Source organism: Thalassophryne amazonica, chromosome 1 (genome assembly GCF_902500255.1).
Source record: "Thalassophryne amazonica chromosome 1, fThaAma1.1, whole genome shotgun sequence".
Lineage (NCBI taxonomy): Eukaryota > Metazoa > Chordata > Actinopteri > Batrachoidiformes > Batrachoididae > Thalassophryne > Thalassophryne amazonica.
The window spans coordinates 40,227,640-40,299,728 of NC_047103.1; the positions used below are offsets into that span (position 1 = coordinate 40,227,640).

Here is a 72,089-nt window from a genome sequence, read left to right on the forward strand (position 1 = left end):
AAGCCGGAGCACTGGGAGGAAACCCACGCAAACACGGGGAGAACATGCAAACTCCACACAGAAAGGCCACAAGTGGGACTTGATCCCAGAGGTGGGACAAAGTCACTGTCAAGTCATTCTCAAGTCGTGAATCGGCAAGTCTCAAGTCTTAAGTCTCAAGTCAGCTTGCAAACAACTGGTGGTCATTATGACTTGAGTTATGACTTGAGACTTGCTGATTCACGACTGGAGAATGACATACTGGTGACTTCATCCCACCTCTGCTTGATCCCATGACCTTCTTGCTGTGAGGCAACATTGATCATGCTGTCCACTATTTAATCACATTCCCTGAAATTTGGGGGGAGGGAGAGGTTTAGATCATTAGGTCCCGGCTGCCCCCTTATTTTCACTCGGAGTCACCGCAGCCACAGCATGCTGATTTGGCACAAATTTTACGCAGATGCTCTTCCTGACGCAACTCCAAACTGCATGGAGAAATGTGGCAGGGGTGGGGTTTGAACCGGGAACCAAGCGCACTAACCGTTTGGTCACCACTCCTGCCTTCCTGACGTATCGATTATTTGCAGAAAAAATGTTGAATAACGTTTTCTGTAATTTTGCATAAAGATTATTTGGGAGGCTGCCTACAGACAGAAAAACATTCTTTGTCCTTGGACCGCTCTAAACCAGCAGAATAAACCATTTCAGGAGAATATGTACAAATGACTTATTTTATGCCACTTTCGGTCTTTTTTTTTTTCTTTTGTTTTTTTTTGTTTGTTTGTTTTTTTGTTTTGTTTTTTTTTTGTCCCGAGATCTTTAGAGCCATTTTACACCCCCCCCCCTCTCTCTCTCTCTCTCTCTCAGTCAAAAAGACGCATCCCGTGCGCGCGCTCCGTCTCTCTTTGCCACGCGGAACAAACGCTACATTCATCCGCAGCAGCTTTGCACTGACACAAACTGCTCCCAGGACCTCCTGGGATCTTCTGCTTCTTCTCCTCCACAATGCCACTCACGCCACAGGACGATCGCAGGCGCAGCGCCTGCTCCGTTATTCCCACAATGTGGACAACTTTTTTGCGGATTTTTTGCGCATGGAGTCTCCTGTTCTTGGCAGAGGTGTGCGCGCAGTCCCAGCGGAGGTACGCGACTCTTTACGCTCTTATTCAACTTTAATGACAGTGCTAATGTGAGTGTTGTGTAGTTTGTAGAGGATTCCGCAGTGTGCGCTGCATCCAAGAAGCCATGTGGCGCATTGGAACCAAACCTGCTCACTGCAGACTGTTGACGTTTATGTTGAATGTTTGAATCCCCACCGGCTATTCGGTAAATAAAAAAAAGAATGTTTTCTGTTCTAGACCCGCGTTCACGTGCGGAGGAAACGTCACAGGGGAGTCTGGAGTAATCGGGAGTCAGGGGTACCCAGGAGTTTACCCCCCAAACACTAAATGTGTGTGGAGAATCACAGTGAGTCTCTTTTCATATTCACCTTTTGGATGCTGGACACAGATCAATCAATCAATCAATCAATCAATTTTTTTATATAGCGCCAAATCACAACAAACAGTTGCCCCAAGGCGCTTTATACTGTAAGGCAAGGCCATACAATAATTATGTAAAACTCCAACTGTCAAAACGACCCCCTGTGAGCAAGCACTTGGCTACAGTGGGAAGGAAAAACTCCCTTTTAACAGGAAGAAACCTCCAGCAGAACCAGGCTCAGGGAGGGGCAGTCTTCTGCTGGGACTGGTTGGGGCTGAGGGAGAGAACCAGGAAAAAGACATGCTGTGGAGGGGAGCAGAGATCGATCACTAATGATTAAATGCAGAGTGGTGCAGACAGAGCAAAAAGAGAAAGAAACAGTGCATCATGGGAACCCCCCAGCAGTCTACGTCTATAGCAGCATAACTAAGGGATGGTTCAGGGTCACCTGATCCAGCCCTAACTATAAGCTTTAGCAAAAAGGAAAGTTTTAAGCCTAATCTTAAAAGTAGAGAGGGTGTCTGTCTCCCTGATCTGAATTGGGAGCTGGTTCCACAGGAGAGGAGCCTGAAAGCTGAAGGCTCTGCCTCCCATTCTACTCTTACAAACCCTAGGAACTACAAGTAAGCCTGCAGTCTGAGAGCGAAGCGCTTTATTGGGGTGATATGGTACTATGAGGTCCCTAAGATAAGATGGGACCTGATTATTCAAAACCTTATAAGAAGAAGAATTTTAAATTCTATTCTAGAATTAACAGGAAGCCAATGAAGAGAGGCCAATATGGGTGAGATATGCTCTCTCCTTCTAGTCCCCGTCAGTACTCTCGCTGCAGCATTTTGAATTAACTGAAGGCTTTTTAGGGAACTTTTAGGACAACCTGATAATAATGAATTACAATAGTCCAGCCTAAAGGAAATAAATGCATGAATTAGTTTTTCAGCATCACTCTGAGACAAGACCTTTCTAATTTTAGAGATATTGCGCAAATGCAAAAAAGCAGTCCTACATATTTGTTTAATATGCGCTTTGAATGACATATCCTGATCAAAAATGACTCCAAGATTTCTCACAGTATTACTAGAGGTCAGGGTAATGCCATCCAGAGTAAGGATCTGGTTAGACACCATGTTTCTAAGATTTGTGGGGCCAAGTACAATAACTTCAGTTTTATCTGAGTTTAAAAGCAGGAAATTAGAGGTCATCCATGTCTTTATGTCTGTAAGACAATCCTGCAGTTTAGCTAATTGGTGTGTGTCCTCTGGCCTCATGGATAGATGCTGCTGACAGCCTAAAATAATTAGTCATTAAAAATAAACAAATAAAACACCCCCATCCTCTAAGTCGCCCCCTTTCAAACAATCCACTCAGTATATTTTAATCTAAATTAAAGGTGCAGAATTAAAAAGCCTTGTCATATTTTAGAAATGTAATGATAAATAGACTGCATTTATATAGCGCTTTTCCATCTGCATCAGATGCTCAAAGCGCTTTACAATAATGACTCACATTCACCCCAATGTCAGGGTGCTGTCATACAAGGCGCTCACTACACACCAGCAGCAACTAGCTAAATTAACATTGATATTCTAAAACATATAAGGTTTTTGAAAACACACTCTCCACGAAACATACTGGAACAACAAAGATTTTTAAGGGGAAGTGATGGTCTAGTGGTTAAGCAATGGGCTTGAGACCAGAGGATCCTCGGTTCAAATCCCAGCCTGACTGGAAAATCACTAAGGGCCCTTGGGTAAGGTCCTTAATCCCCTAGTTGCTCCCAGTGTGTAGTGAGCACCTTGTATGGCAGCAGCCTCACATCAGGGTGAATATGAGGCATTGATGTGTAACGCGCTGTGAGCGTCTGCTGCAGATGGAAAAGTGCTCTATAAATGCAGCCCATTTAATTTACTATTTGGTAGAGCCCGACCGATATGGATTTTTTGAGGCCGATGCCGATAACAATATTTGGATGAAAAAAATGCTGATAATCGATAAATCAGCTGATTTGCCGATAGCCGATAAATCAGTCGATCAGCTGAATGTTTCAACCTCTTAGCAGCAAGCAAATTTTTTCATGCTAGAAATAAGGTCTACACAAAGTGGGCTTAATAAAAAGTGTGACCGACGCAATGAAGCACATTTGACACATTACTACATAAACTGAGATAATCAAACTGAGTTGAACTGAAACGGGAGAAATGTGGGGTGAATGTAATCGCAAAGTTATGACAAACAACGTCCTTATAAACTTACTTGTATGCTTTTGTCAGCCGATCAGTGCAGTGTGACAGCGAACTATGGGGGCCGGTGATGAACACATTTAAGCAGGGGTGTAAGCAGCTCTCAGTTGAATGGAGTCAGAGCTCCATCTACTGAACAAATGATGCAAGAACATTTTACATTGCCGACACAAACATTATTTCATTAACTGTTCTGCTTATGAGAAATTATCGGCGTTCTATCGGCAAAATTTTGGCCAATAGTGAGTACTTGGAAAAGGGCTTATATCGGCCGATAATATCGGCCGGCCGATATATCGGTCGGGCTCTACTATTTGGGTTTGAAAATGTACTACTACTTGTTTTTGTTGCTCCCATCATGGGTTACAGATCTCTTAAACAACAGAATATATTGCATTTTGTATCAGATCACCCAATTTTTGAGTGAATAAAAAAAGTGGAACATCCAACCATCAGGTGTTTCTTGTAATCCAGGTGCATCCTATTAGTTTAAGTAAGAAGTACATCCTGTACAGTCCCTGAGGCCCATTGTTGCCATGCTTATCTGCCAATTCTGCAGTGTGAAATGGATGGAAGTCTATGACTCCCCCTGGTTGAGTTCCATGGTTTCATGGCACTGCCCTAAAGCCAGACTTGGTATCCGACACAAATAGACTTGGTTATTTGAAGTTATTCAAATGCACCTTAGACAGATCAGGTGTGTTTAAAGGGTGACACTTGTATTGATTAAAGCCAATACCAATTAGTCAAAAACATGCCCTGATCGGCTGATCAAGGCATGTTTTTGACTAATTGGTAATGGTTGGTATTGGTATTGCTCATTGAAGGTCATGTAGGTCATGAGATTTGTTGGAGAAAGTGCTTATTCCTGGATTCGGTAGCATGAAACAGATGAGAGTCTATGACTCCCCTTGGACAGGGCGGCCAGTCTGACACAGGCTACCTTCCCAGCCAAGGCCAGTACCCATTTACAGCAGGGTGGACTGAGACAATGCAGATAAACTGTTTGGTTAAAGGGCACATGCAGGTAAATGACTGGGAAGGGGAGGTGATGGTCTAGTGCAGGGGTGGGCAACTTATTCCAGAAAGGGCCAAGAGGGTGCAGGTTTTCTTTGCAGCCACTGACTCCACCAGGTGATTTCACTGATTAATATCACTTTGAGCAGATGGAATCAGTTAATCAGTGAAATCACCTGGTGGAGTCAGTGGCTGCAGGAAAACCTGCACCCTCTTGGCCCTTTCTGGAACACCCCTGGTCTAGTGATTAAGCGTTGGGTTTGAGACCAGATGATCCTATGTTCAAATCCCACCCTAGTTGCTCCCGGTGTGTAGTGAGCGCCTTGCATGGCAGCACCCTCACATCGGGGTGAACGTGAGGCATTGATGTGTAAAGCGCTTTGAGTGTCCGATGCAGATGGAAAAAGTGCTCTATAAATCCAGTCCATTGACTATTTCCATTTGAGAATTCACTTCAGGTGTATCTATCGGTAGCCCATCTCCTTGTCACACTGTTCTACCTGCTCTACAAACCTGTCAGACTGATTGTTTAAAATCTGAAATGGTCACAAAGGTCTGATCTTTACCCTTGGGTTTTACAACTAAACATTGCTGGTATTGCGCAAAAATCAGTCAGAGGCAGTGTTGCCACAGTTACTTTGAAAAAGTAATCCAATTACTGATTACTGATTACTCCTTGAAAAAGTAACTTAGTTACTTTACTGATTACTCAATTGTAAAAGTAACTAAGTTAGATTACTAGTTACTTTTTTAGTTACTTTTCCCAGCTGCCGACAACAACCCTCTGCCACCTCAACTTGACAATGATACCTGTTTTGCCAAAACTTACTTTATAGTCACCCTTTCTTGACTTCAATGAAAATAAATACTTGTTTTATAAAAAGTAAAATAAAGACCTCTTTCTTGACCTCATATTTAACTGTTGACAGCACTGTAACAGTAAAACTTGCAATTTTGAACCTACATTGTTTATAAATGTAACTATTAAATTCATTCTAGCATTTTTCTAACATTTAAATTCTCTCTAAATATTTTACTTGTCGAAATTAATATTATTTTAAGTAGTATTAGTAGTTGTAGTAAAAAAAGGCTTCAAAACTGGACCTTTAATCTAGGGGTGTTGTGAGGGGGCACATCCCTGCCCCACGCCCCCATTCCATCTGGATTCGCCCCTACTTTGGCGTTTGAGCACAAAGAATGGATTACATTTATTTATGCAGAAAACAGGACCAGATTTACAGGTAAGAAAGTTTTATTGTGTTTTCACATCATGTGGTCCTCAGAAAGAGAGTTTAGGTGCATTTGAGTGGAAAATAGTGTTAGTTGTTGACGCGTCGCGGAGGATCAGCTGTTTTAACGTGCAGATACAGAGCGGCTCAGCTCAGCTCTAAATAAAGGAGGAAAAAAAGTATAAAAATGTCTTTGTAAAGCTCAGTGCAGGTGTGCTGATCACCGTGCTTTAAGAGGAGACGACGAGTCGAGCAGCTGCAAAAAACCGCGGATGAAAAGCTCACAGCTCACTGAAAGTGGGCAGTTCAGTCGAACCCCGACCTCCTGCCCACGGACCAAGTTTAATGCTGCTATCGACCCACAATGAAAAATAATAGTAACGCACAGTGACATGGAGAAGTAACTTTAATCTGATTACTGATTTGGAAAGATTAACGCGTTAGATTACTCGTTACTAAAAAAAGTGGTCAGATTAGAGTAACGCGTTCCGGCATCACTGGTCAGAGGCACTGGGCACAGCCAGGACAGCAGTATGGAAAGTTCTGAAAATGAAAGACAGCACATTGATTTATTCACTGAGTAAAAGACAATGAATGAATGGGTTAACAAAGGAAAACAGCAACAGCTGATGACAGAAACAATGTGGATGATGTGAATTTAAACCTCAAAACAACAGTCAGTGACATCAAGAGCGACCTCGACAATCCACCATTGAAAGAAGACAAGAGTAATTTATAGAGGCCACTGCAGATGGAAACCACTCATCAACAGTAAAAAAAAAAAGATTGTAATTTGCAAAAAAGCTGCAAAATCATCTCAACGGTTCTGTTACAAAGTTTTATGGACTGATCACCCAAGATTAAATTTTACCAAAGTGTAGAGGAAGAAAGAGAAGAAAGAATCTGCTCATTTTCCAAAACATACAAGATTATCTTTGAAACACTGTTCAGACAGTGTCATATGTTGGGCCTGCATGGCTGTTTCTAGAACATACTCATTTTTAGTGACAATTTAACTCGTGAAGGCAGCGGCAGAATGACTTTAGAAGTCTGCAGGAACAGTTTTCTCTGTTTGCAGAGAAATGCATCCAAGGCAACTGTTGTGCAACAAAACCATGGTCTAAAAATCATCAAGGCAGGTCAAGTCTGGGAGCATGTGCTGGTGTCACATCCATGATACCAGGAAACTGCCTCTGGTCCTGGATAGCAACCACCCAGGCAGAGAACCGGTCCATCAAGGGGAAACAAATGGAGGGCTCAAAGACTTCTAGAATCCTTTTGCATGTTGTCTCCTGATGAAAAGACTGAAAAGAGAAACCACCAAAACAAACAATGGAAAGAGGGTACTATAAAAGTATTACAAAAGAAGAAACCAACAATTTGCGGATGTTGGTGAATCACAGGTTTGATGGGGTTGTTGCAAAGATATAGAATCAAATTTTAAGTGTCACTTTTATGTTCTAATTTTTTGGCTTGCACAAACATGAAGTGGTTTGATACCCCCCCCCAAAAAACAAACAAACAAAAAACAGTACAAACACTGTTCTACAGTATATTGTTTAACACAGCTAGATATAAATAGTTACTTGGAAATAAAATGTCACTGATGGTGACATCTTGTGGACAGCTGTGATAGCTTGATTCAATAGTGATTCACTGTCGCAAACAGTCAGTAATGTATATGAAACAGTTGCTTCACTAAACAATTAAAAAACTGAATATGAAACCACAGTTTCTAAAAATGATTATCCATTTCAAAACATTAAATAAAAAAAGAGCTTCGCAGAATTAATCACTGTTTGAAGCAGTCAGAATATGGAGTGAGCCAACCTATATTACAATAGCCAAGTGGCCTCTGTGTGTGTATGACTTTGACCACGGAGAAACTAGGGAGAGCTGACATTTGCTGTTTGGTATGCTTATGTACAATGAACATCGCGAAAATGGAAAGTTGACAGAACAAATATTTTTTGAGATATTAGTGATTTTAGCTAACCAGTAAACAATGGACATTGTGCTGCAATTCACCAGGGGAGTTCAGGGTTTTGAGGTTTTAAATGTTGTTCTTGTGGTTTATGTTAGTTTGACAGTGTTGTTAGTGTTATTGATTTATTGTGTTTTTGCGCTTCAACTGGTTTAGTCACTTTAGTTAAGTGTTATGTTACTGTTACCATGAGTGACTTAAGTGTCATGTTGGTACCACAAGTGAAATATGTAGTGCTTTTAATGTCTTCTGCCACAGTCTCTGTTTTTCAAATTAAAAGCACCTGTTTACAGCAGACTGCATAAAGACAAAAAGCTGTTCGTGCGTGCATGCGTGCAATTTTGAATACGCACAAACTGGGGACAGCTGACATTTGCTGTTTGGTATGTTTATGTGTTTTGGGTCACGGATGAACGGTGGCAAAACAGAACATTGATATGATTAATATTTTTAGAGAAGCTACATATATTAGCTAACAACATTGAACAATGATATTAATATTTACATTCTGAACTCGAACGCCATTCCAGCAGGGGGCAGTAAATCATCTGTAAATATAAAGTGTGAGTGTGTGTGTGTGTGTGTGTGTGTGTGTGTGTGTGTGTGTGTGCATGCCTGCGTGTGTGATTTTATTTAGTAAGTTCAATGTAAGCACAAAATATAATAGTACATATGTTAAAAATACATGGATGACACAAGAAAGTGAAAACAGTTATTTCCATTGTGGTCCATTTAAAAATCAAATGACAAAATAGGACAACAACAATAATAATAATAATAATAATAATAATAATAATAATAATAGTGTATATATGGTAACAAGAACCTAAACAATTTATAAATACATTAAGACAGTAAATTACCATTAAAAAATATGTAATTAACAGGGAATAAAAGGGTTGAGTTCTTCAAAAAACTGTTGAGGTCTAAGGTCTAAGGTTCTAAAAACATTCTGGACTCACACACCATTCCAACTCATTCAACAAACTTTGCACAATTTATTACCACCCTGGAAAAATGTCAGCTGCTTATTTTATAACACGACCCAATCTAGAGCCTGTGGATCCCCACAGGCAACATGCTAGTTATTATTAAGACTTTAAACACTGGCAACATTTGGCCAGTGTGAGAATTTTGTTTTTGGCTATATTCCTGCCTGACAGAGGTAAATTATTTTGGTTATATTATTCCTTGTTATTATCAGTCAGTCAGTGGTTTTGCAAAATGTTTGCAAGTAACTTCCTAAAAAAACTACTGTATATTCAGCTCTGAGATTTTGGGTTCTGTTAGATGCTGATGAGAACATAGGAACCTCAAATTTGGTATTTGGCATTGTTGCTAATCACATGTCCTACTGGCCACAAAGGCTACTTTCACCTGTTAAGTACTAAGAGCAAAAATAACAAGAACCTGATCTATAAACTCCTTCTCAGGTGCCAGAGGGGAAGGTTGTGGTCCTGTCGTTTCGCTTTATCGACTTGGAGAGTGACAACCTGTGCCGCTATGACTATGTGGATGTCTACAGTGGCCATGTCAATGGACAGAGACTTGGCCGCTTCTGTGGGACTTTTAAGCCAGGAGCCCTGGTTTCTACGGGCAACAAGATGCTGCTCCAGATGGTATCTGATGCCAACACGGCGGGGAGTGGGTTCCTAGCCGTGTTCTCAGCTGCCCACCCTCATGAGAGAGGTAAGCAACTAGGAGAAGCTTTTGGCATGCTAAAGATCTCACTGTCCTACATGTGGGTGCCAAGAAAGAAAGCAGCTGTGTAGAATATCTTGCTTCTATCCATGCGTGTAATGCAGCGCTGTAGGTGCAGAGGACCCAACCACGACTGCACCCCACAAAGGAATCTGATATATCCTGGAAGTGTGTCAATTTGAGTAGACTAGAGGGTTCGTCATTAAAGTGCAGCATCAGGAAGGTAACCACACTGTATGGCAGCACGAAGGAACGTTTTAGACTGCTTGAGCATGAAATCTCTTCAAAGCCAAAGTATGGTTTGTCTTCTGTTCTGTGACTGATGGACATTTCAGTTAAAACAGGCAAAGCTCTGGCTTTAAAGTTGCAGTATGTAGGATGTAGTGTCCTCTATTGGCGAGATTGCAGATTGCATTATGTTTTCACCAGTCACGATTTTGCTTCCCTTCACGTTTTTGCTTCTTTGGCAATGGGGATTCACGCTCCCTTGATAAGCAGTATGCATGATCCTTCATTTGACAAAACTGAGGGTTCTCAACCCTGTTAGCCTGCACTAGCAACCAGTTGACTGTATAGGGGAGGAGATACTCATCCCTCTTCTTTTCTCTTCAATCTTCAGGCTGTGCTGCAAAAAAAAAAAAAGAAAAAAAAAGAAAAAAATGTCAGTCTGTCCATTTTGGGCTACTGTGTCAACATGGAGCTGCAACATGAAGGAGGCTTGTGCCCATTTACAGGGCATCCAGTTATTCACAGCGCTTCAATTTTTCCCACATTTTTTTTTTTATGTTACAGATTTATTCCAAAATGGGTGAAATTAATTTCCTCCCTCAAAATTCTACACACAATACCCTATAATGACAATGTGAATAAAGTTTTTTAGATTTTAGCAGATTTATGAAAAATAAAAGTCTAAGAAATCACATGTACATAAGTATTGACAACCTTTGCCATGAAGCTCAGAATTGAGCTCAGGTGCATCCTGTTTCCACTAATCATCCTTGAGATGTTTCCACAGCTTAATTGAGGTCCATCTGGGGTAAATTCAGTTGATTGGACATGATTTGGAAAGACACACACCTGTCTACATACAAGGTTCCACAGCTGACAGTGCATGTCAGAGCACAAACCAAGCATGAAGTCAAAGGAATTGTCTGTAGAATTCAGAGACAGGATTGTCTTAAGGCACAAATCTGGGGAAGGGTAACAGAAACATTTCTGCTGCTTTGAAGGTCCCAATGAGCACAGTGGTCTCCATCATCTGTAAATGGAAGAAGTTTGGATCGACCAGGACTCTCCCTAGAGCTGCCCGCCCATCTAAACTGAGTGATCTGAGGAGAAGGGCCTTTGTCAGGGAGGTGACCAAGAACCCGGTGGTCACTCTGTCAGAGCTCCAGCATTCATCTGTGGAGAGAGAAGAACCTTCCAAAAGGACAACCATGTTTGTATCAATCCACCAATCAGGCTTGTATGGTAGAGTGGCCAGATGGAAGCCATCCTTAGTAAAAGGCACATGGCAACCCACCTGGAGTTTGCCAAAAGGCACCTGAAGGACTCTCAGACCATGAGAAACAAAACTCTCTGGTCTGATGAGATGAACTCTTTGGCATGAATGCTAGACATCCTGTTTGGACGAAACCAGGCACCATCCCTACAATGAAGCATGATGGTGGCAGCATCATGCTGTGGGGATGTTTTTCAGCAGCCAGGAACTGGGAGATTAGTCAGGCTTGAGGGAAAGATGATTGTAGCAATGAATAGAGCAGGGGTCACCAACCCTGTTCCTGGAGGGCACCTGCCCTGCATGTTTTCTAGCTCTCCCTGTTCCACTACCAGGCAGTTAACTCTATCAGGTGTGCTCAGGCAATCAAGAGCTGGAAAACACTGCTTTTAAATCATCAGTGACTGAGTAGGTAGACTTAGAAAACATGCAGGATAGGTGAACTCCAGGAACAGGGTTGAAACCCCTGGTACAGAGAGATCCTGGATGAAAACCTGCTCCAGAGCACTCTTGACCTCAGACATTTGGCGACGGTTCATCTTTCAGCAGGTCAATGACCCTAAGCACACAGCCAAGATATCAAAGGCGTGGCTTCAGGACAACTCTGTGGATGTCCTTGAGTGGCCCAGCCAGAGCCCAGACCGGAATCTGATTGAACATCTCTGGAGAGATCTGAAAATGGCTGTGCACCAACGTTCTCCATCCTACCTGATGGAGCTTGAGATGTGTTGCAAAGGGGAATGGGCAAAACTGCCCAAAGATAGGTATGCTGAGATTGTGGCATCTTATTCAAGAAGACCTGAGGCTGTAATTGCTGCCAAAGGTGCATCAACAAAGTATTGAGCAAAGGCTGTGAATACTTACTGTATGAACATGTGATTTCTTAGTTTCTTATTTTTAATAAATTTGTAAAAATAAAAAAACAACCTTTTGTCATGTTGTCATTATGGGGTGTTGTGAGTATAATTTTGAGGGGGATAAAATTAATTCATAAGTCCATAAGTCTGTAACATAACAAAATGGGAAACGTGAACTCTGTGAATACTTTCCTGGATGCACTGTAAATGTGAAGAGCGCATTCTACACTTAAAAAAGCACACTGATTCATTGTTGCAGGTAATTATACACTAATGAACAGATGGTTATAAATGCTATGTTCCATGTCTGCTGATAAACCTCTCTAAATATTACACACTGTAGCTTTAAGGCTCCAGCATTTGGGCAAAAACAAAGCACCATCTCAGCAACACTGGCAGCATGATGCAGAATTTCTCACAGGTATTTTCAGAGCGATGCAGTAGAAGGCACAGGTTGGCAGCAGAAGCTTATGGAGTTGAATGAGACTTTTCCAGGTTTGCACAGCTCGTCTTCAGTTTTCTCTGAACTTTAATGCCCTCTCTGTGCACCAGTAAGGGTCGACTGTTCTGAGCATCGTCAGAACTGCACAGCACATTCAGTTAACTTTTTTCCACTTTTATCAGTTGTGTTTAGACGTGATGCAAAGGAAACTTCAATGTAAGTGTCTGTGTGTTGCAGTAACAAACATTTATAAAGGGTTTCACAGTCCAAGCAGCTTTTGTGGTAACTCAGCTGATGTTTGTCAGATGCTTAATGACCACTTTCTTTCTGCACTGGAGCAATGAGCCTGTTTATAACCATGAAGCAGGCAGTTAGATTACTTATTAGGCAAAAATTCCGTCCAGAACCAGGATACACACCATTCCTTTCCTGCTTTTAACACCATGACATATACGGTGAAACACTCCAGTTTTGCGTTGTTACTTTTGTTGCAGTTTTCTAGTAGTGCTTCAGAACTGTAGAATAAATGGGGACATAAATTCAACAGGTAGCTGTTCATGACTGTGAAACTGGTCAGTGAAGTCATTAAAGTCCATGTATTAACTTTGCAGTGTAAGACACAACCCATTTAGCTAATTTGCACTTTGTGCATTATTCTGTGGGTAAAAGAAAAAAAAAAAAAACTGTTGTTAGAATGCTCCTGCTTCCAGCAACAATCAGCTCTTATTGATTTAACATGACAGGCACAGAAATAAGTTGTACTTTCTAAGACTGAACAATTTTTTAAATGCATAGCTGTCTATGAAATATGTTTGTATTATCTTTATGAAAGTGGGTACAATTTGACCCCTTTAATGCGGCTGATGGTTCAGAATTGTCCAAATACTTATGGTCTCCAAAATTGGAGGGACTGTATGGAATAATGGCTGTAATTCCTAAGTATAGTTCAAATAATATGTTTGTTAAACCCCTTCAATTAAAGATGAAAGTTGATGCTATAAGCACATCTTGATTGCTTCATTTCAACTCCATTGTGGTGGTGTACGGAGGCAAAATTACAAAAATTATGTTGCTGTGTCCAAATACTTATGGAACAGAGTGCATAGCTTAGCTACAAGTACAAAGTTGTGTTTTTCAGTGTAATAAATCTTCAAGTACCTTTGCAAGATTGCAGTTTCAGTGGCTGCTAGAGATCCCTAATCTAATCTCTAACCCTCCTTCAAGTAATGGGAAAAATATTTTACAGATTATTTTTCTCACCATAGTTCTGATCACAAACTAAATTTGTTGTCATTTCTCAGGGGACCAGTACTGTGGAGGCAGGTTGGACAAACCATATGGGACTTTTAAAACACCCAACTGGCCTGAGAAGGACTACCCGGCTGGTGTCACCTGTTCCTGGCACATAGTGGCACCAAAGAACCAGGTCATTTTTTATTTTTTATTTGTATAGAATTTGAGATTTGAAAAATGACACTGAAATCCTTCATGTTATCTTAATAATGCTACATATGAACAATAAATACGGTTAAATGGTCGACGAAATTGCATTTTGTATTTCTAAATGTCCACATCAATTCAACCACTGTATCTAAAAGGGGACTTTTGGAAGCAGATTAATGTGCTTTTGTGTTTAAGAAGTCATTCCACAAATAATCGGCAAGTCTAATTAACAGCCGATCCTGCTCTGCTCTCCCTCTGCAGATTATTGAGGTGAAGTTTGAGAAGTTTGACGTGGAAAGAGATAACTACTGCCGCTATGATCATGTGTCTATTTTTAATGGGGCAGAAATCAATGATGCTAAGAGGATTGGAAAATACTGCGGAGACAGCCCACCAGCGTAGGTGATACTGTTGTGAAGATGTCACACAAAAATAAACACATCCTGGGATTTCATTTTTAATTCATTGTACCTGTCTGTCTGCAGGCCGGTGTTCTCTGAGGGGAACCAGCTCCTCATCCAGTTCTTGTCAGATCTCAGTCTAACTGCAGACGGCTTCATCGGACACTACAAGTTCAGACCGAAGAAATTCCCCACAACCACGACACCACCGACCACCACCACACAACCCGTCACCACCAGGCCCATACGTAGGTAGCAAATCCCTCAAAACACCATCTAACATCTGTTTGTTCCTATAGCTATGTGACGTATCTATGATATATACACCCACCATCCACTTTATTAGGCACACCTTGCTAGTATTGAGTTGGACCCCCTTTTGCATTTTCATCCACACAACTGCCACTCACTGGATATCTTCTCTTTTTTAGACCATTCTCTCTAAACCCTAGAGATGTTGTGTGTGAAAATCCCAGTAGATCAGTAGTTGCTTTAATACTCAGACGGGCTCGTCTGGCACCAACAACCATACCACATTCAAAGTTACTTAAATCTCCCCTCTTCCCTATTCTGTTGCTCATTTTGAACTTCAACAAGCTGCCTTCACCACATCTAGATCTTTAAATGCACTGAGTTCTTGCAAAGTGATTGGCGGATGAGTTATTTGTGTTAACAAGCAGTTGAACAGGTGTATAAAGTGGCCTGTGAGTGTACATTATCTATGTACACCTTGTTGTTATCTATACAATTTCCTAGCTGTTGCAAACAATGAGTTGCCTGAATTGGAACGTTTCGGTTATGTTATTGCATGCTCCGTCAACTGTGTGTGTTGTTCCTTCTGTATTGATAGAATGGCCATAGCAGATGGCCACTGCACTGAGTCTGGTTTGCTGAAAGTTTCTTCCTGTTTAAAAAATTTTTTAAATCTACAGAGTTTTCCTCTGTCACCAGTGTGCTTGCTCCTGGGGTCGAGTCTTTGTTGGTGTATTTGGTGTTTCAGCACTATAAAGCATGTGTGCAGAGTTGTTGGAAGAGTTTCCGTTTTTGTTTGCTATTATACATCAATTCACATTTTCAGTGCTAATGTAATGAATATGATTATTCTGAGATCATCAAAGCTTATCGGACAGTTAGTACGACAAACTGAACAGTCCGTCAGTTAAAGTCCTCTGGGTAGAAACCTCTTTTTGTGTTGTGAGTACTTACATTGTGTTGTGGAGCTTTGCACCACATCTGTGTTTTTATATATGTTGCTTTAAATTTGCAGCAGATACATTATCAAGTTAAATTGTAAACATGTGCTGCAGATATGTTGTGTTCTCTGTGTTCTCAAGCATTTTTTTAAATTTGCAAGATTTTATATGTTGCCTCTATTGGCCACTTTAGACATTAATCATGTTTGGTAAATAATCGTATTTCAAGGAGGAGAGCACAGCAGCTTTTTTTTTTTTTTTTTTAACTGTCAAAGAGGGGTTGTGGGGCCTTGATAGAAAAGGTTTGAAACTTGGGGCTGAATGGATGAAATGTTTCTCAATTTAACATTATATCGTTGCAATTTGGAAAATGTCTGCTGAGGAATGTGTTTTTGACAATAGGCCAGGCAGAATTAAGCTGCCAAATTCTAACACGGAGTTGTCAAGCATTGCTCCTCCCACAGACAGTCCGAGTGGAATATATTATAGAGAGGAAGATGTAAAGATGAGGCCAAGAACAGCGCACATGTTCAAACATATGCACTGAGTGTGCTTCTTCACACTTCGCCTTGGATAAAATCCTACGTAAATTCCTATACTGAGTGGGTGTGTGTCTGCAGCCATAATCACAGGACATTTTCATACTCCCATGTACATGGTTGGTTTTTTTTCCTTTACTCAGGCCAGGTTATTTCAGGCAGACCTTGCTGTTGTGATATTGCAACACTTTTCCCTCTGCAGTCAGAATAACACTGGCAGTCACTGTATATTTGTGTGTCTCTTACATCTGAACTTTACCGTCTTTAGTGTTGGAAACAAATGTGCATAGTGCTGTGCACATCTGTGACTGTGATAACTATTAATTTGGAAGTGCAGTATATGGAATATTCTGTAAATAAACCACAGTAAAGGCACATTCAGCCATAAGTCACTTGCCTCCATCGCTGGTGGGGAAAATTACAGAGAATGAAGAGTTTTCTTGTTTGTGTCTCAGCAGCACTGAAGTACTCTGTCGCTCTGTGCCAGCAGAAATGCAAAAGGCAGGGAACGCTGGAGAGCAATTACTGCTCCAGCAATTTTGGTAAGAACTGTACTTCTTGTTGCAATTGATTTAAACCATTTACAGCACAACTAGGATCATGTAGTTTTAGCTGGGTCATGGCAAATATGGCCTCAGAGTACAGACTTTGAGCTTTTCATTTAAGGTTAATTACACCCAAATCAAGTGAACGGTGCTTCTTGTGTGTGGCCTCGCCCCAATTTAAGGAAGATGAACATGTAAGAAAAAACTGATGCTTCTATCTTGGTAATGCCACCTCCCTGAATCCCAGCCAGCTCTTACATAAATGGGTTGACAAATGAAGGCTACCCATCTCAATGTTACCAGGCTCGCTAAGAATAAGCTCGGTAACCTCAGTTGTGGTGACTGATTAATGCACATTGTTGCAGACTGGACAGTGGCTTTAACAGGTGGTAACAGGTATGAAAAACAATGACCCGCATACTCTCGAGGTCAGTCATCTGGGCATTTAACCTTTTGGAGTGGCTATACGCCCAATCGTTGGTTCAATAAAGTAAATGCGCAAGCATATACGCCCAACCACAACCGACCAGTGAGCGCGCTTGTAAGTTCACTTCCAGTTTCAATGCGGGGGGAAAAATGTGGCTATTTTCTCGCTGGCTGCAGGAGGGTTTGCAGCCTGCAGAGGGGCTGTGATCTAAAGCGGTTCTGTTTGGCTCATCACACCCATGGAACTGTGTCAAACTAACACCATCTTACAGGCAATAAGTAGCATTTTGTTCATAAAAACTGTTTTGTCGTCATTAACAGGCTTCCGTTCAAAATGCTTATGATGTTTGTCTGCTTTCATCCATTGCGGTGTTTTTTTTCGCAGTAATTAAAGACGGTGCCAAACATACACCGCTTTTCACGTCGCAATAGAGGCTTAAAAAAGTGGTGTAAAAAACCTAGTTTAGATGCACAAAACGTCAAATACACGATCACAGTTGGGCAAATAAGGTTAAAACATTATATTTATCTGCCCAACAGTTGGGTGTATAAGGTAAGACATTATATTTATCTGCTCAACGGTTGGGCGAATAGCCTTTGCCTTAACCTTTAGGGGCAGGTTTTGTCGGTGAACACATTGCAAAACTCAATACAAATGCATGTATTTAGGTCACTTTTCAAAGGTGTCAGACTCATCAATAAAGTCAATTTAATGTACAATGGTTCGTTTCAGGTCAGTGTGGTGTATAAATCTCACCATTCCAGTCAATGACAGCTGTTAGCTGGCTGATAGAAGCAAGTTAGAGACAAAAGCAAATGGTTGATTTCAGTAGAACAGAATACAGCCCAAGCGTGTTTTCACCGAGCAACCAGTCACGAAAGTACAAATTCTCTCCTTTGGATTGGTCACTTCAATCAATCAATCAATCAATCAATTTTATTTATATAGCGCCAAATCACAACAAACAGTTGCCCCAAGGCGCTTTATATTGTAAGGCAAGGCCATACAATAATTACGTAAAAACCCCAACGGTCAAAACGACCCCCTGTGAGCAAGCACTAGGTGACAGTGGGAAGGAAAAACTCCCTTTTAACAGGAAGAAACCTCGAGCAGAACCAGGCTCAGGGAGGGGCAGTCTTCTGCTGGGACTGGTTGGGGCTCAGGGAGAGAACCAGGAAAAAGACATGCTGTGGAGGGGAGCAGAGATCAATCACTAATGATTAAATGCAGAGTGGTGCATACAGAGCAAAAAGAGAATGAAACACTCAGTGCATCATGGGAACCCCCCAGCAGTCTAAGTCTATAGCAGCATAACTAAGGGATGGTTCAGGGTCACCTGATCCAGCCCTAACTATAAGCTTTAGCAAAAAGGAAAGTTTTAAGCCTAATCTTAAAAGTAGAGAGGGTGTCTGTCTCCCTGATCCGAATTGGGAGCTGGTTCCACAGGAGAGGAGCCTGAAAGCTGAAGGCTCTGCCTCCCATTCTACTCTTACAAACCCTAGGAACTACAAGTAAGCCTGCAGTCTGACAGCGAAGCGCTCTATTGGGGTGATATGGTACTATGAGGTCTCTAAGATAAGATGGGACCTGATTATTCAAAACCTTATAAGTAAGAAGAAGAATTTTAAATTCTATTCTAGAATTAACAGGAAGCCAATGAAGAGAGGCCAATATGGGTGAGATATGCTCTCTCCTTCCAGTCCCCGTTAGTACTCTAGCTGCAGCATTTTGAATTAACTGAAGGCTTTTCAGGGAACTTTTAGGACAACCTGATAATAATGAATTACAATAGTCCAGCCTAGGGGAAATAAATGCATGAATTAGTTTTTCAGCATCACTCTGAGACAAGACCTTTCTAATTTTAGAGATATTGCGCAAATGCAAAAAAGCAGTCCTACATATTTGTTTATTGAATGACATATCCTGATTAAAAATGACTCCAAGATTTCTCACAGTATTACTAGAGGTCAGGGTAATGCCATCCAGAGTAAGGATCTGGTTAGACACCATGTTTCTAAGATTTGTGGGGCCAAGTACAATAACTTCAGTTTTATCTGAGTTTAAAAGCAGGAAATTAGAGGTCATCCATGTCTTTATGTCTGTAAGACAATCCTACAGTTTAGCTAATTGGTGTGTGTCCTCTGGCTTCATGGATAGATAAAGCTGGGTATCATCTGTGTAACAATGAAAATTTAAGCAATGCCATCTAATAATACTGCCTAAGGGAAGCATGTATAAAGTGAATAAAATTGGTCCTAGCACAGAACCTTGTGGAACTCCATAATTAACCTTAGTCTGTGAAGAAGATTCCCCATTTACATGAACAAATTGTAATCTATTAGATAAATATGATTCAAACCACCGCAGCGCATTGCCTTTAATACCTATGGCATGGGTGATGCCATAGGTATTAAAGGCACTGAAGTGATGTGGCTCTGACCTCGAGAATAGCCTCAATAACTCTGGCACTGTCAGCGTACGTAATATTACCTAGCTATTGATATGTGCTAATTAGTGCTAACTGTGCTAAAATTAAATAATACTAAAATTTTACTCACCAAAAATATTGGAGCACAAACTTCTTAGATGCTCCATTAGCACAAAGAACTATATAACAAGCCATGTTATCTCATATTTGTCTAAAAAAGAGGTAGTGGTGTGCTTGCAGCTGCCTGACTGGATGCTAGCAGTCACTCAAATTGACCACAAACCTACTTGTGCATAACTTTGTAAATTAAAATGAATGAATTCATTAATTATTTAACTAAGCAGCTCATTCCACATTTCCTTATCCTCTAAATCACGGGAGAGTCACGTACTATAACCGTTCTACTGCCCATCGAACAACGCACCAGACCCTTTATTCTCTCTTTGTGAGCATAGTGTTAGATAGATTTGTGTGTTTAACTATTGTTTTCTTTATTTGTTTTGGTATTAAGTAGTTATTTTACTTAGGATTGTATTCTTAGTTTCACATACTTTTAGCCTGTTACTTGTTGGAATGTGAATATCAAACTGGATTTAACTGGTTTTATCACTCAGAACAAAGCGATTCAGGCTACATGATAAATCATAAACGTCCCGTTATCGTGCGGGTCAGTGGGTGGGGGTGGGATCTCCCTCGAATGCCCACGGGGACCAATAAGGGAAGGATTTTGCAAAATAAGGTCTGTCTTTGTTACGCCCATGTAGTGTTTGATAAAACTCTTTGTACCCATTGTTCTTGGTTCTGAATGGGTGAATCTCATATGTGAGAGAACTTCTTCAGAAACCAGGCCTGTGTGACTTTGAAGAAATTTAAAAGTGCAGAATAGTTTGAGTTTGTACTTTGTGAGGGACAGTATTACAGTAAGAGCCAGGAGAGTAACAATAGACTGTATATATACTGACAGAGCCTGCGTGACATCACCCATTGGATTTCTATAGAGACCCAGAACAGCCAAAATTACCCCCTTTTCTGGGAATTGCCATGTTGAGAGCCCCACCCGCACTGATTCACAATGAACTCATTAATGTGATGAAAAAGCCTGAACATGCCCCCTCCCCAGTTCGAAGAACAAGGTAACAGGCTAACCTCGGTTTGGGTGTTTATTAATCCATATTTTGGGGACTTCACAATGGTTCTCATAATGCCGCATTCACACCGGACGACACGCGAGCGACAGCGGCGACAGGTTGGTATGTAATCCCTATGGAAGGACGCGTTGTGGCGCCACAAAAAATTCAAGCCACACAATGCGACGCGATGGACGCGAATGAAGTGATTTTGAGTAACTGGCGCATTTCTGGTGCGATATCGCGTGGAGTTGCCCTCCTCCCCAAGTTGAAAAATCTGAACTTTTTCGTCTTGTCGCGCCGCAATGACCAATCAGGGACTGGATATGTAGTGACGTGGGGATGTCTGGAGTTTATACTTGATGTGGACATGTCCTGTCTCTGGCAGCCAGCCTGTGAGCAGGACTTATGTCCCTTTTTGTCCTTTATTTCACAGTTATGACAGAGTTGGAGGGGAGAGCAAGCAGCAGCACCGCAGGAGCGGCAGCAGCCGTTTTTTTTTTTTTTTTAATGTGCACACGCGAATGAATCATCCGTGAAGATTATTTTTTTTATTAACTACACAGATGTATAATAAAACAAATGGTGACTGGTTTATAACACAATTATGAAGGGGAGAGCGAGCAGCAGCACCGCAGCAGCAGCACTGCAGCAGCAGCACCGCAGCAGCAGCACCGCAGCAGCAGCGGCAGCCAGTTTTTTGTTTTTTTTAATTGTTCACATGTACATGCGCGAACGGGACAGGAGGTCCTCAAACTGTGTCCTGGAGAAGCAGAAGTACCGCTGAAAGCGGCCGTCATCCAGACACAGCTCCTGCAGCAAATAATGAAACTCCCCAAATTGGGAACGTCTCATGAGGATGTTGTGAACCCAGGGATGGCTCCGCTGGCAGCTTTCCACAACAAATACAGCACAGCAACTCGCTCCGTGTGATCAAGGTCCGGCATGTTGACTTGACGGCGAGCGGAATGGAAGCTCCTCCTATTTGATGATACATTGGGGTGAATTTTCGCAGCAAAAGCAGAGCGACACACTGGGCAATGGCGAGGGACACGAATCTGTGGCGTCGCGTGTCATCCGGTGTGAACGCGGCATAATAGTTTACTTTGGTGTGAATAGTAAAAATTATCTGCTCCATCTTTCCTCAGTAATCGTGCATTATGTGGACCTACCAATAGGTGCTAATAGCGCTAACACCGTTAACATACAATATTAAATAAGACGAGAGCTCCTATCTCTCAGATTTTTCACCAGGCATCTCAAAGACGTCCTTGATGGCGCGTTGGGCTGTGATGCCGTGTGTACAGTAGGACACAGTAGCCTCCAGTATAAATATGCCCTCAAACCTCTGACTGTAGATTACCTGTTTATAAATGAATGTGTTGATTTAGCCACGGCCTCCGTTTGCCTCTCTCCCGCTCTCTGATGTTTTCCTCTCAGAGATGTTTACCACATGTGTTAGACTGGCATTTCAAAGCGTTTGCCTCGAGTAAGAGGCAAAGGAAGAAAATTGTAGCCCATGTGATGTGGTGACAGTCTCCACACGATATGTTACATCACATTCTTAATGAAGTGCCGGGACAGTACACTGGAAATAGTTAGTCTAACTAACACTCACGGAAATGGCCATTAGCATTGTTTATTCTAATGCAGCAGTTATGCACACGCACAACTGTTGAAATAATTTCACTGTTTTATGTAACAGTAGCACCAGATAGAATAACAGACTGTAATCTGGATTGTGTCAACGCTGTCAGGAAATGAAAAGGGACAGTATATGAAGTCCAGACACAACGGTACATTCAGAATGTTCTTATTCTTACATTGATTAAGCAGTTATAACCAGATACTCTATTGGCGTCACCTTTATTTTGCTATGTTGTCAATTTGATATGCCATTTTTTAGACTTATATAGGAAATTTTGTTGAGTAAAATTTACTCTGCTGGGATAGCATTTGATCCCAGTTTAAACAGAGTAAATTATACTCTATCATAGAGTGAATCAGCTCCACAGTTGTCGCAGACTGAACTGTTCGCCCCCTAAACATTGGTCCGCCCTGCCTTCCCTTTGCATGTGTCATGCTGGAGCCCAGCCACCCGTGTGACACAGAGTCCCTCCACCCAAAGCAATCCAATGGATTAATGACATTATTACCAAAAACAGAAAGATCCTCACCACCACAGTCAACAGAGGAAGGGCAGTTTGCCCGAAATGTCACATTTTCATCAATAAAGCTTTTTGCATGGGAGCACTGTGGCGGTGCAGATCTTTCTCTTTTTGGTAGAATTCTTCTTGATCCAGCACGCCCTTTATGTGTTTTGGATGTACAGTACGTGTCTTCTCTGCATTACTTAATGGGATTATTAACCATCAGATGACAAGGTAAAACATTCCAAAGGCAGTTTTAAGCAAAAACGAGGCCATTTTAAACAGAAACAATGCTTTAAACGGTGACGCGGGAAATGTCCGACGCGCAGTGAACGTATCAGCTAACTGCTTGTGCAGTCGCGCCGCTCTGATCGCTTCCTTCGTCTCTTATTATGGAATAATGCTAAATTTATGTGGACAGGATTGTTGTACAAAGCTTCAGATATTTATCGCTGAGATAGATAATGACTGAAGTGCAGTTTGAAGCAGAAACAAGATTATCAGTGAACCGCAGCCAGTGTTGTATAAAGTACCGGAAAATCCCACTTAAGTAAAAGTATAGATACCCATTAAAAAAATGACTTTGGTAGAAGTTCAAGTCACAGATTGAAATGCTATTCAAGTAAAAGTCTTAAAGTATCTAGTATTTATTGTACTTAAGTATGACAAGTAATGTACAACTAAATGTACTCAAGTATTGAAAGTAAAAGTACAAGTAAATGTTAATAATCAAAAACGGACTGATTTTTTTATATTACAAAGTTTATCTAGGCTTGTAAATGACTGGTAGTATTAGTCAGAATACTGAAAATTGTGCACATCACACAAAAACACTTCAGAAACAAGGTTTCAAATCCTAAATGAGAACAGGCTACTCACTAGGTGTTCACAGGAAACAGTTATTTATTTCTATATGTATTTATTTATTTTCATTGTTACATGGTTTTATCTTTTCTGTTGTGTTTTGTTTCATTCACTTCTTTGTCTCTTTCTCTAAAATTGTATTGCAACATTATTAGTCTATTATTATTGACTATTATTGTCTATTATGTAGACTATTGTTGTTGCTATAATGTATGAATAAAAATAAATTAAAAAATGACAATTTGATTCTTTTACGACAACGAACGCTGAGCCATTAATTATACAGAAAACAAATCAACACAAACGTGCTGATGCGAACAGCTTAATGCTAATTTTAACATTGAAAACGCCATAGACATGCTAACGCGTTAGTATCAGTCCCGTTTTTAAGTTATAAAATACATCTATCAACTGTTTCAGAAGACCATAACAGGTCGGTTTAACATAAAAATATTAAATATTACTCAGACATATGCGTTTCAGGGTTTTAGCGGGGAAAAATTAGGATAAAGTGAAATAAAACAATCAATCCACGAATCGTAGATCGAAGCACTGCTTCGACCTGCGAATCACTGCTTCAATTGGTTCAAGGTTCAAAGCAAAGCTGCGCTGCAGAAAAGTTGATTACAGACCCACTGCAGGTCTGTAATCAATGTAGAGAAATGATCATTTTCCTGACAAACACCCCAAAGGGGAACAACTGCAAAAAAGCCTACCGGACATGCCTCATGACAAATCAGCCTGACTTTGTTGCAGTCACTCGTAATCAGTGGTGTCTCTGAGTGAAAACATGACTTTTTTCGTGTGTGTGTGTGTGTGTCTGTGTGTGTTTTTTTTTGTTGTTTGTTTTTTTTGTAACGAGTAACGGCATGGCGCATAGAAAATGTATCGGAGTAGAAGTATGCAATTAAGGTCGGAAATGTAATGAAGTAAAAGTGAAAGTACGCTGAATTTAAAAAACTCAAGTAAAGTACAAAGTCTCCCAAAACGTACTTAAGTACAGTAGTCAAGTATTTTTACTTCGTTACTGTACAACACTGACCACAGCTGATGACATAAGCGCAGTGAAGGCGGAGCTAATGGAGGACCGTTCGGTCTGTGACACTGTCTGTTCAATGCAAGTGGTTTGACCCCAATAAGAGTAGATCGTTCCACAGGGCATGGGCACGATAGGAAAAGGCTCTTTGACTGGCGGACGTTTTCTTCACCCTGGGAACACAAAGAAGTCCCACACCCTGTGAAATAGACTATCATCCGCTTCATGATATGGAAAGCAGGAATGAGTTTAGGTGCCAGTGGGCTTCAGGGAATATATGGACTTACTTCTTTGTACAAGTGGTGTAAGAGTGTTCCATGATACATATCACAAAATGGCCAACACACATCCAAAATGTCCTTGTAAATAACTGATCTTAACCTAACTGCTTTTCAAAATGGCTGACGCACAAAATGTCCTTGTATTTGGCTCAACTATCTGAACCTTTTATAAGCTGTCTAATTGGTAAACCCAAAGTATTCACATCTATTTGGACAGCATGATGGAACACTCTTACAGTGGCCTGGTGAGTGCAATCAGTACACCAACAGTATACTCTGATAACTGGAGTATTTAGTCAGTCCAGTCATGGATTCAACTGTTGGCTGAACAGTCAGCTGTAGAAATTTTCTGATCCAACTTCAAAGATTGGTATCAGGGGCGATCAGGGCATTATTTGACTGATCGTATTGGAAACTTGGGTTGGAAACATTGAAACTTGAGTTCTCTGAATAATTTAAGAACAAAATCTGCTTTCCTCAGTGGTCATTGAGATACAGTAAGGGGTCATTTAATTAGGGTCAGTGGTCGGAACACGTTTTTCCAGTGATTTCCATGAAAAGTATTTATTACAGAAATTATTACAGAAATTATTTGGCTGTGATGGTCAGGAGGTGCTAGCTTGCTTTTTGGTAGCATGGCAATGCTTATCAAAACAGTATCCTTAAAAAAATAAAAGTGTCTTTAAAAGAGAGCAATAGCTTCTTTTGGAATCTGCTGAAGGTGCATTATGGGCAGTTTTCTGTCAGCCACTTAACAATGTAAGGTCATATTTGGCACATATCAGCTTTACGATGAAAACATTTTTTTTTTTTTTGTTGGAATCGACATTTGGTATAAACTTTATAACTTAATTAATTTATCTCTAAGACCATTGTTCTCATCTTGTCACCCTTGTTATTTATCACAAAGTGATGAAGCATCCTAAAAAGGTTATGTGTATTCTTCACATGTTTAACAGCAGATTTTATTTTTATTTTTCCATTTGTTTCTATGACAGTGATAACAGGGACTGTCATTACTGCTGTGGTGAGGGGAGGAAGTATGTATGCCACTGTCTCCATCATCAACGTCTATAAAGAAGGCAGTTTGGCCATTCAGCAGGCAGGAAAGACCATGAGCACCAAGATCATTATCCTCTGCAAGAAGTGCCCATTTGTCAGAAGAGGTGAGTTTTCAGATTGCTGTCTGAAATGTCCTTTATCTTGATGGTTTGCATTTCCTGTGTGACTGGTTTGAATAACCTATGGGTTCACCCCTGCTGTGCTGTCACGCTCTCCTGATGGCGCTCATTGCAGCGTGTGAGGGGAGCCACAAAACATACTGTCAATGAATCGTGTCAAATATGTTTATGTGCCTGCATGTAAACATATGGCACACAGAGCTGCCACGTGTCCGTTCTGATTTTTGGTCTCCCTGAATGTCTCTGCCGTTCCGCCACTGCATTCAGGCTCTTTGTGTGTGACCTCACCAGGCTTGAACTACATCTTCATGGGTCAGGTGGACGAGGACGGCCGTGGGAAAATCACCCCTCACCACTTTGTCATGGTGTTTAAGACAAAGAACCAGAAAGGACTCAATGTGCTGAAAAACAAGAAATGCTGAGTTCCTGTAGCTCTGATGATGGACTGGTCTCCCCGAGTCTCAGCCTTGGATGGAAATAATCAATTTCAAATAATAATTACAAAAAAAAATGAATAAAAAAAATATCAGCAGCAGAAACAATATCCCCACAAACTAAAATGAATCTAGGTGCAAAATTGTCAGCGTAGAACAAAAATTCATACTATTCATGAAATTAATGTAATAAGGCAAGTTCCATTTTTGTATTTGTCAACTGTACTGAAAGAAAACAAGGAGTTATTGAGGGATTGGATCTTTTTAGAAGAAGACATTAAATTCCTGTACTTGTAGATCCTGTAGCTCAGTGGAATAAACAGTTGGGCTACTAATACGAGACCTGGGTGTGATTTTGTGTCCATGGACAAGAAACTTCACCTGCATTGTCCCAGTCCACCCAACTGTAAATGGGTACCCACCTTGGCTGGAGAAGTAACATGCAGTGGACTGGCATCCCGTCCAGGGGAAGTCATCGACTCACATCTACTTCAAGCTATGCAATCCACGGATTAACACCAGTGGGTGTCAGGGTCTGTATAATAGGGTTGGGACAACTAATGAAAATTATTAGTCAGCTAATTTGGTACATTAGCCATCGACTAGGAAGCTAATGGGGTAAAATTAAAGCAGTGAAACTCTAAATTGACTTTAATAAAAAAAAAACCTCTATGAAACTACAAGTTGAATACATGGCATCAACACAGTGAACTTTATGGATACAACGCTTGTGGTACTACAAGATGCAAGATATGTATTTGGAGCTTTTAACTGAAGGAAGTGCCAGCTGCTGGTGGATGTTGGCCTGTGTTGTTTTGATAACTGTTCAAGAAATGAACACTAAAGATAAAAAAAAATACACTGTATTACTTTACCAGTTATTTGAAACCAATTAGTCCTGTTAATAATTTGAATTTAAAAGGCAGAAAAGTGTGCAATCTGAATTTCCCGACTAGTGAACAAGAAGAAAATTAGCCAGCTAGTCGGGTCATAGTTAGTCGTCATCAACTATTATGACTAGTTGTCCCAACACTGCTACAGTATATAGAGCTCCGAAGTGAAAATGTCACTGCCCCTTGATAACTACTTGGCTGGATCTCCACACACAGTTGCTAGGAGAAACAAAAAAAAAAAAGAATGGCATCACGCTGATGAGCCAAACTCGTTACAGCGATGGGGAAATTACTACTAATCTGATCACGTGGAAAGTTTTCATTACTTTTTATGTGAACTGCAAGGAAATGCGCGAGTTAAAGAAAGAAGTTACAATGGTGTGGTAAGTGTTGTTCTCCATGTTATTATGCCATTAATACCACTCTATTTCTAACCACCCACGTGAGTTTAGTGAAAAAGAAATGCAAAGGTATGACAAAAAAATATGTGAATGTCGTTGCTCTGCATCTACGGCATGTTGTATAAGTTTTCAAAATATTATTCATTTAAATATTTCTACATTTATTTTTACAATCAGTAAATTGGACCAATAGGTACGGTTGGACATGCGGGTCCCTGATGCACGCGCACATAACAATGTGCATAGTAACCAGCGAGCCGCTGGAAACAAACTGCTGTTGTGCTCATTTCCTACTTGATGTCCATTGCACTCGCATCATTCTGCCACATTTTTTTTCTACTTAATATACTCCAATTTTCTCAGAGAATGCCATGATCGTGTGTTGCAGTTGGCTGTACCAACCACGATAAGTTAAAAGATCGAAAAGTGTGTTTTTTCGAGCTCCCAAAGTGCTACAAAAGTCTAGACAGAAGGGATAAATGGCTGGCTGCGATCAGCCAAATGAGGATGGTCATGGGAATAACGCCGCCGGATCGCTAGTTGGCATCATTTATGGTCGGAACTATGACGGTATCTGATCGCCTTTGAACCTCCAACTTGATTAATTAATTAATGAAAACATTCTTGGCAAATGTTTTCGCTTTTGTCTGTTTTGCGCCGGTCCAAGAATCTCACCTCTAGCAGCACAATATGAATGGTTCAATGATTACCTGCATGGCCTCAAGCATAAAGCAAGAGGTCTAGAACAGAAATGGCGTCGTTCAAAATTAGAAGTAGTCCACCTTGCGTGGCATGATGCTATCTTAGACTATAAGCATGCATTATTGGCTACAAAGTGGACTTACTACTCTGATTTGATCAACAAAAACAAGCATAACTCAAAGTTCTTGTTCGACACAGTGGCAACACTTATTCATGGACAACCACCTTGCTCTCCTTTTACAGCACAAGATTTCCTAGATTACTTTGAGAAGAAAATACATGACATTAGGTTGAACATATCCCAGCATGCCTTAACCCAGCCACTATACCCTGCTATTGAGGTGGGCGCCACTACTGAGGTATTACCTAGATTTACAGAATTTGATAGTATCTCTCTAGACATGCTGACGAAACTCGTAACGTCAACAAAAAGCACAACCTGTTTATTTGATCCTATACCAACAAAACTGTTTAAGGACCTGTGACCCACTCTTGGGCTGATTGTGCTGGAAATTATTAATCTTTCTTTAACTTCTGGATCTGTTCCTAAACGTTTCAAATCTGCAGTGATTAAATCATTACTTAAGAAACCTAATCTTGACCCTAGTGTACTGAAAAACTATCGGCCGATATCAAATCTATCATTTTGCTCTAAAATTCTGGAAAAAGTGGTGTCATGACAGCTTGTAGACTATCTTACTGAGAATAATCTCTTTGAACCACTGCAGTCTGCTTTTAGAAAATATCATTCCACAGAGATGGCTCTCACTAAAGTGGTGAATGATCTTCTGCTTACAATGGACTCGGACACCACTACAGTTCTGCTGCTGTTAGATCTCAGTGCTGCATTTGATACAGTGGATCATCATATTCTACTTGATAGGCTGGAGAATCATTTTGGGATTACTGTAAGTGCCCTTGCATGGCTGACGTCATACTTGACAAGTCGTTCTGTGTTTTGTACAGTAACACTACCTCTAACCTTAGTGACATGAAATTTGGGGTTCCTCAGGGGTCTGTCTTAGGCCCCCTGCTTTTCTCCCTTTATATAGCACCCCTTGGGCACATATTGCGGCGTTTTGGGATTACCTTTCACTGCTATGCAGATGATACTCAGTTATATATGACAAAGTGAGGAACCTTGGGGTAATTTTTGATCCTTCGTTGTCCTTTGGCCTCCATATTAGAAATATTACTAGGACTGCTTTCTTCCACCTGCAAAATATAGTGAAGATTCGTCCCATCCTGTCTATGGCTGATGCTGAGACCCTGATCCATGCGTTCATCTCTTCTAGATTGGACTACTGCAATGTTCTATTTTCTGGTTTACCGCAGTCTAGCATTAGGGGTCTCCAATTGGCTGCAGCCAGACTTTTGACACGAAGCAGAAAGTTCGACCACATTACACCCATTTTGGCATCTCTTCACTGGCTTCCTGTCCCAGTGAGATCAGATTTTAAGGTTCTGCAACTAACCTATAAAATTATTCATGGACTGGCACCTCCCTACCTAGCTGACCTAATTAAACCTTATGTACCGGCCCAGGCTTTACGTTCTCAGGGTGCAGGACTACTTTGTGTCCCTAGGGTGAATAAGAAGTCTGCGGGTCTCAGAGCTTTCTCTTATTGTGCCCCTGTTCTGTGGTCTCCCTGCGTCAATAAAACAATCAGATTCTGTGGAGACTTTCAAGTCCAGACGCACTTATTTTCCCTTTCATATGGCTAGCATACTGGTACAGTTTTGTTTTACACTTTTTACTCTTTTAATTCATGTTATTAGTAATTGGAGCGGGCCGCGGCCTCAACTTCACCCAAATTCTGGGTCTTTTAGTGAAGCTTAGGGCTTGCGGCCGGCGATCACCTTAGTATTTCTTCTGTTTTTCTTGTTGATTAATGCTGGCAAATTATACAGTATTTTTTTTGTCTTTCTGATGCCTGATTCTCTTTTTTTTTCTCTGTTTAAGGTGCAGCTCCATCCAGAGATGGGAGTTGTGTTTGTGTTGGCGACCCTCCTGTCCTGTGCATCAACAGCAATTCTTGTATATTCGTCCGTGAATTGTTCTGTGAATTGTTTCTGTAATTTATGTTTGTAGCATGCCCCAAGCAGAGGGTCACCCCTTTGAGTCTGGTCTGCTTGAGGTTTCTTCCTCAGAGGGAGTTTTTCCTTACCACTGTTCTCTGGGGGTTGGTAAGGTTAGACCTTACCTGTGTGAAACACCTTGAGGCAACTCTGTTGTGATTTGGCGCTATATAAAGGAAAATAAATTGAAAATTGAAATTGAAATTGCCCCAGCCGTCCCTCTTAATTATGGCCCCAGTTCAGAGAAACAAAACCCACAAAATAGAACTGGAGTGCTATTCCATTATTCCGAGTTGGGGTATTCAGGCACACTCTAATTTTTTCAAAGTAAACACTGCAGACCCTGCGGGACACTCAGTTAAGAACATCAAGGGGGCGCCAAGATGCAGGGGCTGGGATAGACGGCAGCTCGCCTAGCGGCGAGCCATCAGCTTAATCCCGGGATCCAAGTAGTAGCTTTTTAACTGCAGCAACTTTACACACCTATCAAGGCTCTCCACATACTCATAGGCCATTTGGCATGATCAAATCGCCAGGCCTTTGCGAATAAACAGCGGTAAAGACGACTATATCAACAATGGTTGTGAATGTGCGTACAGTTTGTTTTCAGCGGCGATCCTAAATGGCGACTGTAACTAAGCAGAAGTGATGTAGGCCTGACCGTACCTATAAGGTGGTAAAGGTGCCTACAACCAGAGCTACTGTGTACCGGCATATTGGCATAACTCTACCATAAAGTTGATATTCTGTCGTCAAACTGATGATTGCTACATTAAATATATTAAAATAACACACTTTATTTATTTACTCCATCACTGTCTTACATGAGGATGAAAACAATTCTACAGACTGCCCTCAGATTGGTCTACAAAACACAAAATGGGTATTTTGAAAAGATAGTGTGGAACCAGCCAGTGACGTCACACTTTGGAGCTCAATAAGACATAGTTCTTCTTCTTAATATCACGATAACAGTTGGTTAGTTTCTCATAGACTAGTTCATCATCATTAAATTTCATACTCCTAGTCTTATTTATTTTTGAGCTTTGTTTGGTAAAACATGGATACTAACACGAACAATGATGCTTAGCTCTGTCCTCAAATTAATTAAATAATTGACTTCAACATATCACATATTAACTTTATTAGTGTTAAAACATTTGAAAACAGCTGCAACTTGTTAGACTATCTTGTTAGCTACATAGCTAGCAAGATTAGCTGCTGTTAGCCATAGTAGTAATACTATTAGTTTGTGATGTTTTGTCCTCTCAAACAGACACATTTTGTCATGATGATGGTTAAACTAGTAATGCCTTAAAAAAAAAGAAGAAAATTGAACCATACTTTTCCTGGAAATTAAAGCGGTGCTGTTTTACTGTTGATGCACAGCCACATTAAAGCTGGCGGGGTTTAGGAACCATGAGGTTCCCATTTGGAACTGAATCTCCAGGAGGTTTTATTTTAACTTTTCCTGCTAAGACATGAGATGTTTTGACCTCAGACTAAAAGTCAAATAGAGCATAAACGGTCAGGACATTAGAGCACCGTAGAATTGTGAGTAATTGGCAACTCACTATGTGTCACAAATGGATGCCAAAAGACTGATTATTCTCATCTGTTTTATTGTCTCATATGACGCTATCAATTACACATTTTTTTCCGAGTCCAATTTTGTTTTCCTTTAAGTCTGAACAGTGTGATATCAGTAACAAGTAGGATTTACTATTATTCACGTTGCATTAAATAAGAGCTTTCTTAATGGCAGTTTTGATTTAAAATGCAGAGTATCGATACCCATCTGGAATTTGTTAAAGAAATCCATTACAGATGATGTCATGATGCTGTTGGTATTGTTTTTTAATGTTCAGTTTCACTGGACAGGACCTTTTGATGTGGTGATGAAAAGTGCAATATTTAATATATATATATATATGTGTGTGTGTGATTTAAAAATGTATTTATGCTGGTTTTGTGTGAAGCAAATAAGGACCTTCTGTGCAAAAGGATGGATGCAGCGTACCGCCATCAGCTTTTATCATTGTGTCATCTTACTGTAAGTGTTTGTAAAGGCAGAGCTATTAAATGAGAAATATTTTCATATGAAAAAGTATGTGAATATTATTTATATTTTGTTATCCCCATCTGGCCAAATAAAACTACGGTAACATTTTCATTTTCTGTGTCTGACTTTGTAATTTGTAGAGCATGTAGCTCAGTGGGATAAGGAGTTTTAATATGTAGACATGAGTTTGATGCCCGGTCATGCTACCCGTCTGTGTTCTTGGACAAAACACTTGTTCTACATTCACATTTCCCATATTCCCCCTGCGCTTATCAGAATGCACTGTGGCACCAGCAGTGTTCCGATGTTTCAAAGCCATGTAAACAAGGGCTAGTGAGGATGTGGTTGCATCGATTCAGTGAGTTCACAAGCGATTATGATGATGACACGTTCTCCCAAGGTGAGAGGGTTATCTAGAAGAGGTGTAGCACCTGTGATGAACTTCTCCTGTGCCCCGATGTTGTCTTGTTGTCCATACTTCACAAGATGTGTTTACATTGTGTCCTAAACTGGAACTCTGATGAAACCGACCTCTCACGAAAGTCACGGACCGCGAGATGGCGCAAGATTTACAATTGCAAAACAGCAAATTGTCCAAGTCCACCCATCTGTAAATGGGTAGGCTAGCATCCTGTCTGGGAAACGTCATAGACTCTCAATTGCTTCATGCTTCGGAATCTGGGGATATATACGGGTACCAATGGACCTCAGATCTTATAGAAAACTACTCTGTACAATAACTTTCATGTGAAAACCAAATAATCCCACATTTCAAGTAGCCTATTGTGTGCAATCAACGCAACTACAGTGTACTCTGGTAACTACACTCAAACAGTGCTCTTGTGTGCATTCAACATTTGGCAGGTCAGTGAACTGTAGCGATATCCCGCTCCAGTCTCAAAGATATTGGTAGGACTGATAAAGACAGTTTTTGATCTGCTTTATTGAACACATATCTAATCCTTTAAACACACTGGATCTGTATGTGACCTCTTTTCATGAGTGGCACATCAAATGAGGTGGCAGCTACCACGCTAGTCAGTACTTGCTAGCTCACCAGCAGGGCTGTGGTGTATTTTAGAAGTGTCAAAAACACATCTAGTCTGCTTTGCTTCCAGTAAGCATGAGTCTATTTTTGACAGATACCACATCTGGCTTTGGGAGAGTCCCATGGTCTCTTCATAAAGTTTAATTACTGCTTGAAAGCACACTTGCTGTTGATATTCTGTTAGCTTCAGGCTCTCCAGTGGTTTCAAACCATTTGTTATGTTGGGTTTCCTCTCCTGTCACTATCAAGAACATGCTTATTTAGGGTCTGCCCCATCTCTGCCCCTGACCAAGGCAGTGTCTCTACATCTGGCGTTAGTCTCCAGGGACTGGGCTCTGCTCCTTGTGGTTGGATTATATCTAAATATAATCAGGATGGTTTCAATGTAGAAAACAAATTTTGTTGTATGTATGTACAATGACAACAAGAGCAAACAGAGATTTCTGTCATCCACCAATCCGAATCCGGATCACCTCCAAAATTTAATGGAGTCTTCCATGCCCTAATATCTAACTGAGGTGCAAATTTGGTTAGAATCCGTGAAGTAGTTTTGATATAAACCTTCAAAGACTATTCATTCATTCATCTTCTACCGCTTAGTCCATTTAAGCCTATCCCAGCAGTCATAGAGCGCGAGGCGGGGTACACCCAGGACAGGACACACCCACACACACACCTACGGACAATTTAAAGATCCCAATCCACCTAACCCACATGTCTTTGGATGTGGGAGGAAACCGGAGCACCTGGAGGAAACCCACGCTAACACGGGGAGAACTGTTGTGTGTTGGGGGGTGTGGCTGGAGGTTTTGGTGTTTTTTTCTTTTCTGTGCTCCTCAGGTGGCATGGAAGCTGATTGGTCTGTGGAAAAAAGGTGCTGGCTGAAGAATCCTCACCCTCGTCAATATCATGTGAGGCACCTGGGACTGGTGCTCACGTGCAGCCCTAAAGACTTTCAGCTGTAGCAGATAATTGGATGGCGTTCTGCTTTTAAGGCATGTGTGAATCAAGCAGAACTGCCGGGAACTCGACCTTGTGATGTTCGTTTGTGAGACGCTGAGGACCGCACCTGGGTTTGACACATTAAGCCTGTGAAGCAGGGAAGGGTGAGGACACATGCTGTCAGCACACAGTAAAGGTAATTAACTGTTTGACTAATTGTAGATAGTAACTTGATGTTTTGCTACATAGTATACTTGAAATTGTGATGACAATGGTGTGGCTTGCTTCTCACTGCTGTGGCGTGCAGGATAAGTGATCCTCCACTTATTGTGAGAAGCTGCTCATGTGCATAAAGATAAAAAGTACAGACCTTGATGTGTTGCTGATAGCGTGTGTCTTGTGAAAGAAATTGTTATAACTGCTAACTTACCTCACATCTTCTGTGCTTCACAGAGAGTCAGTTTGTTGTGTCCACCTGGGGGGTGTTTGTCTGATGGTAGTGAGTCCAGGAGCGCCGGACTTCTCTCCTTATGAACGCTGGAGAGCGTGCCAGCAGTCACTCCTCTTGAAGGACATTGGGTTGGGGTTTTTTGTATAATTTATTTAGGCACAGGTGAAAAATAAATTGTTTTTTGTTGATGGAACTGCTTTCTGGTTATTTTTAGTGCTGGGTCCTGTCTGACGCAGGTTCGCTCCTCAATCTGCGTCGACACATAACAGTAGTTCCCGGCCATTCCATAATGGACCCAGCGGCAGAGGCGGTTCCTTTTGCCGAGAAAGTCCAAGAACACTTGGAGAAAATATGGGAGCAATTACAGCATCTCGCAAATCAAATTAAACAAACAGACGCCCGTGTTACGGAGCTTGCAGCGCAAGTCGTTCCGCTTCCTGCTGCTCCAGCTGTGGCATCAGTGATACCGGGGCAGATAACTCCGTCACCCAGAGATTCGGTGTTCGAACCAATTATCTGTCATCCGGAGCCTTATGCGGGAGATGTCGAGGCTTGTGCTTCGTTTTTGATGCAATGTTCTCTGGTTTTTGCTCAGCGACCGGCTTCCTTCTCTTCTGATGGGAGCCGTGTTTCATACGTGACAAATTTGCTCCGAGGTGACGCCTTAGCTTGGGTCACAGCGTTGTGGAGTAACAACTCGCCATTGTTAGGGTCCTTTAAGGATTTCTCCCGGGAGTTCCGACTGGTTTTTGACCATCCGGTGAAAACGAATACCGTTGCTCAACGGTTACTGAATCTTAGGCAGGGGAGGCGGAGTGCGGCGGGGTATTCCGTGGACTTCCGGATTTTTTCTGCTCGGTCAGGTTGGAATGCCGCAGCTTTGCGGGGCGTGTTTGTTGACGGGTTAAATGAGTCATTAAAGGACGAGCTGGCGGTCCGTGACGAACCAAACGATTTAGATGAGCTAATATCGTTGGTAATTCGTCTAGATGATCGGATGAGGGAGCGTGGACGCGAGAGAGGACGCCCATCAGAGCGGGGTTTTTCGTCTCGGGGCTTTCCCCGACACAGGTCTGGGCCGCCTCTTCTTCGCCCCACTGAGGCTCCCCCGACGGGACCTCTGGCTCCTCCTGTTGACGAGCCCATGCAGCTCGGTCGAGCAGAGATTTCTGTATTGCCCCGACTATTAGATGTCAAAAAGAATAATGGTGACGTGACTCCAAGTGTTCTGGGACCGGCAACATAATTCACATATATATAAAAAAAAAAAAAACCTAGCACAGGTGAATGGTTTTTTTTTTTTTCTCTCTTTTTTTTTTCTATTTTTTGTTGATGATTTGCAGGTTTGTCTGGAGGGGGAGGAGTGGCTGTTAGGCGGTTGGACGTCCGCCTGGACTCTTGTCCTTATTGCTTTTTATGTGTTTTTAGGTATTTTCTGTTTGGGCATGTTGGGTCGTTTTCTTTTGTTGTTTTTTATTTCTCTACATTCCTAACCCCAACCTCACTTGCCCCAAGACCGTTTGTCTTGTGGGTGGTGGGGTGGTGCAGGTTGGTCACTGAGTATTCTCAGAAGACCTCTGCACCTGGGGGGGGGGGGGGGGGGTGTTAGAGGCGTTTTTTTGTTTTAGTTAGGGCCCGGTTCCACTCCAGCCTCGGCGTGCCTTTGTACCGTTTGTCATTGGTGTTGCCGGGGTATGGTGCTGCGGGGACTTACCTCGGTCAGAGGGGTGGACCGATCTGTTGCTGTTCGCCATTTCGGTTGTTCCACCCCTCCCGAGAGGCTGGGGTATGGTCGAGTTGAGGCACCGGACGTTTTTCCGGTTCTCCGCTGCGCCTTGGGGTTGGAGCCGGGCTAGTTTTTTCCTGTTCCCTTCTCCGGCTTAGTATTGTGAGCGGTTCGCTGATATTGAGCCGCCGAAGGGCTCTGGGTGGGACCTGGGGTCTTTCGGGGTGCCGGGGAGGGTAACAGGGTTTAGAGTCGTTTTACCATCCCCCGGGGTTGTTTTTGGTAGTCCTCCGGGGGTTGATTTTCGCTTTTGTTTTGTTTCCTTCCGGGTTCCGCCTCCAGGGTTGATGGGACGGTCCTCTGGGGGGGAATTGGCTTGGGGCTAACTGGCCGAGTGTGCCCGGGTCTGGGGTTCCGGGGTTGTGGGGGGGGGCGCCTCCTGGGGTTGATGGTACGGTCCCCTGGGGGGGCGCCGTTTTACTCTATGTACACCTGGGGACCTGTGTGGGATCTTGGTTCTGGCTGTTCCTCCTGGAACAGGCGATGAAGGCCTTCTGGGGGGGGTTGGTCTTTGCAGGTCATTCTGGGACGGTTGTTTGCTATTTTTCTTTCGTGTATTTCTGTTTATATTGTGTTTGTGGGACTGATGATTTCTTTTCTTCCCGGGGTTTGATGGGACGGTCCCCTGGGGAGGTTGTTGGGTGGGTTTTGTGTTTTTTTTTGTGTGTTGGATTGTTTTGGGGCTTTTGTTGACTCCAGCCGGCCTTCCAGCTGCGGTGCTGTCTGCTTCCTGGCGTGGACCCCGGAGGGAGGTGCTGTTCTCGGTCCTGGTTTGGTCGGTCGCCGGGGGGCTTCCCGTTGATGGGGGGGGTACTGTTGTGTGTTGGGGGGTGTGGCTGGAGGTTTTGGTGTTTTTTTTTCTTTTCTTTGCTCCTCAGGTGGCATGGAAGCTGATTTGTCTGTGGAAAAAAGGTGCTGGCTGAAGAATCCTCACCCTCGTCAATATCATGTGAGGCACCTGGGACTGGTGCTCACGTGCAGCCCTAAAGACTTTCAGCTGTAGCAGATAATTGGATGGCGTTCTGCTTTTAAGGCATGTGTGAATCAAGCAGAACTGCCGGGAACTCGACCTTGTGATGTTCGTTTGTGAGACGCTGAGGACCGCACCTGGGTTTGACACATTAAGCCTGTGAAGCAGGGAAGGGTGAGGACACATGCTGTCAGCACACAGTAAAGGTAATTAACTGTTTGACTAATTGTAGATAGTAACTTGATGTTTTGCTACATAGTATACTTGAAATTGTGATGAGAATGGTGTGGCTTGCTTCTCACTGCTGTGGCGTGCAGGATAAGTGATCCTCCACTTTATTGTGAGAAGCTGCTCATGTGCATAAAGATAAAAAGTACAGACCTTGATTTGTTGCTGATAGCGTGTGTCTTGTGAAAGAAATTGTTATAACTGCTAACTTACCTCACATCTTCTGTGCTTCACAGAGAGTCAGTTTGTCGTGTCCACCTGGGGGGTGTTTGTCTGATGGTAGTGAGTCCAGGAGCGCCGGACTTCTCTCCTTATGAACGCTGGAGAGCGTGCCAGCAGTCACTCCTCTTGAAGGACATTGGGTTTGGGTTTTTTGTATAATTTATTTAGGCACAGGTGAAAAATAAATTGTTTTTTGTTGATGGAACCGCTTTCTGGTTATTTTTAGTGCTGGGTCCTGTCTGACGCAGGTTCGCTCCTCAATCTGCGTCGACACATAACAGAGAACATGCAAACTCCACACAGAAAGGCCACGGGAATTGAACCCATGACCTTCTCGCTGTGAGGCAACAGTGCTAACCACTAAGCCACCGTGCTGCCCTTCAAAGACTATATAAAATGAAACTTGATCCAGAATCCGGATCTGGATCGAGATCACCTCCAAAATTTAAAGAAGTCTTCCATAGCCTAATATGTATCTGTGTTGAAAATTTTGCCAAAATCCGTGCAGTACTGTTGACATAATCCTGCTAACAGTAATCCATCAAAGCCTATATAAAGTGAAACTTGATCCAGAATCCAGACCCGGATCCGGATCACTCAGTGGAGTGTTGCATGGCCTAATATCTATCTGTGATGAAAAGTTTATCAAAATGCGTGCAGTAGTTTTGAAGTAATCCTGCTAAGAAGACAGACAGACAAATAAACGTAGGTCATTTTATTACGTCCTTGGCGAAGGTAATAAAGGCTATTCTTCTTCTTCACAATTTAGCTCATTCCTTGTAGTAGTTGTATTCCAAGTAGATTTTTTTCCATATGACATGATCTGGACTTCAGTGTTATGTTTTTGTTTTGTTTTGCATAGCCTAGGTTTGATTGTTTTTTTCAGTGTGTGATTTCTCTTGCTGGGTTTTTCCTGCTTGGGCTTTGTCTTTCCCTATCTCTCTCGTCTGTCTCTCTTTGCGCTTGGTGGTGGGCGGTGCACACTGTTTCGGCCACACCTTGTTCTGGAGCTTTCCACACACCTGTTTCTAATCTGTAGCTCATCACCAGCGTGTATATAAGCTTCACTGGTTGCACCATTTCTCCGCCAGATCATTGTCCTTTATGCCTTCCAGCTCTGATCTTGTGTTTTTGCAGTCCTGCTTGCCACGTTGTGTTTTATCACCACTTGCGTGTTTTTTTTCAACTACGCCTTATCACCTCATGTTCCTGATTTGTTTGCTGTTCTTGGACTGCCTTTTTGTGACCCTGCTGAGTCACCCAGTGAATGATCTTAAAAACCAGAGCTGCTTTGTTGAGTCCTGCATTTGTATCCAGATGTCTCTGTCCAGCCAGCCTGATACCGTGTCGTCTTCTATCTTCATTTCTGTTTTACCATGCCCGTATATAGAGGGGGGTTCAGGATTCTGCTGATTTTGTTCTGATCTGGATATCGTTATGTATTTTCTTTTCATTGATAATAAGCAACAAGCACTAACTGTTACACAGTTATTATCACACCCCCTCAAGTTTCCATTTCCTCTGCCAGAGTAATCCCTTAAGTGATGAAAGGGGAAACTGCTAGATAAACTTTTCCCATGGGGGTTGAGAATTTTTGCTCCCTGGTCCCTATCCTCCTCTGATATCAAACAGATTAGTAGGCTTGTAAATACCCATGTAGACACACAATTACACTTGTCTGGTTTGTAAAAACATGTTTGTATGTATAAGCTGAGAAATAAAGGGAGCTTCTCCTTCCTGTCGCAAATACTGTAAAGGTGCAAATATTCGCGTGGGATTTATTATGCGAATTTCGCGAGTTAAACAAGGTCGCCAAATTAAATACCGCTATTTTAATACATAACGTACATATACGTACATATTCATAATGTAAACGCAAATATTAATACCGCTAAATACGAGGTCTGTTAGAAAACTATCAGACCTTTTTATTTTTTGCAAAAACTATATGGATTTGAATCATGTGCGCTTGGGCAGGTATAAAGTTGGCATTAATGTTATCTTTGTTCTTCCTGGGTGGTTCTTATGACAACTGATCCAATTCCAAGCAAGGACTATTTGTATATAAAAATGTATTTCCTAAAATGATACATTTTGGGTTTCAAATGAAATTTATGTAGCTTTTTACCCCTTGAAATCCTCAAAAAGCTTCTGCTTCGGGGGGCTCAGCTGGGAAATATAATCTCTCCAGTGTGTCCTGGGTCTTCCCAATTCCATCTTCCCAATTGGACATGCCTGGAAGACTACTGGGGCATGGCTGAGCTTCTCACCCTGTCCAGGAGTGAAAGCCCAGGTACCCGATGGAGGAATCTCATTTCTGCCACTTGTATCTGCGATCTTATGCTTTAAAGTTCATGACCATAGTGATGATAGGAGTGTAAATCGACTGGTAAACTGAGAGCCTTGCCTTCTGGGTCAGCTCCTTCTTCACTGTGACAGTCCGGTATATCTATAAAACATCAGCCACCCAAACCCGTCACCGCCATCACCACCAAGGTCACTACCTGATGATGCCAACAGAACTATATCAGTCACAAAAAGCAGAGATGTAACTCTGAGGTCACCAAACTGGACTCCCTCCGGTCCCTCACTGCGCCTTGAAATCCTGTTCATGAAGATCACAAACAGGATTGATGACAAGGGCAGCCATGGCACTGTCCAACACCCACCGGGAACAGATATGATGTCATGCAGAGAATGTAGACACAACTCCTACTTTGGACCGCGTGTTGCAGTGGTTCCATTACTCCATCCTCCTACACTGCCCCCACCCTACAGGAACCCGGTCATACACCTTTTCCAAGACAAGAAAACACATATGAACTAGCTGGTCGTACTTGCAAGACTCTTCTAATATGTTTGCAAGGGTAAAGAGCAGACCCACCATTCCACGATCAGGACAGAAGGCACATTGCTCTTCCTGAATCAGGTTTGACAAATGGTCTATGTCTCCTCTCTAATATCCTGGCATAGGCTTGCCAGGGAGGCTGAGCAGTGTGATTCCTCTATAAGTGGAAAACACTCTCCAGTCCCCTTTTTGAAAGATGAGGTCACCATCCCAGTTTGTTAATCCAGACGTACTATTCCCGACTTCCATAATATGTTGTATAAGTGTGTCAGCCATGACCAACAACATCCAGAGACATCAGCATCTCAGGACAAATCTCTTCCATTGCCACTGAGGAGTTTTTGACTATCTCTGAGACTTCTGCTAGGGTGTTGGCACCAGATCCGCCTAAGTCTTCCATCCTTGGCCCCTCAGTGGAGGGCATGTCAGTTGGGTTGGAGAGATCCTCAAAGTGTTCTTTCCACCACCTGACGATATCCTCAGTCTAGTTCAGCAGCTCTCCTCTCCTGCTGAACACAGCCTGGGCTAAGAACTGCCTCCCTTTCCTGAGTTGCCTGACAGTTTGCCAGAACTGTTTTGAGGCTGTTTGTTTCTTATTTTGTTTAACAAAATAACAAGATTAAAGAGCACTTTGGACTTAGGCAGATACTTAAATATTAAATCAAATCAAATCAAATCAATTTTATTTATATAGCGCCAAATCACAACAACAGTTGCCCCAAGGCGCTTTATATTGCAAGGCAAAAGCCATACAATAATTACAGAAAAACCCCAACGGTCAAAACGACCACCTGTGAGCAAGCACTTGGCGACAGTGGGAAGGAAACTACTGGATTGGGAATGAGAACAAAGAAACGTCACTGGGATATCCCTAGTCAGCGGTATCCTGGTTTTTAGACCAATATGGCCAAACATAATTTTTTAGATCCAAAAAGTAGTCTGTACTTATCCAAATCATCTCATTCTGCTATTAATTGCAAACAAGGAGGGAAAATTCTTTTCATAAATCTTTATTTTTGTTGAAAAGGAGTCATTTTTATTTAAGAAAAAGTGAATACATAGTGGGGCCTGAATGCAGAGAATACTGTATATATTTTCTCGTTAAGTTGTGGGTTTAAATGCTGCCTCTGTGATTCAAAGAGCAGAGTTTGTGCACATACAGGGGTCACACAGTATCCCATATACATGAAAAACTTTGACTTCGTCAAAACGAGAATAAAAGGAGATAACAGATAGTCTTTTTAGCTCCTGGGGTAGAACATGGCATATTTGGAGGTTCGGAAGCCCAGCAGGTCCCTCATCTCATTGCGAAACTTAGAAAGGTCTTGGCGTAGATCGTTTAGATTTTCCACTGTGGCCTGATCTGTGCTTTGCATCTTCTGCCGCGTGGAGGTCAAGTAGCGGTGAACGAGACAACACATGATCTTCTGGTAGTTCTCGTCACGTTTCTGCTTCAGGTTCTTCCACTCCTGGACGGATGATGGTGAGAAAATTCAGATCCAGCACAATATTAAAACTGAATGTACAGCTCGCCGTACGACAATATGTGAAACACTTGTTTATTTGTTTGTGTGTTTTTGTTTGTTTGTTGCACTACTCCTCCGAGGTTGTTGGGCCAATTTTCATTGAAGTTGCTGGTTGTGCAAGGAGATTAACCCCTGACTTTCCATTGAAAGGTTTGTTTTGGAAAGAGACAGAGACACTGGGGTTAAACATCAAAATTTTGTCTTATCTGTCTGTTTGTTCCACGCCGCCCATGTCCAATTTTATCAAAAGTGATGTGTGGATTACGGTCAATCCAAAAATTGCCCTTAAAGATTTGTTTTGGCAAAGGTCAAGGTCATTGTGGTCAAAGATAAAAATTGATTTTCACGCGGCTTGGCACACATATGTGGGTGGGTTCTGGAATTGCCCAGGCAATATGAAATGTACCAAATGTCATTTACTGGTCTCAAGTGGAGTCAATGGTCAAAATTTAAGTTTTTCTCCTCGGATTTGCACCAAACATCGCACATGCTACACGTAGGCTGGTTCTGGAATTGCTCAAGCAAAGTCAGATTTACCAAATGCCAGTCACTGAGGCCAAGGTTATTGGTGTCAAAGGTCAAAATTTACTTTTTTTCCCCTCCAAACTGCACCAAACATGGGACACATATGGGGTTGGGTTCCGGAGTAGCCCAGCAAAACCAAATTTGCCAAGGGTCCAAAATTGGGGTCAAGGTCATTTCTGCTTGTCGATTTGTTGGCCTTCTACTCAGGGCCTTTTACTGATTTCTAGCAAATGTAGTATGCCATTGAAGGTTGGCTCTGAAATTGCGAGACCTCTGGCAAGGTTTGTCAAAGGTCAAACACTGGGTGTAGATCAAGGTCACTGGGTCAAATGACAGATTGCCATAGCCCTACTATTTTCATGCCCACAGAAGTCGTACTGCCTAGCACATCAGAAATAAATAAATGAATAGAGGTTAGAAATAAAAACGGACTTAAGCTCTTTCTCCATGTTCTCACCTTGAGGCTATTTTGCCTCTTCATCTTGCCCTTTGAGGTGTGTGAACAAATCCACTTGCTCATGCTGGTTACCAAGTAGCACACTGTTTTTGGGGAAGGGATGATGTTAAAGGGAGGTGGCAGGGTGCACTTGTCATCAAAGTAGCTCAGCCACAGTTTGGCTCGAGCAAACTTCCACTCCTTGTCCTCATGATTCTGCAGAGATCCAAAAGGCAGCGATGAGAAATGGTGTGATTTCATATATATATATATATATATATATATATATATATATATATATATATATATATATATATATATATATATATATATATATATATATATATATAATATATATATATATATATACTGTATTTGGGGGTAAAACCTCTTCCAACCCAATCTCAGTTAAAAACATTCAGAAATTCTGTCTCAAAACTCCTTCACACTTACAGCAATTTGTCTGAAGCTTTTGTGGAGCATGGCGACCAGCAGCTTGGTCAGCACAATGACAACTACAATGTTGTAGGTGCCAATGATCATAGTACCCACAAAAGAGCGCAGCTCTTCTGTGTAGCTGATACGGGTGACAAAGAGCGCGACATGCGCCAGGGAGAAAATATACCAGAACAGGGCGTAGCAGGTTCCCATAAACCTGTGGTAGGAAAGAAATGAGAGGCACTTTCTGCAACATGTCTACCAGATGTACTTTCAGCAAAACTTTAAGAAGCATAATTTCACAGTTTGCTATTGAACGAGAAGGCTATGTACCAGTCTCGTAAATACATAGCATTCATCATTGGTGTCATCTCGTGTCCAGATGACACATTCTGGTTAGTCTTACGTGTGAAATGCATCGTTGCTCTGTTGATGGCAAAAGATGCCCTCGCAGTCCTTGGGCGTGTTCTTTTCTGGGTCTTTCTGATCTTTTCCGTAGAGCTGTGTCAGCCCAATGGTGAAGGAGAATAACACAAGTAGGAAGAGGCCCAAAAACTTGCCAAAATCCTGCAGCATCTGTCCCATGGAGATCTGAAAACAGATTAACATTCAATTAATAATAATATTCATATACAACCCCAATTCCAATGAAGTTAGGATGTTGTGTAAAATATAAATAAAAACAAAATGCAATGATTTGCAAATCCTCTTCAACCTCTATTCAACTGAATACACCACAAAGACAAGATATTTAATGTTCAAACTGATAAACCTTATTGTTTTTGTGCAAATATTTGCTAATTTTGAAATGAATGCCTGCAACACGTTTCAAAAAAGCTGGGACAGTGGTATGTTCACCACTATGTTACATCACCTTTCCTTCTAACAACACTCATTAAGCATTTGGGAACTGAGGACACTAACTGTTGAAGCTTTGTAGGTGGAATTCTTTCCCATTCTTGCTTGTTGTACGACTTCAGTTGTTCAACAGTCCAGGGTCTCCGTTGTCGTATTTTGCGCTTCATAATGCACAACACATTTTCAATGGGCGACAGGTTTGGACTGCAGGCAGGCCAGTCTAGTATCCGCACTCTTACTACGAAGCCACGCTGTTGTAACACGTGCAAAACGTGGCTCGGCTTTGTCTTGCTGAAATAAGCAGGGACGTCCCTGAAAAAGACGTTGCTTGGATGGCAGCATGTGTTGCTCCAAAACCTGGATGTACCTTTCAGCATTGATGGTGCCATCACAGATGTGTAAGTTGCCCATGCCATGGGCAACCTGCACACCCCCATACCATCACAGATGCTGGCTTTTGTACTTTGCACTGGTAACAATCTGGATGGTCTTTTTCCTCTTCTGTCCAGAGGACATGACGTCCATGATTTCCAAAAACAATTTGAAATGTGGACTCATCAGACCACAGCACACTTTTTCACTTTGCGTCTGTCCATTTCAAATGAGCTCGGGCCCAGAGAAGGCGGTGGTGTTTCTGGATGTTGTTGATGTATGGCTTTCGCTTTGCATGGTAGAGTTTTAACTTGCACTTGTAGATGTAGCGACGAACTGTGTTAACTGACAATGGTTTTCTGAAGTGTTCCTGAGCCCACACGGCAAGATCCTTTACGCAATGATGTTGGTTTTTAATGCAGTGCCGCCTGAGGGATCAAAGGTCATGGGCATTCAGTGCTGGTTTTTGGCCTTGCCGCTTATGTTTAGAAAGTTCTCCAGATTCTCTGATTCTTCTGATTATATTATGGACTGTAGATGACGGAAACCCTAAATTCCTTGCAATTGAACATTGAAGCGAAACATTGTTCTTAAACTGCTGGACTATTTTTTCATGCAGTTGTTCACAAAGTGGCCATCCTCGCCCCATCTTTGCTTGTGAATGGCTGAGACTTTTGGGGGTGCTTCTTTTATACCCAATCATGACACTCACCTGTTTCCAAACAGGTGTTCTTGCCATTTGAAATGATTTTAGTTTTGTGTCATGTCTGTGATCTGCTTTTTTTCTACAAATTAAACAACTGAATGAACATCCTCTGAGGCCGGTGATTCCATAATTTAATTATCCGGGATGTCATCTGTCCAGCACAGGAATTATGAAAAGACGTGGACATCAGCACTTTTTCGGCACATTGAGACAGACGTGCGGAGGAATTCCGTGCGTCGCGGCGGTGCCGCATGGCGCAAAGCAACGCCGTGATGAAGCCTCACAGGACATGTTCTGGCATGTCCAGGCACATCCACAATTTCTCGGATAATCACTCGATGGAAAAACCACTGACAGCTGTCTGAACGCCATCTCAAAGCCGTCCTGTGAGACCAAAACGGAGGTGGTTTTGTCTCGTTCCAGTAGCGAATCCATCGTGACGCACGAAGCCTCCACTCGGCTTTCCATGACAAAATCTCTTGTTGAAAGTGAAATCTGCTGGAAAATGGTTGATGTCCAGCTCTTGTGATAACCAGAGAAATGGCACACGATGGTCACGGATCCATACAGCCATCCGTTTAGAAATGAAATGGTCGCTCAGCCTGTTGATGGCGGCTTCGGAGCGCGGTGCCCCACCAGACGCTCTGGGCCGTCCTTAAAGCAACAGTAACACTTCGTAATCTCTTTGAAGCCCATAAAATTTTCACCAAAAACCATCTGAATTTCTCGAATGGTGTCCACTTTGATGTCCCTCACAGTTTCTGAAAAAATTTTGATCAAGCAAAGCGGCAGTCTCTGAGCCATTCCTAAACAATGAAAAAAACGACGAGAGGGATGGACCACTCCTCACTCAAAGCCTGCTCACAGGCAAATGACGCAACCGACAGGCGTAAAAAAACTCACGCATGCGCACGAAGGTTCAAACTTGTCTGACGCAATCACACGTGATTCAAATCCATATGGTTTTTGAAAAAAATAATAAGGTCGGATACTTTTCTAATAGACCTCGTATATCTAAGGATTCATGTTAAACATGCTAAAGGTAGCACAGTTCTATGTCTGTTCATGTAGAAACTTGTTGGCTATAGGCAAAATCTAAGTCTAAAACAACTTAGGCTTTTCTCACATATGTCACAGAAGTCTATTTCTGGACTCCTGGACCTCATTTATCAACCATTCATATGTGGAGATTTGTGCGTAAACTGTTAGTATGAACATTTCTACACAAAGTACAGACGTTACCAACTTGTACATATACTAAGGAATGTATGTTAATATACACACAGTTCTGACCATGCATACACATATCATCTAGTGATAGGATATGTCATTCAATGCGCATATTAAACAAATATGTAGGACTGCTTTTTTGCATTTACGCAATATCTCTAAAATTAGAAAGGTCTTGTCTCAGAGTGATGCTGAAAAACTAATTCATGCATTTATTTCCTCTAGGCTGGACTATTGTAATTCATTATTATCAGGTTGTCCTAAAAGTTCCCTGAAAAGCCTTCAGTTAATTCAAAATGCTGCAGCTAGAGTACTAACGGGGACTAGAAGGAGAGAGCATATCTCACCCATATTGGCCTCTCTTCATTGGCTTCCTGTTAATTCTAGAATAGAATTTAAAATTCTTCTTCTTACTTATAAGGTTTTGAATAATCAGGTCCCATCTTATCTTAGGGACCTCATAGTACCATATCACCCCAATAGAGCGCTTCGCTCTCAGACTGCAGGCTTACTTGTAGTTCCTAGGGTTTGTAAGAGTAGAATGGGAGGCAGAGCCTTCAGCTTTCAGGCTCCTCTCCTGTGGAACCAGCTCCCAATTCAGATCAGGGAGACAGACACCCTCTCTACTTTTAAGATTAGGCTTAAAACTTTCCTTTTTGCTAAAGCTTATAGTTAGGGCTGGATTGGGTGACCCTGAACCATCCCTTAGTTATGCTGCTATAGACTTAGACTGCTGGGGGGGTTCCCATGATGCACTGAGTGTTTCTTTCTCTTTTTGCTCTGTATGCACCACTCTGTATTTAATCATTAGTGATTGATCTCTGCTCCCCTCCACAGCATGTCTTTTTCCTGGTTCTCTCTCTCAGCCCCAACCAGTCCCAGCAGAAGACTGCCCCTCCCTGAGCCTGGTTCTGCTGGAGGTTTCTTCCTGTTAAAAGGGAGTTTTTCCTTCCCACTGTCGCCAAGTGCTTGCTCACAGGGGGTCGTTTTGACCGTTGGGGTTTTTACGTAATTATTGTATGGCCTTGCCTTACAATATAAAGCGCCTTGGGGCAACTGTTTGTTGTGATTTGGCGCTATATAAATAAAATTGATTGATTGATTGATAGAACATAGTGTCAGGACTGGACGAGGGCAGGACACAAATGCAGGCTCGACAAAAAGGAAATATACTTAAAGGGTGGTTTATTCAGGCTTGGGATCGTTAACAGCAAGGCAGTCCACGGAGCAAAAATACTTGACAAGGATTAAGCTGAAGACGTGGTCCAAAGAACAAGCAAGGTCAAAACAGGAGCAAACAGGTATGTCAGAGCAGAGGCAAAAAACAGGATCCAGAACACAAAACAGAGTTCAAAAACAAGGCTTGGCAAAACAAGAACGAAACAAGAGGCTGGTACGTGAGGGAATCAACGAACGAGCGGGGAAGAAGTGAACAGACGCAGGTTAAATAGGGACAGGTGTTAATCAGGAAATGAGGTGCACGTGGAGGAGGAAAGGCCTGGAAAGGGGGGCGTGGTCAGGTGACAGCTAAGAGGCCAATGATGCAGAAGGGCGGTGACAAATGGGCAAGAGAATGACAGATGAAGGGGCGTGGCTGACTGATTGGACAAAGTGCAGGTGCGGAACTGAGAGTGCAGTGATCCGGAAAAGACTGTGGAAACAATGAGAGACTGACAAGCAGGAGCAAGAGAAAGGTGATTAGATACAAACATGAGAATAAGAGATAGTACAATGAACACCACCCTAACTTGAACAAAACTGAAAAGCATACAAGAACGTGATAAGTGAATCATGGGAAATAATACAATAAACCTACTTAGAACAGACAGAAGAACTACAAGAAAACAAAACTGAAAACCAAAATCAGAAATACCCAAATACTTAACAGAAGAGAGAACAGTAACATAAGCAAACAAACACTAAATGCTGAAACATAAAAACAGACTGTGGATAAACTAGAATGGAACTAAAACATAGCTGTAAAGTAACAAAGAAAGAAAGTGACAAAGCAATATGAGAACATTGAATAAACGTGAAGAAAGAGGCAATAACAAAACAAGACTAAAACATAACTGAGGTGAAAAGTAACAAAGGAAGAAAGTGACAAAGCAAAAATCAGAACATGGAAAAAACCCCACATGAAGAAAAAGGTAATTAACAAAACGAGGCTGATGCCAAAGGAACAGAACTAAATGAAGAAGGGACATATGGGCTGAAGCCTGGAAACGGCCGGGACATGACACATAGAAACTACAAATAGAAAGCATTACTGTCAAGTACACAATTAACAAATACACAATTAGTAATTTTGTCCAGTTGCTGTCAAAATCTACAAAACGAACCTGTATGAAATGAACAGTAGCTTTTGGCTTCAACCTCAGCAACAAGCACTTTGAGTTCCATATGTTACTATAAGGCATGAAGCAAATAGTTTTTTTCCCCCTGCAATTTTATCTTGAAAATGGGTCCATGTTATTTTCACTGCTTGAATTTAGGAGAAATTTTATCTTAATATAGAGAGCAGTGTGGTGATGTCACAGAAACAAACACAAAGGACGCTGGGACAACTGTAACAATAAATAATTGTTTACTTATTCTGTTAATAGGAAAGTTTTATGCTAGTTCTTTTAGTGAGCTTGTTAAAGCTGATACACCCAGAAAGCTTGTGGGGACGTGGTGATTAGCAGCTGTTGTACATTTAAAGTAACACTGAAACAAGGTTATTTGTCTATTTTGCTTTTGTTTTTGAGGCAACACATCAATGCCTGTGGGGCATTTAGTTTTTCGGTTGCACACTTTATCATCTTTTGTAAGTGACCTTACAAACTATATAGCAAACCACTGAAAATGTATTTGCTTTACATTACTAGACCTGGCTCACATGTGATTTCGTGCATTAAAATTGTATTTTGTGCATGTGAGACCTGGTTCTCACATGCACGTTTCTCTCTGCCCAAACAAAATCAATATTTGTTATTATGCACATAAACACCCAGTAATAAGGTATATCAAGAAAGGTGTTATTTTCTATCTCATTTCTCTGTCCACACTTGGCAACTTGGCATGGCACGCATGAACTTATGAAATGTGGGAAATAATTGTATCTTGTGCGCACATAGTAAAATTTTGAGTGCTGAATAAAAATGTGGCCTTGTTACATATTTATATGCCTTACAATGAAGCTCTGCAGCGATTGCAGAAAGGACAGTCTACAGTGCTGCTCAGGTCATCACCGTAATGTGTGCGCTGAGTTCTGAATTTCATTTGAAATACATTTCTGTGTTATGTTGATAAGGCATGATTGCATTGTATCACTCGGCTTAAGGGTGTCCTGTTTTTCAGCCCATGTAGTGCAGCAGATAAGTGAATATTTACTGAGGGATCCTTCAAATGGTGATGCAAGCACCGAATTTGGCACACATACTCCACAGACATTACTCTTTTAAAAATGCCGGGTACCCATGTGAACTTTCAATAGGCGGCCAAGAAGGGGTCAATTGAAGTATTACACAGGGGTCAAAATTTAAAAATGCCCCAATCATATTGAAAGGTATTCCATATTATTTGTCTGATCATAAAGATTCCAAAAAGGTATAGTGTGGACTATCTGTGAATGAATGTTACGGAGTTATGGGGTAAAAACAGCAAGAACAGTGACAAAGGTCAATTTCAATTTGTACAAGAGTCAAAAGTTGAAGTTGCTCCAATTTTAGTAAAAAGTGATGCAAATTATTAATTGGGTGAATACGGTTTTAAAAATGAATAGTTTGCATCATGTATCATGCTTAGTTATCATGTTACAGGGTAGCATATGTCACATGTCATAGAATCCAATGGATGCTGATATTGTTTAACCTTTACTTTGCAAACCAAGCACGCAACACAGTCAAAACTATTCCATTTATTAATCCTATTAGCTCAACCAGTAATTTGCACCACGTTTTACCAAAGTTGGAGCAACTTTAACTTTTGACCCCTGTACAAACTGAAATTGACCTTTCTCAGTGTTCTTGCTGTTTTTACCCCATAACTCCATTCATTCACAAATAGTCCAAACTATACCTTTTTGGAATCTTTATGATCAGACAAATAATATGGAATACCTTTCAATATGATTGGAGCATTTTTAAATTTTGACCCCTGTGTAATACTTCAATTGACCCCTTCTTGGCCGCCTATTGAAAGTTGACGTGGTTACCCGGCATTTTTAAAAGAGTAATGTCTAAGGAGTATGTGTGCCAAATTTGGTGCTTGCATCACCATTTGAAGCATTTTTTTCAGTTATCCGCTGCACTAATGACTGAGTTTACAAAGTGTGTCCTTATTCTTCACTGTTATCCTTTCTGACCGCTTGCGCATACAGACATTTGCACACCCACATTCTTGTTTAGCAGTGATTTCCTGGTCAAGTGGAAAAAACAAGTTACTTTGGCAGTGGGATTGCTCTCACCCTACCTGAGAGAAGACAGGCAAACACAGAGAGAGGACAGAGAATGTTTTCTCAGGGCACTGACCAACCCACTATTTCTAGACCTGAGTGGCTAATCCGTTTACTAAGACATGGAGATTCTTAATCAAAATCTGAACACAAGTGCGTATGCACACAGTGCGCAGTGTGAAAGATGACCACAGTCCCTGCACCTCAAGGTGAACACTGACAGGAGTGTTTGCAGTGAAACCCAGCCAGCTTGTTTGAGAGGGACGGTGAGTCTATTACCTTGATTCATTCTCTTGTCATGGCTAAATCCCTCCACTGTGTCCTCGACCACTTTGTACATGTCTGATTTAGGAGCTGCAGGAGTTCGTGGCTTGCCCAATCTGACCAGTAGCCTCACTTAGTTACTGTACAAACACAACAGGAGCATGGAAGATCAGGGGCTCTTAACATCGACTGAGGAGGACAGGAACACAAATGTGCCTGTGTACTGTAACGGATCAGCATGACCGGTGATCCCAAAGCAGAGAAAAACACACTGGAGGTATCTGACAAAGTTCCTTACTCAAAAATCCAGGTACAGGCTACAGTCAAAACACAGCAGATTTGTCCACGAGGTGACAGAATATGTGAGGAGCCAGGCTAAGTCCAAAAGACAGATGATTAGTGCAGTTTAGAAAAAAGGTAATCAGACCAGACAAAGAAATCCAAGAGTCAGGAAAGAGACACATGAGTAATCAGGCACAAACAGATCTCAGCAGCGGTAGGAAGATAATCAATTGCAAGAAAGACTTAGGGCCCCTTCACACACAGAACAAATAAGTACAAATCAGGGCGAATCACAGCAAAATAGCTCGTATGAGCAAACCATGAAAACACTGAGCCGATGTCGGGAGGGACACGTGGTCAGGCAGGTGTGAAAGATCCCGCTGTGATGCTGGAGCATGTCTAACCACATCGCGCAGCTGCTGTGAAAAAAAAAATACATGCCACCCACGGGATTTGAACCTGCAATTTACAAATGCTCTGATTGCCAGGCCCGACACGCGTGTCCTGTGGACAGTACGCCGCAGGACAGACATCTCGTCATGTGGAACAGGGGTCATGTAGATGACGTGACTGTTATGTGTCGGACGCGGTCGGAGCACCGACCCAGCCTTTGACAGGACCCAGCACGAAATAAGCAGAGCACGGTTCAAAAGATAACAGAATTTAATAATCATAATGAGTGCAGTGATAAACAACCAAAAATGTCCGCGGTCTGGTGAGGTGAAAACACGGCGCGCTCTCAACAGCGCAAACGGTCCGGAGCCACAGCAGTTCGGACCCAGGGACCCCGCCGACACCCCCCCAGGTGGCCGCGACAAACCGAGTCTGTGAAGAAAGAAAACATGAGGTGAGTCCAACTATCTCTCACCCAGAAAGACACATCTCAAAAGGGTGCACACCATCAGCAAACACTTCCTGGCTTAAATATATATCAGCTTCTCACCCTGCAGGCACGGAACAACTCAGTTCAAATCTCCACTGCAGCAGAAGCTGATTAGACAATTAGCATAACGTGACAGCTCAATAACACAAGGTGTGAGGGACACCAAATCCACTGTCATTACTTCATAAAAGTCACCAAAACCAAATTACCTCAGGAAGTGTGCTGAAGAGCGTGAGACCTCACCCAATCCTCCTTCACAGACTGTGGCGTCAAACCTGGAGCGGTCTCTGTGTCCGTAATGGTGAGATTGTTCTCCTGACGTTGATCTCACACGTCTGCTCACAAGGTCGAGTCTCTGGCAATCACACACTGTGCATTCAAGGTTTAAATGCAGCAATCTCTGATCAAGACAGAATACACCACAGCTGTGAGTCCTGATGACCTGCACGTGAAAACAAGCCTCAGGTGTTCAGGGTGAGGTCCTAATGCTCAGCCACTCAGTCCTGAATGCATACCACCTGGTGGGAAAACAGAAACCAAGCCAGCCAAACACCCCAGTACACAACATTAGGGCCCCTTCACACACAGAACAAATAAGTACAAATCAGGGCGAATCACAGCAAAACAGCTCGTATGAGCAAACCATGAAAACACTGAGCCAATGTCGGGAGGGACACGTGGTCAGGTAGGTAGGTGTGAAAGATCCCGCTGTGACGCTGGAGCATGTGTAACCACATTGCGCAGCTGCTGTGGAAAAAAAAAATACATGCCACCCACGGGATTTGAACCTGCAATTTACAAATGCTCTGATTGCCAGGCCCGACACGCGTGTCCTGTGGACGGTACGCCGCAGGACAGACATCTCGTCATGTGGAACAGGGGTCACGTAGATGACGTGACATTCAGATCGCCTGCTGCGTGTTATGATCTGATGGTTCATTTCACCTGCACTCTAAAACATTGCAGCCTCATTTAGTTATGTCCACTTTGGATACTGAACTCAACTTTATAACTCAACTCAACTTGTAAAGTTGAGTTGAACATCCAAAACTTGTAAGAGCTCTTTATGTTAAAGAGAGGTAGCAAGTGGACATAACTAAAGAAGGCTGCAATGTTTTAGAGTGTGGGGCAACCTGTCAATGTGGAGTTGGGTATGTCTGCAGCCCCGCAGCCACCCTTCTCATAGCGCTCATCTCATGACCTCTCTTGTGGCATACGTCAGCCACGCCCCCTGCACTCTTACATTTCAAAACGTCTCCTTTTCTCACACCTGAAAATGGTTTCTCACGGGAGCAAGGAGCATTCAAAATCTTCGTCGAAGTTCGAAATGACGGCATCACAGGTATGTTCTCAGAGGGGTTTTTCTACTATCTAGAAACGGTTAAAGTTATCATTTTAACCAAGTGGAGAGTTTGTATTTCATTTGAAATGTAACGTGTCTCAAACAAAAACAATATTAATACCATGCTCATGAATAGTATATAATATCTACATCAATTATATAATATAGTAACAATACATATATGTAATTTTTTTTTTTTGTTGATATACCCACAGGTTATGTTGGACGTGGGAGGTTGGGAGACCTGCTTGGCATATATTCAGAAGATCCCCACCCTGGATTATGCAGCGTGTTCTGCAAGAAGTCAGATGAGCAGTTAAAGTCTTTTTTTATTTAAGCACAGAGAAAACAATCAGGCCATGTGTTCTTCACCATAGGTCTTTGGGCACAGTGAAGGACGCCATGCGTTTTGGAACACCTCCAACAGCAAAACAGACTTAGTGGTAGTTCAGGATAAAGACAGCAGAGGGCACTGTGAGCTTATAACCAAAATTTACTTCTGAAGGAAAACAGCACAAAATATATCAGGATTAACAGTGCTGGGAAAAAAACAGGGATCACTACTCAAAAAACAGGATGATATCTTGACTGAAACACTTCAGAATAAAAATTAACACATTAACTCTGCATAGTCTACAAAAAAATACTCAGGGTCCAAAAACGTTATCAGAAAAAAGGAGAAATCATTTACCAAGCTGTCAGTGGATACACATGAAGGTGTGTTTTACACGGACGTGATGTTGTGTGGGCCGCCAGAAGAGGAGGTACTGCTGGCCCACCACCAAAGGGCGCCCTGCCTGAAGTGCGGGCTTCAGGCACGAGAGGGCGCTGCCGCCACGGACACAGCCGGGAGTGACAGCTGTCAGTCATTAATTCCTGACAGCTGTCACTCATTCTTCATCATCGCACTCCATAAAACCCAGACGTCATCTCCACCTCATCGCCGAGATATCGTACTTCATTGGAGGTAATATCCTCAGCCATTTGTGTTACTTATAAGCTGTATATTGTGAGTGTTTGCAGGAGTACCGGTCCCTCTTCCTGTGGAGGCTGAGTGAGTGCAGGACGGCACTCTTTTCCTCTGAGGGATCACTGTAAATTCATCAGCATATTGAGTGAGAGGTGGAGGTGGCATTCCCACCGTTGTTGTTACTGGGTGTGCACACACCTACACTTGACTGTCTTTGTTCTCGCCAGCAGTACCAGATCCGACAGTCGGGGACGGTGTTCACCTGGGAATTCGGGACTTGGCGGCTCCAGTATTCACCAGGTTCGGTGGCGGCGGAAATCGTGTGGTTCCGGCTCTTCTCAGGACAGACGTCTTCTGTCCTCGAGCCTGCCCACACGTCACCTTTGTGGATTGACTGTAATTATATTCTGAGATTGTCTGTATTTCGTTGTGCACATTTCACAACATTAAATTGTTACTTTTTGGCTCATCTATTGACCGTTCATTTGCGCCCCCTGTTGTGGGTCCGTGTCACTACACTTTCACAACACATGAGACGACGTTGCAGTGAGGAATGATGTGACGCAACTGCTGATGAAGGGCAGCTATCAATTAACACCGGAAGCTCGTATGAACCCGTCGGTAGGTGAAGCAGAGAGAGAGGAACTACCCATGCCAACAGTGCACATGCTACCTGTGACATCTTTTACCCAAATCAGAATAGTTTTCCACCCGTAACAACACAAGTCTTAACGCTTAGACAGATTTCTGTAAAAGTGAGGACTTCCCAAAATGTCCACACTTACCCAGTACAAAAACAGATCCACACAAGAATAGACATACGTGTGCGTTGTCAGTCATGACAGATTATTGCTCTCCAAAGGTTAAGCTGGGGAAGCGTGAGCTCCCCATGGTAATAAGAAGTACACAGACAGTAGTCTCAACCTCAGTAGGGGGCGCTGCAGCAGACGGGTGAGGTGTCCTCTTCGGGAAAGATGGAATTAGACAAACTGCAGCCCACATATTACTCACTATCTGCATGTGTGAGTGTGTCCGTACTGCAAACATTTGCGTATCATAAGTGTGGAAAAGCGTGGGCCATCTTTCCATCCTGCCAAAGCAGACAGTGATCTCACAGAGGGAGAGGGGAAAACAGAGATATGTTCCTAAAGAGACTTCAGTAACCGTTTACCAGATACTTTTACCACCACAAACAGCTTGTTGACTTAATGACTGGAAGCCCAACTTCACTGCAAATTCAAAGAAACAGCAAATGTCACACACACGAAAGATAAGTGATATTCAAAGGACTGCCAGGCAAATACTTGGCTGGTTTTGCATCATTGTTGTTCCATCTTTCTGCCGGCTGGATGACACACAAGGTCATAATGCAATAAAACGAGACGGCCAGCACTCGCACTGTTCAAGAATCTGAGAGATGATGCAAAACAGATTTTTAGCTTTCCTGAAGACTTGGAAAACAATAATATAATAAAAACCTTATTATATGTATCATTTTTAGGCCAAGATGAAACGTTTTATGCAATTAAAGGGAAAGCTTGAAGTTTTTCTACTTGGGCGCTTTTTTTAGATGCTTTTGGGAGTAAACTTTTCAGTCGGGACACAAATGAACTTCAAGCTACCGGGGCACGCTAACACACACAGCAAACTGCTTCTCGTCACCACCGAACAGCACAAAAATGTAATTAGAAGCATCTGTCAGCACGGAGAGGATCCCTACAGAGATAAATGTAGAAATCTCTTTAAAATGACCGATTGTACAACTAGCTGCTTAGCTTAGCCTCACTGTCCTCTCGCTACCATTCAAGTCGAATGTACATCAAAGACTTGGTGATCAGAAACAAAGGTGTTTATGTTTTAAATCAGTACTGCACCAATTCATTTATTTTTATTTTATTTATTTTTTATTCATTTATCACATGTTGATCCCCCCCCCCCCCACACACACACACACACTCACATCGCCTCAATTCGGATAATGGACTATTTCAAAATTTAGTGCACATAAACAATGTCAAATGTATATGTGTTGTTTTTTTAATTCTGATGTGTGCCATTATTATGGTAAACAAGTAATAATTGTGGATTAATTGCTGTATCTTGTCTGTGGTATTTGGAGTGTGGATGCAATTTTGTTGTTGCACTCGTGTAATGACAATGACAATAAATCAAATCTCAAATCTCTGTAAATATGGCAGAGATCAGCCTTCTGCTGATAGACCACAGAGCTGTGCTGTCTGTGGTCTTTAAGCCTTCTTTGAAAGTTTGTCATCCAAGCTGGACAGTGTCTTATCTACAGTGCGTGACCGCGGTTTACACATTAATTCTCTTGAATCTGCACACACTGATTTTGATCAGCATTTGAACCAGCTCAAGGCCGAATACTCTGCACTCCGAAAAGACGAGTGGTTAAAATCGAAGATGGCAGACCTGGAGGGATGCAGCAGATGCCAGAATGTTTGGATTGCGGGTTGACCTGCAGCTACTGAGGGTCCACGCATGTCTGTTTTTTCTCCAAACTCGTCGATGTTTTTGGAAAGGAGGTGCTAACTTCACTGCTGGAATTGGACAGGGTGGACCGGAGCTTAGCACCTAAACTGGCTCCTGGAGGAAAACCCCAACCAATTATCCGGCGCTTTCATCGTTATCAAATGAAAGATCTGGTGATTCGTGAGTCATGTCTGTGGGGTTACCTGACCTACAACGGACATGAGATTCGGCTCTATGAAGATTACAGTGCTGAAGTGGTGAGACAGCGCGTGGAGTTCAAGAATGCCATGTTGGAACTCTACAAGTGAGGGACTCAGGCTTGCACTGTACCCGGCCAAACTGCATATTACTTTGCCAACGGGGGAGAGGAAGTGGTTGCAAACTGCATCGGATGCCAACAAGTTTGTGCAGGATCTGTGCAAAGATGAGATGTTTTTTTTTTAACATTTCATTTCAATAACTGCTATCTACACTGTTAGAGGTAAACATTTCTCAAGAGAAATGTTGGTTTCTCAGAATGCAAAAGTACAAAAGCACTCTACACTTTCTGGATCAGGCTCAAAACATTTCAATCACCCCTCATATTTGTTTAAAAAATCCAATTATCTCCCTTTTTAGAAATCAGGCCTGGAGAATTTCTGCTGACAAGGCTCGTGGACAGATGGACTGGGTGATTCCGACATACTGGCCCCACATTCTTCATTGTTTGAGGGGTACACAAGTTAAAGTACATCTAAAACTGTTTCAAATTCATCTATTTCAATTCCGTTTATGTATGACCGGATTCAGCTTCTCCAGCTTTAAGTGGCAGCTATGAGCTGAATTACTCTGTGTTAATTGAAGGATTCATGTTGTTGATGGAAGCGATTATAGCAGAATGGTGATGCACATTGCAGCACGCTGCGCCAGAAGAGCTCTTCAAACTAATGCCTGAGCTGTGCTTATGGTTATGATGATGGTTATGGCGCTGCTTGGCACAGTCGATGTGACATTTATTGCAGTTTTGTCCTTGTGTATTCACACTTTCCTGAAAGAGAGGCCGAGCTAGTGGGTGGTGCTGACGTGTGTGTGTGTGGGGTGGTGGGAGAGACAGGAAAGAAACCAGCCTCATAACCATTACATAAGCCGTTTTATGATTTTTAATATTATATTTTCACCCAAAGTGCCATATGGAGGAAAACTGTCCCAGATAAAAATCAAACTCCTTCCAGCTGGGATTTATTCCCCTGCTGAGTGTAAGGCAAGAAGGGGGAAATAGAAATGCGCTCTGTCAGTGCATCCACGTGTGCATGAGTCACACTTTATTGTGCTCATAATAACTACAACAAAATGTATCCATTTTTCATCAAATTTTAACTTAACATTCCAAATGAATGTATCCTTTAACGAACAGAGAGTTTTGATTCTTGTGCCTTGATAACAAAATTTGTTGGAGTTTCACCAAATTTAAGATGACCATCCTAAATGAGGGTATCTGAAACAGTTTCAAATTTGGCCATGATCAGGCATCGTCAAGACCCTAAAGAATGCCCACTTTACTGAAGAGAGGATTGATTGGGTTTCCCAGTGTGGTAGCATGCAACACAGCTGGGTGTTTTATGTTTTGTTTTGTTATTTTTTTGTTATTTTAGTTTTTATTTTTATTTGCTTTCCAAATACTGTATCAGAAGATAAATGGAATGCTTCAGTGATTAGCTCCAAATTTATCGACAAAAGTCATCAAGCCAACACCAAAGCTGTGGTAGATGGGGAATAGTCAATGCGTGAATGTGTGTTCTTTTGACTTTATTACTGCACATCTGCATGGCCTTGAGCAGACGCAGAAAAAAGATGATGATAAATCACTTGTCTCCTTAATGCACTGACATGTAGTCCCCACAAATCTCAACATCTCTGCTGCACGTTGAAAGAAGCTCACTGGCCTAATTGACTGCTTCCTGTCAAGAGTTGGGCTATGACAGAAAAAGCAACAACCGAGCAGATGGACAAAACCATGTCCGTTTCTAAAGTTTGTCTATGTTTTTTGGCATTACACAGCTAAAACTGGAGTATTAAAACCCTCAGAGTTAATTTGTACTTATGTAGTGTTATTTTAACACTCTCACCCTTACACCTTACACCTTGAAGAGTGTAGAAATTGTCAGAGTTGGTCATATTGCTGTTGAGCACAGATGGTGTGTGTGTGTGTGTATATATATATATATATATAACAAACCCTCTGTGATGTCACTCATAGGTTTTCAGAAGAGCAGTGTTGAAGTTCCAAATGGGGCAGCCCCAAATGTCGCCATCTTTGCAGTGCCTGGCTCTGCCTAACTCCTGGCTGACCTATCAATTATATTATATTATATTATATTATATTCGATTAAATTAGTGAGAACTTTACTGATCCCTTGGGAAGACTCACTCAGGGAAAGTGTGGTTCCAGCAGCATTGTATAGCAGCAGCACACAGGGTAAGAAGCACACAGAGTATCAAAAGTAAAAAAACAAACAAACAAACATATATATATATATATCTTTTCCATCTGCATCAGACACTCAAAGCGCTTTACACATCAATGTCTCACATTCACCCCAGTGTGAGGGTGCTGCCATGCAAGTCGCCCACTACACACCGGGAGCAACTAGAAGATTAAGGACCTTACCCTTACTGATTTTTTGGTCAGGCTGGGATTTGAACTGAGGATCCTCTGGTCTCAAACCCAACACTTAATCACTAGACCATCACCTCCCCCAAATGGATGAGTTATATAAAACTGAATTATATAATGGATGAGTTATATAAAACTCCACCTCTGTACAGTTGTTATGAAGGGTGAAACTACCACTGCTATGGAGACTAAAACTGTTTTTGTTGCCAGGCTTGAAAGATGTTTATTTCTGCTGTACAGTTGGGCATTTTAACATGGGCTCCTATACGGCTAGAATCACTTTTGGAACCAGCCTCAAGTGGCCCTCATTCATTTTTCAGCACTGGAGGTTGTCACTTGCTGCTGATGTGAATCTCAAGTGTAATTTAACTTTCTGAAGTGGTAATTTCAACTCTGTCTATAAGCTGATTGAGAAATGAGCAAAACAGATTCTTGCAGAATAAAGTGTGAGCTCCACAACACTGATTTTGTCCCATAGCAAGAAGCTTGTGGGTTTAAATCCAACCTGAAGCTTTTCTTTTTGGTATTACTATAAGCAAATAATCCCATGTTCAGTGAATATTTGTTTTCATATGTTATAAAGTAACACTGTGAGTGTCAGCAAGATAACACTATTAAAGAGTGAATATTTTTAACAGTATTGAAATTTATGTAAACTCGGGAATAGTGTTTATTTTAACTGTATGCAAGTTGACTTCGGTTTTGTGTTGCTAGTACGATATCCCCAATAGTGGTGAAATAGATCTATGAAGGCGAACAGCCAAACAATCATTTCCAAATGGTGATCAGCAACAATGCAGATGTCAGCCAACACAAAAGAAGATCAGAACTGAAGAAAAACGTGATGAGGCACACTTGATGTAATGCAAAATGACATTTATTTCTATTCTTTGGGTGTGAAATGCATTGTGGGAGTGCTCCTTGACACATTAGCGTTTGTGCTTCCAATGCCACGTCCTACCTGTAGGGGCCCCAGTATGGAACTGGTGGTGTACATGAAGAAGAGTCGAAGGTAACTAAGAATGTTTGCGAAGGCAAAGAAGCCCTCAGCCACCAGGATGGGATGGAAGGCGTCCCAGTTCTTCCTCTCTGTGTCCTCCACATTCTTGAACTACACAACAAACAGAACCACTCAGAACTTGTGACAGAAACAAAATCTGGTATTGGTACTGGTATTAAAAACTGTGATCGATACATAGCTTCAATTAATGTCACCCACCTATTGATACCTGCTAATTAGTATTAACATACAAAGTAATGCTATAATTTCACACACTGAAAATTCTGGAGCACAGATGTCTTCAGTGGTCTGCTAGTACAATTAACTTCACAATAAGCCATATTTTCAAGGTCGGTCATCCGGGCATTCAGCCTCGAGGGGCACGTATTGTCGGTGAAAACATCGCCGAGCTCAATACATATACATGTGATTTGATCACTTTTCAAAGGAGTCAGACTCATCAATAACGTCAATTTAATGTACAACGGTTCATTTCAGGTCAGGGTCGTGTATAAATCTCATGGTTCCAGGCAATGAGAGCTATCAGCAGGCCGATAGAAACAAGTTAGAGACAAAAGCAAACCGGCTGATTTCAATAGACAATCAATACAGCCAGAGTGAGTTTTCACCAAGCGGCGAATTCTCTGCCACTTCGCCGAAGTGATTTGGTACCAACCTTGAGAATTATCTCGAAAGTAGCTAGCACGGTGCTAGCATCTGGCTGTTTGGATGGTAGTGGTCACTAAAATCAATCATGCTCCTAATTCTGCATACGTTTATGGGTTGATGAAGCTTAAACTAACGGGTTATACAAAAGCCATGCTGGCTTTGTTTTTTAGTATCAGAGGTCAGACCCAATCTTTTCAGGAACTTTGCTAATTGTTAACTTGCTAATTGATTAAAAAAAGAAAAAATATGTCCATAGATTAACCTAATGACCTCCAGATTCCAGATGGACATCAGCAAATGTGCACTTTGCAGTATTCTCTTTGAACATTTTTGTTGTTGTTGTTTTTTAATAATAAGTTTTTGCTTCTTTTTCTCTGTCTAAAACCTCTGCGGTTTTCATCCCATGCCATAAAAACATTTTCAGTAAATGGAAAATGATGATGATGATGATGATAATAACAATTAATCACTGAAATTCAATTGACCTCTGCCACAGTTAAAAGAAAATTCTGCAATTTTGTTGTTTTAAGATATCTTCAAGTAAGCTTTTCCTATTACTATTTATTTACTTATTTAACAGAAATTGGACATGCACTGAAAGTGTTACATTCTAATGTTTGCCATCTGTCAACATGCATAAAAAGTGGGAGGACAGCAACATGTGCGCACCTTACTGTGAGCAACTATCTTGAGGGCAAAGGTGGCGAGGTAAAGGGAATTCATGACAAAGCTCAGCTGGTTTCGAGACTCGTCCAGGAAGTCTTCCAAACCTTCGTACCACAGACGTTTCACATCAGACCACACCATCCCTACAGAAGAGCAGGAATTTACCATCAATACACACACAGACACATTCTGCTGTCACCCAGAATATTTTGCAACTGTCTCCAGATTCAACCGTATATCATCTTCTTGCAGTAAGAGTCCAGGAGACAGCGGTGAGAAATAAAGGATATTTTATATATATATCATGGGCGCAATTTGGTAGGGGATAGGGGGACATGTCCCCCCACCTTTTCAACCAGGGGGGACAGAATATGGTATTCCCCCCCACCTTCTGATATATATGTGTGTACTTGAAACATGTTATGTCAGTCTTATGTGCAAAACCATGTCAGAATAGTATCTTTGTTTCTGTCTTTGTTTCAAGTTTGTTTTTTTAGCAGCATTGACTTGTTTACAACACCTGTTTCTTGTTTGTCACATTCAGAATTTTCTGGGACTGCATTTGCCCAGATTTGAAACCAAAATAGTTGCCTCTAGGGACTAGTGTCTACACATAAGTATCAATGGACCATATGCTAATTTACTAAATTCTGAAAGTTAGAAAAGGAAACCAGAAAAGCTATCTGGGACCTCAGAAAGCCCATCTGCAATTATTGCTTGATCTCCAAAATCAGTCTATGCAAGCAAAATTATGTTCAGTATGAGTGTTGTCATTAGTGCCACTTTGAAAATTAAATTCATGATAAGTATTTTATCCTAAACTTATGACCTGTTGCTTTTTCAAACTTATGCAAAAAGAAATCTTGAGAAAAAAAATACAGTATGCGATAGTTAATAATTATTAAGAGCCTGTTCTTTCATATTTATGAATACATTTTACCACATTGCAGTTGTTTTTTTTTTTTAATGAAAACTCAACCCATCATTCTTTTTGAGTTCTACACATGTGGTGATACCTTATTTACACCAGGATGTTAATAAAATCAATGCTGGCTATTCTCAGAATAAAGTACTTACGAGGTCTGTGAGAAAAGTATCAGACCTTTTTATTTTATGCAAAAAATATATGGATTTGATTCATATGTTTTATGTCAGCCGAGCTTGAACCTTCGTGCGCATGCGTGAGTTTTTTCACGCCTGTCGGTTGCATCATTCGCCTGTGGGCAGGCTTTGAGTGAGCACTGGTCCACCCCTCTCGTCTGTTTTTTCATTGTGAGGAAATGGTGGAATGATTTGGGCTTTGTTCCATCAGAATTTTTTCAGAATCTGTTAGAGACAGGCAGCTAGAAACCATCTGGAAAATTCTCATGGCTTTCGGTGAAAATTTTATGGGCTTCACAGAGATTACGGAGTGTTACTACCGCTTTAAGGACGGCCCACAATGGCGCACGGCGCGCCGCGCTCCGATCGACAGGCAGAAACCACCATTTCATTTCTAAACGGATGGCTGTGTCGATCCAGGACCGTCGTGTCCAATTTCTCTGGTTATCACAAGAGCTGGACATCAGCCATTTTCCGGCAGATTTCACTTTTAACAAGAGATTTTGTCATGGAAAGCCACGCAGAGGCTTCGCGCGTCACGACGGAGCCGCTGATGGAGCGAGACAAAAAACACCTCCGTTTTGGAGTGTTAGAGGACAAGTTGGGACATGCCTATCTCGGCTTTCAGTGGCTTACCAGTCAAGTGAGTATAAGAGAAATTGTGGAGAGCTGGGCACTCAAATATATACTCACTCGTATATCCACAGTTTCAAATTGCATAAGTCAAATGGTGTCCACTTTATGGTCTTCTCAAAACATTAAAGACCCCAGACCCCCGGCCTATGGGCTTCGGCCCTGCGGGCCTCGCACTTTTAACCCCCCCAATTTCTAGTTCTAAATTGCACCCTTGAGATATACTTGTACTTACGTTGTGACTGTGCTGTGTTGCTGAAATAAATTTCATTCATTCATTCACTTGTATATATACATTTGTATAGTTACATTGACATATTTCTTAAAGAAATTATGGACTTGTTGACCTTAAACTTTACAAAAAAACTCAGTCCAAGAACCAGAATGTTGTGAAGATAGGTAATCCAACTGTCCAGTATACAAAGAGAGTGAAGCAGAAGAACAGAAGATCAACACCGATGACAGTTATTTGTTCCTGTGTAGTGTAATTGTTTTATTGTACTATCTGTATGTTTGACCAAATTTTCCATATTTGCAAATGTGGAGCTGTGAGAAGGACGAGTGTTATAATATTTAAACAATTGAGGATGAAAACAGTGCATGACTGTCACAAAGGATAACTGATGGGTTCATTGAGATTTGTGTTAAAGTACTGGCATGTTTGCTAGTCAGCAGTTCTTCTGTATTTGATGCTTTAATTTTCCTACATTAGTCACAAAAACAGCTTGGTCACTTGAGGGTTACAATGGTATAAAATGAGGATAAACTGATTAGGCATTGATTAAAATTGATGCACCAGATCAACCCAGAAAAACACCTTTTTTCCTTATGTGCTACTGTATACTATGGATCTATGCTACCTCCTGAAGACTGACATGTCTGGGCTTGTTGCACAGAATAATCATCACATGCACAATGGAAATTAGGAGCGGGTGTGGCTGAAATTTCATGTAGCTTAAAATGAACTTCTTTGCCAGTTTCTTTGCCAGGTATCTATGCCAGGTTACAATGTCTTTAGGAGAGACAGGTTGATGGGGAAAGGAGGAGGGGTATTACTTTATGTAAAGAATAATCTTACATGCAAGGAGACTACTTGGTCTGACACATTCAATTTTGAATGTGTCGGTATTGAAATCACTCTTTCTAAAGAAATGTCCTTCTCTCTGATTTGCCTCTATTGTCCACCTTCTGCTAAGGTGGACTTCTATGACCAGTTAAAACTCTTGCTAAACTCACACTACTCTAATAAAGAGATAATAATTGTAGGTGACTTCAACATAAATTGGGATGACAAACAAAATAGGAAAAACACAACTTTAACACAACTTACTGAAAAACCTACTAGAGTGTCTAACACTTCAAAAACTAGAATTGATCTTTTATTTACTAACAGATAGAATAAATAAAATGTATAATATGTTAACTGGTCTCTCAGACCATAACCTGATCATGTTCTTCAAGAAACTCAGCAAAAACCGCTCTCTGTACTGTTCTTACAATGTCTCCTCTCACCATGATTACATCCCAAAAAACATGCAACAGCATTTTGAGGATGAAATTAAAAAGACAGATTGGCAAGAAATCATCTCCTCAAGAAACCTAGAGGATAACTGTAGGATGTTTCTTAACAGAATTTCTGAGATAAAATCTGCCTTTAGTAGAAAGGGACAAAAGAGAGCAAAAAACACGTCATCTCCCATGGTTAGACTCCAATTGTAGGACTTTGATTAAAAAAAGAGACTTATTACTTAAAGTCTCAAGTCTGGGCTGCCTGTCGACAGACATTTACTCATACTCGCAACAAGGTAATACAAATGTTAAGAAGAGCTAAGGCTAGTTTTTTTTTTTACAAATACCATTGAAGGGGCCAAAGGGGATGGCAGAAAAGTTTGGCAACTATTGAACAAATTGCAAGGGAAAGATAACAAGCAGGGGCACACTGTACGTGAACTGAAAAAAGAAAAAAAAAAGATGATATCCTGGTTAAGGACCCTACAGTACTGGTCCAAATGTTTAATGAATATTTCCTAAACAGTGCAAAAGATATAACAAAGCTTTTTGCCCCCTCCAATGTTCTGTGAAGATTCATTTTAAATGATCATCCTGTTTTTAGCTTAGAGCAGATTACTGAACCAGAGGTAAAGAACATTATTTCTGTTTTGTAATGTTCAAAGGCCAAGGATATATCTGATGTAGACACCGACTTCCTAAAAACATATTCTAATGCACTGATAAAACCAATCACTATTCTTGTTAATCAGTCAATTATCTCAAAGGAAGTACCATCATCCTGGAAATTAGCCACGATAATGCTCATCTTTAAATCTGGGGATAAGACATCGATGGTTAATTACAGGCCAATCAGCATTCTTCCTGTGATTTCTAAAATCATTGAAAAATGGGTCTCCAAATTACTGATTGAACATTTGAATAGAGGACCTAATCTACTTCATCCAATGCAATTTGGCTTCCGTCCCCATCACTCCACTGAGTCAGCAATTTGCATGTTTTTAGAAAAGGTTAAGTATATGTTGGACAATAACTTGTATGTGGGTGCTGTTTTTCTTGACCTTAGAAAGGCATTTGACACAGTAGACCACCAAATACTTCTGAAAAAACTTACATATTTCAACTTTTCATCCGAATCAATACAATGGTTTGAATCTTATTTAACAAAAACAGTACAATGTGTCGCCGTAAATGGTTCTAAATCCCCGTTTCTTAACAACCCAGTCGGTGTCCCACAAGGATCAATCCTTGGACCTTTGCTGTTCTCGCTGTACATCAAATCAAATCAATTTTATTTATATAGCGCCAAATCACAACAACAGTTGCCTCAAGGCGCTTTATATTGCAAGGCAAAAGCCATACAATAATTACAGAAAAACCCCAACGGTCAAAACGACCCCCTATGAGCAAGCACTTGGTGACAGTGGGAAGGAATAACTCCCTTTTAACAGGAAGAAACCTCTAGCAGAACCAGGCTCAGGGAGGGGCAGGACTGTTTGGGGCTGAGGGGAGAGAATCAGGAAAAAGACATGCTGTGGAAGACAGCAGAGATCAATCACTAATGATTAAATGCAGAGTGGTGCATACAGAGCAAAAAGAGAAAGAAACACTCAGTGCATCATGGGAACCCCCCAGCAGTCTAAGTCTATAGCAGCATAAAGGGATGGTTCAGGGTCACCTGATCCAGCCCTAACTATAAGCTTTAGCAAAAAGGAAAGTTTTAAGCCTAATCTTAAAAGTAGAAAGGGTGTCTGTCTCCCTGATCCGAATTGGGAGCTGGTTCCACAGGAGAGGAGCCTGAAAGCTGAAGGCTCTGCCTCCCAATCTACTCTTAAAAACCCTAGGAACTACAAGTAAGCCTGCAGTCTTAGAGTGAAGCGCTCTATTGGGGTGATATGGTACTAAGAGGTCCCTAAGATAAGATGGGATCTGATTATTCAAAACCTTATAAGTAAGAAGAAGAATTTTAAATTCTATTCTAGAGTTAACAGGAATCCAATGAAGAGAGGCCAATATGGGTGAAATATGCTCTCTCCTTCTAGTCTCCGTCAGTACTCTAGCTGCAGCATTTTGAATTAACTGAAGGCTTTTCAGGGAACTTTTAGGACAACCTGATAATAATGAATTACAATAGTCCAGCCTAGAGGAAATAAATGCATGAATTAGTTTTTCAGCATCACTCTGAGACAAGACCTTTCTAATTTTAGAGATATTGCGCAAATGTAAAAAAGCAGTCCTACATATTTGCTTTATATGCGCATTGAAGGACATATCCTGATCAAAAATGACTCCAAGATTTCTCACAGTGTTACTAGAGGTCAGGGTAATGCCATCCAGAGTAAGGATCTGGTTAGACACCATGTTTCTAAGATTTGTGGGGCCAAGTACAATAACTTCAGTTTTATCTGAATTTAAAAGCAGGAAATTAGAGGTCATCCATGTCTTTATGTCTGTAAGACATTCCTGCAGTTTAACTAATTGGTGTGTGTCCTCTGGCTTCATGGATAGATAAAGCTGGGTATCATCTGCGTAACAATGAAAATTTAAGCAATGCTTTCTAATAATACTGCCTAAGGGAAGCATGTATAAAGTGAATAAAATTGGTCCTAGCACAGAATCTTGTGGAACTCCATAATTAACCTTAGTCTGTGAAGAAGATTCCCCATTTACATGAACAAATTGTAATCTATTAGATAAATATGATTCAAACCACCGCAGCGCAGTGCCTTTAATACCTATGGCATGCTCTAATCTCTGTAATAAAATTTTATGGTCAACAGTATCAAAAGCAGCACTGAGGTCTAACAGGACAAGCACAGAGATGAGACCACTGTCTGAGGCCATAAGAAGATCATTTGTAACCTTCACTAATGCTGTTTCTGTACTATGATGAATTCTGAAACCTGACTGAAACTCTTCAAATAGACCATTCCTCTGCAAATGATCAGTTAGCTGTTTTACAACTACCCTTTCAAGAATTTTTGAGAGAAAAGCAAGGTTGGAGATTAGCCTATAATTAGCTAAGATAGCTGGGTCAAGTGATGGCTTTTTAACTAATGGTTTAATTACTGCCACCTTAAAAGCCTGTGGTACATAGCCAACTAATAAAGATAGACTTATCATATTTAAGATCGAAGCATTAATTAATGGTAGGGCTTCCTTGAGCAGCCTGGTAGGAATGGGGTCTAATAGACATTTTGATGGTTTGGAGGAAGTGACTAATGAAAATAACTCAGAACAATTGGAGAGAAAGAGTCCAACCAAATACCAGCATTACTGAAAGCAGCCAAAGATAACGATATCTCTTTGGGGTGGTTATGAGTAATTTTTTCTCTAATAGTTAAAATTTTATTAGCAAAGACAGTCATGAAGTCATTACTAGTTAAAGTTAAAGGAATACGCGGCTCAATAGAGCTCTGACTCTTTGTCAGCCTGGCTACAGTGCTGAAAAGAAACCTGGGGTTGTTCTTATTTTCTTCAATTAGTGATGAGTAATAAGATGTCCTAGCTTTACGGAGGACTTTTTTTTATAGAGCAACAGACTCTTTTTCCAGGCTAAGTGAAGATCTTCTAAATTAGTGAGACGCCATTTCCTCTCCAACTTACGGGTTATCTGCTTTAAGCTGCGAGTTTGTGAGTTATACCACGGAGTCGGGCACTTCTGATTTAAGGCTCTCTTTTTCAGAGGAGCTACAGCATCCAAAGTTGTGCTCAATGAGGATGTAAAACTATTGACGAGATAATCTATCTCACTCACAGAGTTTAGGTAGCTACTCTGCACTGTGTTGGTATATGGCATTGGAGAACATAACAAAGAAGGAATCATATCCTTAAACCTAGTTACAGCGCTTTCCGAAAGACTTCTACTGTAATGAAACTTATTCCCCACTGCTGGGTAGTCCATTAAAGTACATGTAAATGTTATTAAGAAATGATTAGACAGAAGGGGGTTTTCAGGGAATACTGTTAAGTCTTCAATTTCCATACCATAAGTCAAAGCAAGATCTAAAGTATGATTAAAGTGGTGGGTGGACTCATTTACATTTTGAGCAAAGCCAATTGAGTCTAATAATAAATTAAATGCAGTGTTGAGGCTGTCATTCTCAGCATCCATGTGGATGTTAAAATCACCCACTATATTGATCTTATCTGAGCTAAGCATTAAGTCAGACAAAAGGTCTGAAAATTCACAGAGAAACTCACAGTAACGACCAGGTGGACGATAGATAACAACAAATAAAACTGGTTTTTGGGACTTCCAATTTGGATGGACAAGACTAAGAGTCAAGCTTTCAAATGAATTAAAGCTCTGTCTGGGTTTTTGATTAATTAATAAGCTGGAATGGAAGATTGCTGCTAATCCTCCGCCTCGGCCCGTGCTACGAGCATTCTGGCAGTTAGTGTGACTCGGGGGCGTTGACTCATTTAAACTAACATATTCATCCTGCTGTAACCAGGTTTCTGTAAGGCAGAATAAATCAATATGTTGATCAATTATTATATCATTTACTAACAGGGACTCAGAAGAGAGAGACCTAATGTTTAATAAACCACATTTAACTGTTTTAGTCTGTGGTGCAGTTGAAGGTGCTATATTATTTTTTCTTTTTGAATTTTTATGCTTAAATAGATTTTTACTGGTTGGTGGTGGTCTGGGAGCAGGCACCGTCTCTACGGGGATGGGGTAATGAGGGGATGGCAGGGGGAGAGAAGCTGCAGAGAGGTATGTAAGACTACAACTCTGCTTCCTGGTCCCAACCCTAGGTAGTCACGGTTTGGAGGGTTTAATAAAATTGGCCAGATTTCTAGAAATGAGAGCTGCTCCATCCAAAGTGGGATGGATGCCGTCTCTCCTAACAAGACCAGGTTTTCCCCAGAAGCTTTGCCAATTATCTATGAAGCCCACCTCAGTTTTTTTTTTTTACATAAATGATTTACCAATGCACAAATGTACACGGATGATGTGGTCATTTTTACTTACGGAAATAATGCGAAAGACATCGCCTCAAAACTCATGGATGTGTTACACAACATACAAAACTGGCTAAATGACACTTGCCTGCAGTTGAATACAAAAAAACAGTATGTATGATGTTTAGTAAACGTCCCACTGACATTAGAAGGTCCAATGTGTTTTTTGACGGGGAGGAGTTGGAGCTGGTATCTCAATTTAAATATCTTGGAGTTATCCTGGACTCAAACCTGTCCTTCAAAAAAACATATTAAAAAAGTCAAAAATACAGTAAATTTTAAACATATACGTCCCTCTCTAACAAATAATGCAGCCAAAACGTATCTCTTTTGCATGGTTTTCTCACATATTGACTACTGTTTCTCTAACTGGACATTTGCAGCCATCTCGGTATTAAAATCCATAGAGCAGCTGTATAATAGAGCAGTTAAGATATATGATATAGACAATCTAATTCTTATCATCACTGTAAGGTTCTGTAAAAGCATACATTTCTAGACTTTGAAAATCTGAAGGTATTCAAATATGCCTGCTTCATATATAAATGTTTACATGGACCAGCACCAACTCCTGTTAAAGAATTCATCCACATAAAAAGATTCACAGGGTATGGTACAAGAGCTGACACAAGAGGCGACTGTGAGATTACTCATAGAAGGACCACCTTTGGTCAGAGCGTATTATCCATAAAAGGTGGGCAAGCTTGGAACAACCTCCCAGTCACAATCAGGGAGAGCACCACTTTCAGAACCTTCAAAAGACTGATGAAAGCTTGGTTACTGGCAAATCAGACATGCAACCATCTGTAGCCTAAAAAACAATTCAACTGTGGAGGCACTAATTGAGTTTTTTTCTCTCTCTTTTTTTCCAGTTATATGTACACAATGCCCTTGTGTACTTTATGTTAATAAACGGCTTAGTAGTCTTTACACAATAAACTTGTGTAGGACACCCTGTGCAATATTTACACTTGTGCACGTGCAAATGAGTGTATTGGGCAACGTGCAGTACAA

The 72,089-nt window shown here is 41.5% G+C and overlaps 2 protein-coding genes across 3 annotated transcripts in view; one reads left to right on the plus strand and one right to left on the minus strand.

Moving 5' to 3' along the window:
• Positions 1–843: 843 nt before the first annotated feature.
• Positions 844–28,432, plus strand: pcolce2b (procollagen C-endopeptidase enhancer 2b). Of its 2 annotated transcripts, none has more exons than XM_034168564.1 (9): positions 844–1,124; positions 1,341–1,449; positions 9,368–9,623; positions 13,734–13,858; positions 14,137–14,273; positions 14,361–14,524; positions 16,464–16,550; positions 25,865–26,032; positions 26,339–28,432. In XM_034168564.1, exons 1-9 carry the CDS (start codon positions 988–990, stop codon positions 26,467–26,469), a joined length of 1,314 nt encoding a protein of 437 aa, XP_034024455.1. In that variant the 5' UTR covers positions 844–987; the 3' UTR covers positions 26,470–28,432. The 2 variants fall into 2 exon arrangements, with proteins under 2 accessions (XP_034024455.1, XP_034024464.1); XM_034168573.1 differs by having other exon boundaries at positions 845–1,124; positions 16,467–16,550.
• Positions 28,433–42,110: 13,678 nt separating this feature from the next.
• trpc1 (transient receptor potential cation channel, subfamily C, member 1) overlaps positions 42,111–72,089 on the minus strand; it is a 74,602-nt gene continuing 44,623 nt past the window's right edge. Inside the window, exons 8-13 of the mRNA XM_034168585.1 lie at positions 62,865–63,004; positions 61,488–61,637; positions 44,445–44,629; positions 44,054–44,255; positions 43,622–43,816; positions 42,111–42,582 (exon numbers count right to left, since the gene is read on the minus strand). Coding sequence (XP_034024476.1) covers positions 42,355–42,582; positions 43,622–43,816; positions 44,054–44,255; positions 44,445–44,629; positions 61,488–61,637; positions 62,865–63,004 — 1,100 coding nt within the window. The 3' untranslated portion in view covers positions 42,111–42,354. The remainder of the gene's footprint in view (positions 42,583–43,621; positions 43,817–44,053; positions 44,256–44,444; positions 44,630–61,487; positions 61,638–62,864; positions 63,005–72,089) is intronic.

Excerpts from the sequence above, each read along its gene's own strand:
- pcolce2b (XM_034168564.1), top strand. The coding sequence starts at position 988 with ATGCCACTCACGCCACAGGACGATCGCAGGCGCAGCGCCTGCTCCGTT. Across the intron at positions 1,125-1,340 it reads TGCGCGCAGTCCCAGCGGAG|ACCCGCGTTCACGTGCGGAG; the intron begins GTACGCGACTCT and ends TTTCTGTTCTAG. Across the intron at positions 14,274-14,360 it reads TGCGGAGACAGCCCACCAGC|GCCGGTGTTCTCTGAGGGGA; the intron begins GTAGGTGATACT and ends GTCTGTCTGCAG.